Here is a 65,453-nt window from a genome sequence, read left to right on the forward strand (position 1 = left end):
ACCTCCTCTAAAGCCTTTAACCTCCAAACACCCAGAAATTAAAAGAATTTCAATGTTTACAACAAGATAGGGAGGAGAAATGAACAACATTCAAATCTAAAACCCTCAGCTTTTATTCTAAATAACTGCCTTTATTTTAAAGTTTATTAACATTTTTTAAAATCATCAACCAGTCAAATCAGTTCACCAACACCTTCTTCTTTTAGCCCATCCCTGCTCCATCAGACCTGGGCTATCAGGTGTGATGGAGTTATTAACACTGATGTCTAAAATACTGTAGTCGGCCTTGATGCTGCTGCCTTCACTCAAACTCTCAGCCTTCATCTGTGTCGCTGCTTCAGTTTAAAAAATCCTCGCCATCTTGTAGCTCAGCCAGGAAGTCTTCTGACCTTCATTGTTTTCATCCTGATGCGACCTTTGTCGTTTTTGAAAAGAAACAACTCACTGCTGTTCTTTCTTCTTTTAACAAAGAAATGTCAAGTTCTGAAAAAACTGGTGCTTTAGCTAACCTTGTAAAGCAGGTTTCCATGTTTCTCACAGGTGAATCCATCTTTCAAAGCTCCCGTCTGAACCGTTTGGGCCCGGTTAGAAAGTGACAGGACCAATCAGCGACGAGGGGCAGTACTTTCAGGCGCGGCGGAGTCGTGACGTAAGCAAGCAAGTGCAATTATGGCGGAAGAGCTTAGCGTGGATGCTGCTGAAGCGCCAGTTTTATCAGAACTTGGAGTTTTGGGTTTCTTTTGTTCAGAGATAAGGTGAAAATAACGACGTTAGTTTTTTACCTTGACAGTTTCGGCGAGCAGCTCTCGCCTTCTTCAGAAGTGTGCAGATTTTGACAGCCGGCAAACGCAGCATGCCAGCGGCGCTGCCAGATCCGCCAGGCCAGTCACACCCACGCCGTAATGGCATGTCGTGGCGGGCCCACACGAAACCAACCGCTCCGCCAAGAGCACCGCGGCCCCCGACCAATACCTCCTATGGACTTCAGAACATCCAACAATACACAAGTTATCAGTTGTTAGGACTTTATTTGAATGAACTGGTCTCATCACAGAGGAAGAGGACAGACGACAGGAGGAACAGCACATACAGCAGGCCTCGGTCACGTGTTTTGTTGCTCTGATTGGCCCGTAAAGATGTGACAGACAGAACATTCATCTAATCACACTCCAGATATTTTTCAATTTCTCTGCCCTTTCCCAAACGCTTAGTATTGAAGGTTTTCCAGATGGATGTGTTTCAGATGAATATTCTGTCTGTCACATCTTTACGGGCCAATCAGAGCAACAAAACACGTGACCGAGGTGTGCGTGCACAGCTACCCAGAAAAAACGCGAACCATGGCAACTATAGACATGTCAGTACACGAATTGTCGTTTTTGAAAAGAAAACAACTCACTGCTGTTGTTCTTCTTTTAAAGAAGAAATGTCGTCAAGTTCTGATAAACAGCTCAAAAATGTTCATCATGTATTCTTATTGATACAGGAGTTTTGAGTTTCTTTTGTTCAGACATAAGGTGAAAACAACGATGTTAGTTTTTTACCTCGAATAAAGTCCTAACAACTGGCGTGTCAGGTTACGCTTCAGCAGCATCCATGCTAAGCTCTTCCGCCATAATTGCACCGGCCTTTTGTTGCTGCTTGCTTACATCACAACTCCGCTGCGCCCGAAAGTACTCGTCATTGATTGGTCCTGTCACTTTCTATTCAGGCCCAAACGGTTCAGAGGGAGCTTTGAAAGATGGATTCACCAGTGGGAAGCACATTAACAGGCGTATCCATCTGCTTTGAGAGGTTAGTGCTTTTTATGAATTGCACGAAAAGGTTGCCTGCATTTTTCATGCTGGATGTCACTCATGTTGCAAGAGATTTACTTAACAGTCTTTATTTCACAAATACATTGATAACATCTCAAAAAAAGAAGGCTAAACTGGCTCGGAGCGCGCTTTCTCAGGTTGCAGGGGAATTCCTTCACAGTATCTGACCTGCAAAATCATGTTCACATCCAGAAAAGTCAGTGGAAGACAAATTTCAGCCAAATCCGTGCACCCGTTCTGAATTGCACAAATATGTTGGCAACATTTTGATAACTGGGTGTCACTCATTTTCAGGCAAAACTCCTTGGCATAGTCTTTGTTGCACAACATGTCAAAGTTTAAGGCTTATTCCAGAGTCAAGCAAATGTTGTCCCATTCTTTTCTGCAGATTTATTGTAATTCAGCCACATTGGAGGCTTTTCCAGCATGGACGGCCTGTTTAAGGACTTGCTGGTATGTTTGGGATCATTGTCCTGCTCCATAACCCAAGTTTGCTGGAGCTTGAGGTCTTGAACTGATGGATGGACATTCTCCTTCAGGATTTTCTGCTAGAGAGCAGAGTTCATGGTTCCATCAATTACAGCAAGTGGTCCAGGTCAGCAGTAGTTCTGGCCTTGGATTTCTCCCATGATGCCATTGTTGCCCAGTCTCTTTGTGACTGTTGAATCATGAACTCGTCTGCAGCTCTTTAGATGTTGTTCTGGGTTCTTTTGGGACCTCCTGGATGAGTCGTCCATGCGCTCTTTTTGTATGCCGGCCACTCCACAGTAGGGCTAGGCAATTAATCGAAAATTAGATTGAATCCCAATATGGCCTGCTGCAATTTTTAAATTGCAGAAGGTGCAATACTTCTGTCAAAATGCTGGTTTAGAATGTTTTTGCAGCAGAGATGTTATGCATGACAAATCATGCAACAATATAGTGCCATTTTTTTTTTTAGAATAGTCTACAAAAATTGTAGGTTATTTTTGCCCTTTTTTTTCTCATCAAATATGAAAATGACAAAAAAAATCATCATTCCCTTTAACACAACAATTTATATCCCTTCAAGTAAAAATAATAAGAATTAGCTTTTTAAAAATTCTAAGCCCTTGTTTATTCTAATATTGTGTTGGTTATAAGATAGAAAAACTTACTGCTCATGTTTCTTCGAAAATAGTACTTTAGATGAGGAACATAAGGAAAAATCGCATATCAATACTGGGGGGAAAAAAATCACAATTCTATTATTTTACCAAATCATTCAGCCCTAGTTCACAGTTTTCTCCATTTGTGGAAAATAGCTCTCATCGTGGCTGGCTGGAGTCCTAAAGCGTTAGAAATATCGTAACCCTTTCAGACTGATAGTTGTCAGTAACTTTGTTTCTCATCTGTTCTTGAATTTCTTTAGATGGTTCCATGACGTGTTGGAGATCTTTGAGCCTACTTCACTGTCAGACTTGATCTATTTAAGGGATTTATTTTCATTTTCATTTATTTTCATTTAGAGGGTCTTATAGTAAATCAGGTCTGGGTGTGGAGTGTCAGACTGGACTCAGAGCCTTACATTAAATTTCTTATTGTGTCTCCACAGTTGGTAAATGCAGCCTCATCATCGGTCAGGTGGGCCAGAACATCATTCTGCCATGTAGCTACAACATTAAGGCACTTGGAGCATGCTCAGTGTACTGGGGGTGAGGACGTATTCCAGTGGAAGGCTGTAGCAACCGACTCATATTGACAGATGGGCGCAAAGTGATGGAAAAGTCTTCCATAAGGAATGAACTATTGGGACGGCTGGACCGAGGGGACGTTTCTCTGACCATCCTGAATCTCAGAGAGATGGACGCTGGAAGCTAGGCTGCAGAGTGCACAGACCAGGCTGGTTTAATGACCAAAAACATCACTTTGAGTTGACCCTGATGAAAGGTGAGAACCTTTTTAATGACATATTTTAAACACCTTCAAAACTGCGCCTTATTTCCTCACCAAACAAGCCCTACAGCACTGACCATCACACCGCTGGTTGTGTGGTGATGAATGAGGTTGCAGGAAACAGCAAACGCGCTCCACCAGAGTGAACACTCAACCGCCAGAGTGAACAAACGCTGTGTGTGGAATAACAAGCTTCGTCTCTAAACTAGGCCAAGTTTGCACAGAAACAATCCACCGGAAAACTGCACTGTTGATCATTTTCCTATAAGTTAGGTGTTCAGATGAAAGTGTTTGCTGCACATAGATCCAAAACTGACTAAATCTCTGTAGTTTTCATGCAAGGCCTGAATGTGAAGCTGTGACTTCCTCCTGCAGAACAGTTAGGTGTAAACATCTAAATAGAAAATGTCTCTAATGTGGAAGTCAACAACCAAACACAAGAAAAGGTCACACGTTTTCAGATAAAATCATTGTAGACAATCAGGTTTTTATACTCATGGCTCTTGACTGGAACTGTGATGAGCATTTGTGATTGCTACTTTTTTTTTGTTTTACAAAGGAACTTAATGTTACCCTCAGTTATTCAGCTACACCCTCAGTTATTCAGCTACACCCTCAGTTATTCAGCTACACCCTCAGTTATTCTACTACACCCTCAGTTATTCAGCTACACCCTCAGTTATTCTACTACACCCTCAGTTATTCAGCTACACCCTCAGTTATTCAGCTACACCCTCAGTTATTCTACTACACCCTCAGTTATTCAGCTACACCCTCAGTTATTCTACTACACCCTCAGTTATTCAGCTACACCCTCAGTTATTCTACTACACCCTCAGTTATTCAGCTACACCCTCAGTTATTCTACTACACCCTCAGTTATTCAGCTACACCCTCAGTTATTCAGCTACACCCTCAGTTATTCTACTACATCCTCAGTTACAGCATGCAGAGACTCTGTGGGGGGTGGAGGGTGGTGTGAATGTGGTGAGTGAGTGTTAGTTTCTCTTCAGAGCGTCTCTGTTCATCATGAAGATCGCTGTGCTCCTCGCCCTCCTCTCAGGTACTCTTTATTCATTTATTTACATCTACAGTGACAGGTCAGACTTAAACATCATGAACTTTCATTCATTCTGTCTTTGATTAAAAATGGATCAGACTGATGAATGGAAGACTAAAACTTCTGATTTTGGCCATTTAATTGATTGTTTCTTTCTTTAAAGCTTTATGAAACTATATTTTTTTGTACTCTTTAAATTTATTATAAAAATAATTCTCTGTTTGGAGCTCACCTGTAAGCTGTTTACCAACTACGATTTAGTAACAAGAGAAGAAGAATGCATGCTCTCTCAGTTTGTGAAGATGGTCTGATCTAGGCAGATTTACACATGTGACATATTCCTTCATTTCTTTATGATGGATTTAACTGAATTCTGGGGGATGTTCAGAGACTTTGAGATGTTTTTTTCTCCATCTCTTGACTTAGACTTTTCAATAACCTTTTCTCTGAGTGTTCTTTTGTCTTTATGATACAATGGTAGCTAGGAGTTCTGATGAACCAGTGACTGGACCTTCCACACATAGGTGTCTTTATACTGGAATCACTGAGACACAGCTGATCTCCATTTCTCTAACTGTGAGACCACTAGCACCAACTGTCTGGACTTCTGTCACTTTAGAGGGGTGAATATTTATGCAGTCACGTATTTTATTTATTTATTTTTATTTAACTGACATTACTTTGTAGAAATCTGTTTTCACTTTGACATTAAAAAGGGTTTTTTTTGTGTGGAAAAACTCAAGTTGTATTGACCATGATTGATTTTAAGATTAAATAAAAGAGTAGAACATCCAAGGGGTGAATACTTTTGTAGGAATTGTATTGCAGCATGATGTGAGATGATGATATTTTTCCCTTGGTTCCTATTTTCCCAATTTTTCTTTCTCTTATTCTGTTGAGATGGGAGACGAATGATAATAAAGGCAGATGACTAGGAATCAGGAATGCTTCCTTGTTCTCTTCATTAATAGAGATAGGACAGGGATGAGAGAGTTGGGAATGACATGCAGGAAAGGAGCCATAGGACGTGACAAACACTACCTGCACCCATTTCTGGAAATTTTGACTAACATCCTATTTAGAGGTTTTGAAAACCACCTTTATCAGCCTGCTGATGTACAGCCAGTCATTAAGTCTCTGGCAGAGACAGGACCCTGAGCAGATCTGGTACCTACACCAGCTCTGTACATCAGATCAGATAAATGTTAATAAAGGTGGCATGGAGGTTAAACCCTCTGGCTGGTCTATGGTGAGAAAGAAGCCATTTCTGTCAAACAGAGCACTGATATTTATATATTTATTGTCTCCACAGTCAGTGAATGCAGCATCGTCATTGGTCAAGTGGGTCAGAGTGTGACTCTGCCCTGTAGATATGACATAAAGAGAAATGGAGCATGCTCAATGTGTTGGAGTCGAGGAGAGATTCCAAATTCAGGCTGCAGCAACCCACTAATATCAACAGATGGAAATAAAGTGACACAAGGAGATTCTAGAAAGTATCAACTATTAGGACGTCTGGACCGAGGAGACGTTTCTCTGACCATCCTGAACCTCACGGAGTCAGACGCTGGACGCTACGGCTGCAGAGTGGAAATGCCAGGCTGGTTTAATGACCAAAAACATCACTTTGAGCTGCAAGTGATCAAAGGTGAGAAACTTTTTAAAATAAGATACTGTATCTGGATGTTTTTAAGAGGGGAGACACTGGCATAAATTCTTTAAATCATGACATTCCTTAAGAATGGCATGTTATTTTCCAAGGGCTTTGCACGGCTGCCTTCATGTGATGTGCAGCCTGTCTAACAGCTACAGTGTCAGGAGTATTACCTCTGTGTAGGCCTTTCATTCTTAGGTGTTTACGTGTGATGTAGTTTAAGGGTGCGGGGGTGCAAACCCAAAACTCTGCAGCTCCAGAGGTAAGGGACGCCGACCCCCTTTCAGCTGTTAGCAACTACTGCAACTGTTGCTAATGCAAGTGTCATGTTAAAGTTAGATTTCATTTCCCGTTATTTCAACCTTTTTTGCAGTTGTTGCTGAACCAGTGCAATTCAGGATGAAGATGATGTTATTTTAGCATTTCTATATGACATAGTGTTGATGAATACTGTGATAGCCACTGCCTTCTCTTTGTAGATGGGCTCTACTGACACACAGCCTCACCCAACCTCCTGCTACTAGGCCTCTCTACTTGGCCCAGACTCACAGTTGGCAAATACACATTTTTCTTTTTTTTTTTTTTATTGTTGTTGCTCCTTTTTTTGTCATATAGATTTAGATTTTGCCATCAACTTCTGCCTTTGTGACAATACTTTAAAAAAACAGAAATAAAAATGTGAACACACATAAAGAGGCAGGGAGCAGCAGCCATCTCTACCACCCAAGAACAGCATCATTCTGCAGGAACAGTGCCATGAAAAAGCGACCTTACACCTAATATGTGAACTCTGCAATAAGGAAGATAATAACAGATGGTGATGATGGGAGCAGGGAATGATGGGAGCATGCTCATTAAAAACTAGGATTGTTGAAATAGATTAAGGTAATGGAAGAATTTAATGAGAAGTATATAAATGAGTATGAGTTTTAAGATTGATGCAGAAACATCAGTGCAAACATGTTCTGTAATAAGGCTTGGAGGAAGAGGTGAAACAGTCTCATATGTCTGATTGTTTCAATCTTTAGGTGTGCAGACGACAACAGAGACTTCTGCAGAGACAACCACAGAAGGTACGACAGCTACAGCCCTGTTATTCTACTACACCCTCGGTTATTCAGCTACACCCTCAGTTATTCTACTACACCCTCAGTTATTCTACTACACCCTCGGTTATTCAGCTACACCCTCAGTTATTCTACTACACCCTCAGTTATTCTACTACACCCTCAGTTATTCTACTACACCCTCAGTTATTCAGCTACACCCTCAGTTATTCAGCTACACCCTCAGTTATTCTACTACACCCTCAGTTATTCAGCTACACCCTCAGTTATTCAGCTACACCCTCAGTTATTCAGCTACACCCTCAGTTATTCTACTACACCCTCGGTTATTCTACTACACCCTCAGTTATTCAGCTACACCCTCAGTTATTCTACTACACCCTCGGTTATTCAGCTACACCCTCAGTTATTCAGCTACACCCTCAGTTATTCAGCTACACCCTCAGTTATTCTACTACACCCTCGGTTATTCTACTACACCCTCAGTTATTCAGCTACACCCTCAGTTATTCTACTACACCCTCGGTTATTCAGCTACACCCTCAGTTATTCAGCTACACCCTCAGTTATTCAGCTACACCCTCAGTTATTCTACTACACCCTCGGTTATTCTACTACACCCTCAGTTATTCAGCTACACCCTCAGTTATTCTACTACACCCTCGGTTATTCTACTACACCCTCAGTTATTCAGCTACACCCTCAGTTATTCTACTACACCCTCAGTTATTCAGCTACACCCTCAGTTATTCAGCTACACCCTCAGTTATTCTACTACACCCTCAGTTATTCTACTACACCCTCGGTTATTCAGCTACACCCTCAGTTATTCTACTACACCCTCAGTTATTCAGCTACACCCTCAGTTATTCAGCTACACCCTCAGTTATTCTACTACACCCTCAGTTATTCAGCTACACCCTCAGTTATTCAGCTACACCCTCAGTTATTCAGCTACACCCTCAGTTATTCTACTACACCCTCGGTTATTCAGCTACACCCTCAGTTATTCAGCTACACCCTCAGTTATTCTACTACACCCTCGGTTATTCAGCTACACCCTCAGTTATTCTACTACACCCTCAGTTATTCAGCTACACCCTCAGTTATTCAGCTACACCCTCAGTTATTCTACTACACCCTCAGTTATTCAGCTACACCCTCAGTTATTCAGCTACACCCTCAGTTATTCAGCTACACCCTCAGTATTCAGCTACACCCTCAGTTATTCTACTACACCCTCAATTATTATACTACCTCACATTTAATCACCTTGAACCCTGAGCCCTGTGATTGGTCAGCTGTTTATCACTGGTGACTGTCAGTCTCTCTGTAATGTCTACATACAGATTTACTCTACTGCCCTCTGCTGAGATCATTGTCAGATCTGCTCTCTGACATCTGGAAGTATCAGACGCTCATTTCCTAAAAATCCCCCCGTCTTTTGCCTCAGCTGATTCAGCCACCATACTGTCCATCTCCTCTGATGTCTTCTCTCTGTTCTTCTTTTTATCAGTAACTGCAGTATAATCAGCTGATAATCAATATATTAGCTATGACTCCAACAGAATTCACTCCCTTTCAGTCACCGTACATAAACAAGCAGGAAATGTGGAAGAGGAAATTTATCATTTTGTGTTTCTGCAGGTCAGCTGACCTCCACCGTGAGCAGGTTAACCTCCCCCTCCCCCTCTCCATCATCCCCCTCCAGCAGCATGAAGGCAGAGGTGAGTGTTCCTGTATCAGAGACGACCTGTGACAACATTTACATTTATGTCAGAAACATTTACACTTATCCACCAAAATTTCAGACAAGTTTATCTAAAAACCTCTGAAGGACTGAGTAGGTCACAAAGGTGGTGGCTGAAGATGCAGGTTATCATACAGACTATTTACTGAACATATTCAGTGAGCCAGCTTTTACGCCACGGCCAGACGCCTCCATCTTTGATGATGTCAGACCATCAGAGAGTCCGGGGTTCAGCTTCAGCAACAAGCCTTCATCTCAATATCTGTTTGATTGGTTAATTCTTTCCAAAGACAAATTTGCTGCCAGCCCTTTAAATCATTAACTACTCCTGATTAATATTGATTATTATTGATTTGACTGATTCTTCTTCCAGGTGAGCAGCGGTGAGATTCTGGTTCTGGTCTTGGCTGTTTTTGGGTTAGAGATTCTGACCATCCCATCTTTAATCCTGGTTTTCAGTGAGTCAGACCTGAGCTGTCTTTCTTCTGTCCTCTAATCACTCCTCTCTTCTGTCCTCCACATAAACGTCTGTTTTTAGTTTAGTTGCATGTTCAAATTCCAGCTCAGACCACAGACTCACTCCACATCGAGTCCTTTAGAGCGCTGCAGGAACAGGGACGGCTTTGTGAACTGAGCTGCTGTAGCGATGGTCTGGGTAGCTGGCAGTGTTGTCAGTTAACTTCAGTTCACCAGCAGCTAGGATTAGATTTTAATGTATGTCACATATTTCAGGAGCCTATCAGCAACTCAGAACCAGGAATTCAGCTGATCACAGCTGTTACTAAGACGACAAACAGTCAGCTAGTCCCAATGGTGAAGTTTGGAAGGAAGAGAGAGACCGGAAACCAAAGCAGGCTGATCTTCTCAACCCTGTGAAAGGGGGTAGACTGTTTATGTGCTACAGATCAGGATTATCCTGGTTCATGGTTATGGCAGGCCTCTGCCTCTGGAAACTCGGCAGGCTCTGGAACCTCTGGAGCCTCTGGAGTCTCTGGAGTCTCTGTAACCTCTGGAACCTCTGGAGCCTCTGGAGTCTCTGGAGCCTCTGGAGCCTCTGGAGCCTCTGGAGTCTCTGGAGCCTCTGGAGTCTCTGGAGCCTCTGGAGCCTCTGTAACCTCTGGAACCTCTGGAGCCTCTGGAGCCTCTGGAGCCTCTGGAGTCTCTGTAACCTCTGGAGCCTCTGGAGTCTCTGTAACCTCTGGAGCCTCTGGAGTCTCTGTAACCTCTGGAGCCTCTGGAGTCTCTGTAACCTCTGGAGCCTCTGTAACCTCTGGAGCCTCTCGAGTCTCTGGAACCTCTGGAGTCTCTGTAACCTCTGGAGCCTCTCGAGTCTCTGGAACCTCTGGAGTCTCTGTAACCTCTGGAGCCTCTCGAGTCTCTGGAGTCTCTGGAGCCTCTGGAGTCTCTGTAACCTGTGGAGCCTCTGGAGTCTCTGTAACCTGTGGAACCTCTGGAGCCTCTGGAGCCTCTGGAGTCTCTGTAACCTGTGGAGCCTCTGGAGTCTCTGTAACCTCTGGAGCCTCTGGAGCCTCTGTAACCTGTGGAGCCTCTGGAGTCTCTGTAACCTCTGGAGCCTCTCGAGTCTCTGGAACCTCTGGAGCCTCTGTAACCTCTGGAGCCTCTGGAGTCTCTGTAACCCGTGGAGCCTCTGGAGTCTCTGTAACCTGTGGAGCCTCTGGAGTCTCTGTAACCTCTGGAGCCTCTGGAGTCTCTGTAACCTCTGGAGCCTCTGGAGCCTCTGTAACCTGTGGAGCCTCTGGAGTCTCTGTAACCTCTGGAGCCTCTCGAGTCTCTGGAACCTCTGGAGCCTCTGTAACCTCTGGAGCCTCTGGAGTCTCTGTAACCCGTGGAGCCTCTGGAGTCTCTGTAACCTGTGGAGCCTCTGGAGTCTCTGTAACCTCTGGAGCCTCTGGAGCCTCTGTAACCTGTGGAGCCTCTCGAGTCTCTGGAACCTCTGGAGCCTCTGTAACCTCTGGAGCCTCTGGAGCCTCTGTAACCTCTGGAGCCTCTCGAGTCTCTGGAACCTGAACCCCACACCCTCTATCTGCATCGCATATAGACAGCCATGATTGAAGACCTCCACAGGGCAGTGTTTATCATTCTGATGATAAACAGACATGTCAGGATTTTTAATAATACTTCAGAGAGTCTGGTCTAGACCAGCCCTCTTAGGAACATGTCAGCTGATCACTTTGGTTGTAAAGTGAGGCTCTAAAAATAAAGTGTGACTGATTTTAAAGATCTTAGATTGAATTTCTGACAGTTGTTTTGTGTGATCGATGAATTAGATGAACACATTTATTCAAATGTAAGCAGGTCTGAAGCATTTCTCTCAGGATTGGTACATTACTGAGTCATCTCGGATATAAAAGCATGTTTCCTGTCTTATGATGGTTTTTATGTCTTTGTGTTTCTGCAGCGAGACGACGGAGCAGCCACAACAAAAGGTCAGTATGTTAATGTGACTCTGAGCTTCTTCCTGAACTACCAACACACTCTTCTTTTTATCTGACAACCACAAACACCATCAACCTAGGGTGGATGTGTCTGTCCAGTTAGACAGAAGGATGATGGAACCTCTCAGAGTTAGTCATGACCTAGTTTTATACCAGCACTCCACTAAACAGGAGTTATCTGTCTGTTTATTACTGGATTTTTTTTTTTAGGTTAGGGGTTAGGGTTAGGGTAGAGGTATCTAAAACTTTTTACCTTAGTTGAAGGTTGGAATTTAAAATTCAAGAGTATATTGAAAACTCTTCATTCCAGCTTAGTTTCATCTTCCACAAAACAATCTGGTTTATGCAATTCTGGCCATTTCAAGATCCAACCAACACAGCAGCCTTGATTTATACCTCCATCAGCCCAACAACATAATACACATACAAGAATTACACTACAGTAGATTAGAAGCTTTACTAACTCTTCTTACTCTGAACATGACTAAAACTAAAACTTAATGTATCAAAAAACAAATGCTTTAATACTAATCTAACACTGAAAGTATCAGGATGTTAGAGTGATGTTTCTGTGTTTCAGACCTCAGCAGCAGGAGTTCAGCACAGTGTGGTTCAGCCTGACGTTGTCCACCCTGCAGCTCCACAGACAAAGTTCAGCCTTGGAAAACATCTACCAGAAAGGCAGAGAGGAATACACTACAGTAGAATTTAAGTTATGTCCTTGAGCTCTGAGGCTCTGTCTACTGAGTGCCTGCAGTTACCCAAATGGACACCAGGGGGATATTTAAAGGGACAGTGTGGTGACGAGGAAAAGAAACCAACCTGATTTATGGACAAGAATCTCTATAAGCAACAACAGCCCTTTAATACGACAAATTAACAGGAATTTATACCTGAAAACTCTGAGGGAAACCCTCGCTCCTCATCTGATCCACCTACTTTTTAAAGAGCATATATCTATACGGTTCTAAATTCAGTTTTAATTGTCTATACTGATAAGCCAGTGTTTTTAATGGCAAAAGTTTCCATGTTGCCAGTTGAAGCTTATAATACATTCCATACTATCCTTTGAAATTGATATAATCAAAGCTTATGAGACATTCCATCCTTGTATTTGAAGATGATATAAATGAAGTTTATAACACATTCCATACCTGCCTTTGAAGTTGATATCACTGAAAATGAAAACACATTCCATCCTTGTCTTTGAAGATATCATCAAAGCTTATAAAACATTCCATCCTTGCCTTTTGAAGATGAAATCACTGAAAATGAAAATACACTCCATACTTGCATTTCAAGATGATGTCAGTCTTTAAAGCTTCGAAAAGGTTCCATCCTTGTCTTTGAGGTTGATATCACTGAAAATGAAAATACATTCCATCCTTGCCTTTGAAGATGATAACACTGAAAATGAAAACACATTCCATCCTTGCCTTTGAAGATGATGCCATTGAAGTCTCGGCCCCCAGTTGTCATTCCAGTCTAACCAGTACCCCAGTTGTTCACAGCTGGTGGGTTAGGAACCAAACATGGTCCATGGAGCATTTGTTTATTGGTTGTGGATTTCTCCAGAGTCCTCTGTGCGTTTGTTCCATCGTTTAAGTTTTCGAAGGCAGAGAAAAAAATTAATTTCTTTAGATTTTTTTCCCCCTTAATCATTTGAGATATTCTGTTGTAAATTTAGCCAAACTGATCATGAGTCAGCATGGATGATTTTTAGAGGAACCTCAAGATAAATTACCCAGAGGTTAAGGACTTTTCTTCAGGCACTTCACTAGAAGCTTTTGGTTCTTTTTTCTTTGACTTTTTCCTCTAAATCAAAAAATAAATTACATGGTTCAAAGGACTTAAAGGAATTTTCCTTAAAACTTTCAGCAACTTTTTTTCCATAATAGTTCAGGGATGTTCATTGTAAACATCAGGAATTTTTCACTTTTTTTTTTTTTCACTCGGTAACTGTTTCAGAAACTTTCAGAGATCCTCCATGATATTTACCCAGAAATGTTATTCTTTATACACCTTATTTTCCTCAGTCAGGGGTCTAAACAGCTCCATCTGCTGTTTAATAAATCTGACTGACTAATTTATCTGATATTTGGGTCGTGGTGTGTCATCGTGGAGCCTATGGTGGGACCCGAGGCTAGACCAGTTGACAACAGCTGGTCCAAATAGTATATCAGTGACGTAGGCATGTAGGGATACCAAACCACAGTCAGAGAGCCTCTGAGATGATGTTTTAGCTGCTGTTGCAGATATTTTTACAGTTTAGAGCTGTGCTACTATAGTCCAAGCTTTAGAAACAGGAAGTGCAGACAGGAAGTGTTATGCTGACCACACTGTGACGCCCTGGCCTGTCATGGTTGCAGCCACAGCCTGCAGCAGTTATGAGATGGGAGACCCCATGATGATAAAACTGTAATAGTTAAAGTTCCAGACTGTCCAGCATATTTGTCTTAAATGAAGCTGAATTAATGAGAGAAACATCAAGAGGGTCTGGACCCCATCATCAGAGACAGGAAGTAGAAGGAACTGGAACAGTAACCTGAGAGATGGATGGATGGATGGATGGATGGATGGTATTCATATAAAAGTAGATTGATTAATTGATCATTGATCTGCTTTAAAGCAGAGGGGTAGGGATGTGTTGCATACATGAAGCCAAGCAGCAGGCCAGACCAGCATGAGTCAGCAGTTTTAAAGTTCGTCAACAGTGAGTCCTCTTCGTTTAAAGCAAGGCGGATCATTTTTTACAGCGTGCAGAGACTTTGTAGGGGGCGTTCGTGTGAATGTGGTGACTAAGTGTAAGAGTATGAGTTTCTCTTCAGAGCGTCTCTGTTCATCATGAAGATCGCTGTGCTCCTCGCCCTCCTCTCAGGTACTCTTTGTTTATTTATTTATTTACATCTACAGTCTGTGGACAGATCAGACTTAAACATCATTAACATTCATTCATTCTGTCTTTGATTAAAAATGCATCTGACTGATGAATGGAAGACTAAAACTTCTGATTTTGGCCATTTAATTGATTGTTTCTTTCTTTTAAACATCCTTGAAACTTTATATTTGTTTGTACTCTTCGTACTTATTATAATTATAATTCTCTGGAGCTTGTCCATAAGCTGTTTGCTAACTACGATTTAATAACAAGAGAAGAAGAATGCATTAACGCCTGGTGACATGACTGAATAAGGAACTAGCTTAATTATGACACCATTGGTTTTACTGTTTAACGGTTTTTTAGAGTTGTCGATAGAAGTGTTTCATCCTTAACATCGTATCCTAACTATATATGACACAAGTGAGCATCAGATGGATGTTTTACCCTTATATTGATTTTATAAGTCAGTTAGGGTTTGGAGTTGGAAAAGATGATATGCAGGAAAGGAGCCACCTTTATCAGCCTGCTGATGTACAGCCAGTCATTAAGTCTCTGGCAGAGACAGGACCCTGAGCAGATCTGGTACCTACACCAGCTCTGTACATCAGATCAGATAAATGTTAATAAAGGTGGCATGGAGGTTAAACCCTCTGGCTGGTCTATGGTGAGAAAGAAGCCATTTCTGTCAAACAGAGCACTGATATTTACATATTTATTGTGTCTCCACAGTCAGTGAATGCAGCATCGTCATTGGTCAAGTGGGTCAGAGTGTGACTCTGCCCTGTAGATATGACATAAAGAGAAATGGAGCATGCTCAATGTGTTGGAATCGAGGAGAGATTCCAAATTCAGGCTGCAGCAACCCACTAATATCAACAGATGGAAATAAAGTGACACAAGGAGATTCTAGAAAGTATCAACTATTAGGACGTCTGGACCGAGGAGACGTTTCTCTGACCATCCTGAACCTCACGGAGTCAGACGCTGGACGCTACGGCTGCAGAGTGGAAATACCAGGCTGGTTTAATGACCAAAAACATCACTTTGAGCTGCAAGTGATCAAAGGTGAGAACCTGCTCGCATCTTTTTTAAATTCTGTTTTTTAACAGACCAGTGGAGTGTTAGCAGGTAGTCATGTGCTCAGGTTTTAGGCATGTAGGGTGTTAAGGATTCATCACAGGGCCTGATGTGTCACAACCCGGGGCTTGGTGGCATCTGTTTTGTCCAGGTCTTTTCACACCTTGGTTGTACACCTGGAGACCAGCTGCGATTTTTAGTCCCTTGGACATCCACAGCAGCATCAGGGGTTTGTAACAACCCTGCTTACTCACCACATCCAACCCTTACTCCACCCTAGAAGTGTGGACAGATGATTTTCCCACGCTCCTGGTAATGTGCAAGGACATCCAGAATACGACCGAGGTTGTGTCAATCCTCCTTTCTGCCTGATGGTGTCCTCAGGCTGCTAACTCCCTTCTACACTTTTAAAAGAACCCGACGTGATCAGAGAAGGTCACCTTTGGATAGATCTCTCGTGTGTATTCAACAGGAAAACATTCATTCCACTGATCACGGGTCATTCTGGTTAGAAATCTGGCAGCAGACAAACATCAGTAGAAACCACTGACAGCTGTTATTATCTGTGGTTAGCACACATGGTCAGAGGTGTAGAGAAACCCCACCACACTCTTCTCTGACTCTGATTTGTTGTTTAAGGGTCTCCGACAACCACAGGAACACCTGGACCCTCAGAGACTTCCACAAGACCAGCACAGAGCACCACAGCAGGTAAAACACCAGAACCCCTGAGTCCAGCACCATCAGCGGAGACTCCTCTGGTTTATTTCCATCATGATGACATCATCGCTGACACAACTGATCTAAAAACATCTGCTTTCACTTCCTGGTTCTGCAGGCCAGCTGACCTCCACACAGGACTCCAAGACTTCCTCGTCCAGCCTCGTGAAACTCGAGGTGAGATGCTTTCACTTCCTGTCAAAGTCATAAAAATACTGAGATGTCCCTTAAAAAAAGCCCGTGTCAGGGCAGCGCCGCTCGATGTTTGGAATAAGGCGAAGGCTGGCCAGCTATGGGACCTTTGGGATGTTTCTCACAGCATTTCTCTGCCTTTTTCTGTCAGAGCATCCTTTAAAATGTGAAAAAACTATTAAAATGCCTTTATTATCACAGAATGGCCGATGTGATTCCAGGAAAAGGATGTGTGAGACGATTTTGGTTATTCAGGCCAGGGGCGCATTTATGATCATTCTTGGAAAGAAAGGCTGCTTCACAGGGCCGTATATTTTTCTTTTTAATAAGACTAAAGAGACTAAAAAATACACCCACAGGTGTCTAAAATCATCACCTAGCCATGCAGTCTCGAACATCTGTGATCCTAAACCTGTGTTGCTCAACCCTGCTAAACCAAAGAGCCAATTGTTGAAAAAAAAACATTTGCAAGAGCCACAATCTTAGTGGCAGAAAGTAGCATTTAAAATAAGTAAAAGGTGGCAAAAATGGTCAAAAAGCAGCAAACATTGGGAGAAAAGTGGCGAAAAAGGGCAGAATATGGCAAAAATGGGTGGGAAGTGACCAAAAACTTAGAGTTGGCAAAAAATTGTCAAAAAGTGGCATTTAATTGCAAAAGGCAGCTTAAATGGGTGAGAAGTGGTAAAAAAAAAAATAGGCAAAAAGGGGGCAAACACTGAAGGAAAAGTGTCAAAAAGGGGGAGAAAAAGTAGCAAAAATGGGTAAGAAGTGGCAAAAAAATGAGTTACGGGTGGCAAAAAATGTCCAAAAGTGGCAAAAACGTGGAGAAAAATGAGTGAAATGTGACTCAAATAGGAAATCAGAAAAAAAAGTGGAAAAATTGGGGATTCATCGGAATTTAACTGCAAAAGGCAGTTTTATATGGATGAAGGGTTTGCAAAAACAGGCATAAATGGGTAAAAAATTCAAAAAGCAGGATACAAGTGTCAAAAATGGGTGAAAAGTGGCAAAAGCAGTGGCATAAAAAGGGGCAGAAAGTGGCAAAAATGGGTGAAAAGTGGCAAAAGCAGTGGCGTAAAAAGGGGCAGAAAGTGGCAAAAATGGGTGAGATGTGGTAAAAATAATGAGTTACATGTAATGGTTGGTGTAGTGTCTTTTGTAGAACCCAAAAGCAGACCGGAAACAGGAGCAACAGTTTAAGAGATCTATTGTGAGGTAATCTGGGGGGGGGGGGTCCTGGAGCCAGAGAGTGAGGGGGAATCCGTGAGGGCGTGAGGCAAGAGGTTCTGAGCTGGAGGTGAGTGAAAGAGTCCGTAGCGAGAGTTTGGCAGCATAGCAGAGATTGTGCTGAGGCACTGGCAGCACAGGAAGGCACTGGAAAAGACGGAGGAGAAGCAGGATTAGTAAAAGGCACAGGTAAGCACTGGAAACTTGCAGTAATGCTGAGGATTCTCGAGATGCACCAGCGTGAGGCCGAAACCACATCAGATACAGGAATAATCTGGCACCTGAGAATCCTCGCAGCAGAGCTTAAGAGGAAGTGGTGGTTGACATGATTGCGTGCAGGTGCGAGAGTGCTGTGAGAACCAGAGCAGGGGAGGGGCCCAATTTCTGTGACGACAAAAACACAAGGCAGGAAACAGATCTCTGGAAGACTTTCAAAATAAAATGAAACGTGCCACAATCACCACATTACAGGTGGCAAAAATGGGCTAAAAGTGGCAAAACTGTAGCAAAAAATGAGTGGAAACCAGCAAAAAGGTGGGAAAATGGGCAAAACCCATCAAATAGTGGCAAAATGGAAAATGGGTGGCATTTAATTGCTAAAGGTAGCTTAAATGGGCTAAAAGTGGCAAAAAAGGGGCAAAAAACTGCAAAAAGCAGGATAAAAGTGTTAAAAAGAAGTGGAAAAAAATGGGAATAATATTTTAAATTAAGACATAAAAGAGCCACAAATAATCCCAAAAGAGCCACACGTTTATCGCTGTCCTACACGGTCGTTCTGAAGAGCTCAGAGACTTCCAGTGTGGTTCTGTGATGACGCCATCTTTGCTTTAAGACAGTTGATGAAACTCCATCCCTGCTGGATATTCCACAGTCAGCTGTCAGTGATATTAGAAAGAGGAAGAGTTTAGGAACAACAGCAACCCAGCCACGAAGCAAAAGACCAGGTTAAATCGCAGAGCGGGGTCACCGACTGCGAAGATTCATGGGTAAAAGACTCCAAGTCTATGTTGATTCCATATCTGAACAGTTCTGAACTTCCACTGGCATTAATGTAAACACTAAAACTGCAGCAGGAGCTTCATGACTGAAAGCCTCACATCACCAAGTCCAATGGCAAGTTTTAGATGGAGCGGAGTAAATAACACAGACACTGGACTCAGAAATTTAAATAAACTGATATTTTCTTTCTGTGTGGTTGAGAAAAAGCGTCATTATTGATGAAATGAAAATGAAAATAAGCAGAGGACAGACAGAAAAAGGCCTGTTTGTCTTTAGACTGAATGTTGTCATCACCTAATATGTGTGTGTCACTTTTCAAAATTAAAGCCCTGTAACACTAAAATGTCTTCATTTCACAGCAGCAGGAGAACACTAATGTGGTGGTGGTTCTGGTCTTGGTTCTGTTCGGGGTCATTACAGTGCTAACAGTGATCGGGGTCTTCATTCTCGGTGAGTCAGACGTCTCTACCGTCTCCATCTGTCCTCACAGCCACCATCAGCTTAGCCTTTACATCACCCTGACACTTCTCATTTCTCTGGATAAACACACACCACCATGCTGATCGATCTGGCTAACGTCTCATGAAGACAAACCACAACTAGGCCTCTCCTCCAAAAACCAACAGTGGTAGTATAACCATGGATGCTTCATGAAGTCAGTGTAGACGTTTGCTGATGGCTACAGTTCAAACTGTCCTCATGCCTGTGCTCTCCTACCATGTTAAATATCCACTTTAACTAGTCTGACATAAAGCTGACCTGAGGTCAGCCCTCATGTCCATATTCATTTACTAACACAGACAGTTCATTAAGTCCTATTTACTTTGAGCTATATGCAGACAAACATCCTCTTTGACCTGAGGAGGAAGCTGTGGACATGTGACCTTGACATTATGATTATGATCTGACCTAGTTTCATTGTTTTCTACTTTATCAAGCTTTCTTTTATTCCTGTTACATTTTCACCCTTCACCACTTCATAATGTCACAGTTCATCTGGAATTTACTCAATTCCTAACTTATTGTGAAGATATCCTATATTTCACAATGTTTTATTTGTTCTTTAAAAAATTATTGGTAGTGGAAACACTCAACAGAAGGGAAGTCCACATTCTAAGATCAAAGTCAGAATTCTGAGATCAAAGTCAGAATACTGAGATCAGAGTCAGAGGTCTGCGTTCAAAGTCAGAATTCTGAGATCAAATGTCAGAATTCTGAGATCAAATGTCAGAATTCTGAGATCAAAGTCAGAATTCTGAGATCAAATGTCAGAATTCTGGGATCAAAGTCAGAATTCTGAGATCAGAGTCAGAATTCTGAGATCAAAGTCAGAATTCTGAGATCAAATGTCAGAATTCTGGGATCAAATGTCAGAATTCTGAGATCAAAGTCAGAATTCTGAGATCAAATGTCAGAATTTTGTGATTAAAGTCAGAATTCTGAGATGAGGGTCAGAATTCTAAGATCAAAGTCAGAATTCTGAGATCAAAGTCAGAACTCTGAGATCAAATGTCAGAATTCTTTGATACAATGTCAGAATTCTGAGATCAGTCAGAATTCTGTGATTAAAGTCAGAATTCTGTGATTAAAGTCAAAATTCCAAGATCAAAGTCAGAATTCTGTGATCAAAGTCAGAATTCTGAGATCAAATGTCAGAATTCTGGGATCAAAGTCAGAATTCTGAGATCAGAGTCAGAATTCTGTGATCAAAGTCAGAATTCTGTGATGAAAGTCAAAATTCTAAGACCAAAGTCGATTTTGTGATCAAAGTCAGAATTCTGAGATCAAAGTAAAAATTCTGAGATCAAATGTCAGAATTCTGAGATCAGAGTCAGAGGTCTGCGTTCAAAGTCAGAATTCTGAGATCAAATGTCAGAATTCTGAGATCAAAGTCAGAATTCTGAGATCAAATGTCAGAATTCTGAGATCAGTCAGAATTCTGTGATTAAAGTCAGAATTCTGAGATCAAATGTCAGAATTCTGAGATCAAAGTCAGAATTCTGAGATCAAACGTCAGAATTTTGTGATTTAAGTCAGAATTCTGAGATTGGGGTCAGAATTCTAAGATCAAAGTCAGAATTCTGAGATCAAAGTCAGAATTCTGAGATCAAATGTCAGAATTCTTTGATACAATGTCAGAATTCTGAGATCAGTCAGAATTCTGTGATTAAAGTCAGAATTCTGTGATTAAAGTCAAAATTCCAAGATCAAAGTCAGAATTCTGTGATCAAAGTCAGAATTCTGAGATCAAATGTCAGAATTCTGAGATCAAAGTCAGAATTCTGAGATCAGTCAGAATTCTGTGATTAAAGTCAGAATTCTGTGATTAAAGTCAAAATTCCAAGATCAAAGTCAGAATTCTGGGATCAAAGTCAGAATTCTGAGATCAAATGTCAGAATTCTGAGATCAAAGTCAGAATTCTGAGATCAGTCAGAATTCTGTGATCAAAGTCAGAATTCTGAGATCAAATGTCAGAATTCTGTGATCAAAGTCAGAATTCTGAGATCAAATGTAGAATTCTGAGATCAGAGTCAGAATTCTGTGATTAAAGTCAGAATTCTGAGATCAGAGTCAGAATTTTGAGATCAAATGTCAAAATTCTAAGATCAAAGTCAGAATTCTGTGATCAAAGTCAGAATTCTGAGACCAAAGTCAGAATTCTAAGATCAAATGTCAGAATTTTGTGATTTAAGTCAGAATTCTGAGATCAAAGTCAGAATTCTGTGATTAAAGTCAGAATTCTGAGATCAAAGTGTGAGTTCTAATGACTTTAGTCTCAGGTCTGAATATTAAATGTGTGCAGAAACCCTGCCCTGTATAAAGAAGTAAAATGTTTTTGGTTAATTATTATGAATTCTCAGAGCTGTATTTTATTTCAACCTTAAATCCAGCAAGTTTATTTTGTCTTCTTATTCTGAATAATCTACTTGGGTTTCTTTTCTTCAGACAATTTATTGTAGGAGATGTTTTTACCTTGACATGTTTCGACTGTCATCTGCAGTCTTCCTCAGAAGCGTCAGCTGCCGCTGTGACGTGTCCTTATATGCTGTTCTTCCGAGGCGGGGTCAGCCCGACGGACCTGACAGGTCTATCTGGCTGACCACGCCCCCCTCCGCCCGATGGTCTCTGGAGAAGAGAGTCCCAGGTGTGGGAGAGCATGAACGCTCCCTCATCCCGGTTTATGGTGTTTTTCCCCCGTTTCCTGATTTCAATGGCCTCCTTAATCCAGCGCTTGTGTTTGTTGTTCTCTGACCGAGAACAAGAAATAACAGCAGACAAACGCAACCGGCAACAAACGAGAAGTGGGCGCGCAATTTGTCACAGCGTTCACTCACGGAGACAGAAAAAAGAGTTCTAACACGTGGTTTAAATTTCGCCATCACACCAAACAAAATACCACACGAAGAATACATCCTCGTCACAGAACTAGCATGCCACAAAATCCAGGACCAGGGACACAAAGCAGAATTACGGAACACAGTTGCAGGAATACTCAAGTCAGCCAAATTACCACAAAGCAAATCACAAGAGAGGAACGCAGAGCAATAGACACACTCAAAAAGGACAAATCCATCACTATCCTCCCGGCAGACAAAGGCAGAACAACCGTAGTCATGGACACACAAACATACGAAGCACAGATGGAAACTTTATTAGCAGACAGTGACACATACAAAATCCTCAGAAAAAACCCCACAGAAGAAAAGAAAAAACTCTCAAAACCCTCCTCAAACCGTTACTGGAAACCAAAAAAATAACACAGGATATGACCATCTGGTACCCATGGCAAATATCACCCCCCGGATTTATGGCACACCCAAAATACACAAAAAAGACTCCCCACTCCGCCCCATTGTAGACAGCATAGGATCAGTCACTTACAACTTATCAAAAGCTCTCGTTGACATCATCAAACCCATACTCAGATTAACTGACCACCACTGCAAAAACTCCAAACAACTGGCACAAGAAATCAAAAATATGATAGAAAAATAGAATAATAGAATAATAGAATAATAGAAAAAGACAAGATCCTCATTTCCCACAATGTAATATCATTATTCACAAAAACACCCGTTGATGTCACGTTACACATTGTACAAGAGCGCCTCAGGCAGGACAGGACACTCAAAAAACGCACAAATCTCACAGTTGATGACATCTCTGGACTCCTCAAATTCGTTGCAAAATCAACATACTTTCAGTTAAAGGGACTATATACAGACAGAAAGAAGGATTCGCCATGGGAGACCCATTATCAGCCATTATGAGCAGTTTTTTTCATGGAGGATCTGGAAACCAAAGCCACAACCACAGCACCCGCACTATGAAGACCCATATTCTGGAAAGATATGCAGACGACATCCTGGAAAAAATCAAACACGGACACACACAAGAACTCACAGACCACCTAAACAGCATGGACACCCCTGGAAACATCAAATTCACCCATGAAGAAGAGACAAACAGAACAATGGCTTTCTTGACATGAAAATTCACCACAAAGATGACGGCAGCATCAAATTAACGGTCTACAGAAAACCTACACACACATCTATATCTACTCTGGACATCTGAACACCCCAGTGTACACAAAATGTCAGTAGTCAGGACACTTTATGAACGGGCCAGCATCATCACAGATGAGGAGGACAGACAGGAGGAGGACAAACACATCAAACAAGCATTACAGCGCTGTCAGTATCCAACATGGGCCATAAATAAGGGGAAACAACAGGTGAAAAACAAAGAAAACAAACCGAAAGAAAGAAAATCAAAACACGCACAAAAAGCAGAAAATAACTACAAAGATGTGGTGACAATATCATACATCCGGGGCATAACAGAACCAATACAACGAGCAATGAGAAAACACAAAATTAACACGGCCGTAAAACCACACACCAAACTCAGACAGCTGCTAGTTCATCCCAAAGACAAAATAGAACCGGACAAAAAATGCAACGTCATCTATGAAATACCATGCAAATCATGCCACCACACATACATATGAGAAACAGGGAGCATGTTCAACTCAAGAAAAAAGGAACATCAGAAGGAGTGCGAAAAGCAGACAGCAGGACGACTCACAAGGACAGGAAAAGAAAAGGCAGAACAGGAAAATCTCAAATCAGCAATATCAGACCACTATAAAAGACAAAATCACGTCATGGACTGGGACAACGCAACAATAATCGGGTCAGAGAACAACAAACACAAGTGCTGGATTAAGGAGGCCATTGAAATCAGGAAACGGGGGAAAAACACCATAAACCGGGATGAGGGAGCGTTCATGCTCTCCCACACCTGGGACTCTCTTCTCCAGAGACCATGGGGCGGAGGGGGGCGTGGTCAGCCGGATAGACCTGTCAGGTCCGTCGGGCTGACCCCGCCTCGGAAGAACAGCATATAAGGACACGTCACAGCGGCAGCTGACGCTTCTGAGGAAGACTGCAGATGACAGTCGAAACATGTCAAGGTAAAAACATCTCCTACAATAAATTGTCTGAAGAAAAGAAACCCAAGTAGATTATTTCAACCTTTCCTTGATGTGAGTGAATTTTATTCCTTGTTGTTTTTCATGTTTTCTGTCCGCAGTGAGACGATGGAGGCAACTCAACAAAATGTAAGTTTGATTCTGTGACTGTCCCCCTCTGAACCTTTTATGTCTTTTTCTTATGAAGAGTCTGAGGCCAATAGAGTGTTTTTGAAGCTGGTGGATACAGCAGAGGACCTCAAGGTCCTTAAATGTTGGGCCAAACTGAAGTTTGCTCTTTAGCGAGAAGTCATGATTCAGCAAACACTCCACATCAGGGCCTCAGCCCACCAGCAGTTTACTTGCCATGCTTTCTGACTAAATTACCGTCATCATCCTGACAGTGTGTCACACAAGCTGTGTTACATTCATAGTGAAACTCCTCAAACCTCAATGAGAACAGAAACCGAAAATTTTGAGGAAACACATGATTCATTCATCGTTTCCTACTCTGGACCTGCTGAGTCCTCAAATAACTGCCAATATCTCACAGAAAAATGAAGAAAAATGGGATGAAAACATCAAGATTTAAAGAAAAAGAGCCAACAGATCTGCTTCATCACACTTTACTGTCACTTCTGTTAAAGTTGTGGCTGAATCCTGATTTGTAACAAGAACTGAAACTCTAATATAAGGCATGAATCTTTTGATTTAGACCCTTGAGCAGACACTCATGATTCACCAACTCAAATCAAATGAGCCTCATTTAATTTAAGACCCCAAAGCTTTAGACCCTGTTTATACCTCTTATTAACAGCTGCTAAGTGGTCATCTTTGAATGCTTCTGAATTCAAACTGAAGACGGTTTGATACCCAAGAGCTTTAAGTGGCTTCACGGTGGAGCAGAGAGTAGGCTCTTTCAGGGTACTCTGCCTTCCTCCCTCAGCCCAAAGACATGCTCATTAGGTCAACTGGTGACTCTAAATTACCTGGAGGTGTGATTGTTGGTGTGCATGCTTGTTTGCCATTGTATGTCAGCCATGCCTCCCGCTGGGAATGGCTCCAGCCCCTGATGACTCCCATGCACAAGATGGATGGATAGCTCAGACTGCAAACAAAAGTGATCCAGGACATTGGTTCTCAAGTGGTCTTGCTTCAGGACCCACTACCAGCTCCTCATTAAGCCATAGCAATCCCTTTTTCTAATATTTTTTGTTTTAAACCGGATTAATGTACTGTAACACAGAGATGTTTGGATGTACGAACACTACAGAAAGCGAAAAAACATAAAGATTTAAGCAACCCTCCATCCTCTTCCTTCAAAGATGATGTCATCATAAAACATTCCATCCTCTACCTTCAAAGATGATGTCATCATAGTTATTAAAACATTCCATCCTCTGTCTTTGAAGATGATGTCATCATAGCTTTTAAAAACATTCCATCCTCTGCATTTGAAGATGATTACAACATAGCTTTTAAAAACATTCCATACTCTGCATTTGAAGATGATGTCAACATAGCTTTTAAAAACATTCCATCCTCTGCCTTTAAAGATGATGTCAACATAGCTTTTAAAAACATTCCATACTCTGCATTTGAAGATGATGTCAACATAGCTTTTAAAACATTCCATCCTCTGCCTATATAGATGATGTCAACATAGCTTTTAAAAACATTCCATCCTCTGCCTTTGAAGATGATGTCAACATAGCTATTAAAACATTCCATCTGCCTTTGAAGATGATGTCAACATAGCTTTTAAAAACATTCCATCCTCTGCCTATAAAGATGATGTCAACATAGCTATTAAAACATTCCATCTGCCTTTGAAGATGATGTCAACATAGCTTTTAAAAACATTCCATCCTTTGCATTTGAAGATGATGTCAACATAGCTTTAAAAACATTCCATCTGCCTTTGAAGATGATGCCATTATAGCTTTTAAAACATTCCTTCCTCTGCCTTTGAAGATGATGTCAACATAGCTTTTAAAACCTTTCATCCTCTGCCTTTGAAGATGATGTCAACATAGCTTTTAAAAACATTCCATCCGATCCGCTGCATTTGAAGATGATGTCAACATAGCTTTTAAAACATTCCTTCCTCTGCCTTTGGAGTTGATGTCAACATATCTATTAAAACATTCCAACCACTGCCTTTGACAATGATGTCAACATAGCTTTTAAAACATTCCATCATTTGCCTTGGAAGATGATGTCAACATAGATTTTAAAACATTCCATCTGCATTTAAAGATGATGTCAACATAGCTTTAAAAACATTCCATCTGCCTTTGAAGATGATGCCATTATAGCTTTTAAAACATTCCTTCCTCTGCCTTTGGAGTTGATGTCAACATAGCTTTTAAAACTTTTGATCCTCTGCCTTTGGATTTGATGTCATCATAGCTATTAAAACATTCCATCCTCTGCCTTTGATGATGTCATCCTTTTACGGGCTGTTGACATTCGTGTCTAACCTGTAACCCACTGTCATCTAAACAGTATAAAACTGTGCTCTTTTTAAAGCATGTTTGTTACATCATGAGGGAGAAAAGCTGTTCAAGAGGCACTTCTAACCACTTAGTTCTCGTTCAATAAAGACTTTGACAGTTTCATGGATTGGTTCTTCTTGAAGCTGATCTTTAAAGTCATAAATAAATCTGCTATTAACTACCAGCAGCTCATAGTGTTCCTGAGTCAGCAGTGTGATTTCATGTTCCAGATAAATATCGAAGCTCTCAGACTTCTACAGTTTTCTTTTACCAGAAACAGAAAGTTTAAGAAAGATGTTGGACGCTGAAGGGAAACGTCTGAGGTTTCCTCTGAAGATGATGAAGCGCTCAGACTGGGCTGACAGGGTGACAGCAGAAATGTCAACACATAAATGTCAGCGTGTGTATGAGGCGTGTATAAAAACCACACGAGGAGGGCTTCATTAACTATCCTGACCACGGTTTAGTAACAGCCATCAGCAGAATAAAAGCTGAGTTCATGTGAATTTCTCTGTACTTCAGGTCACACAATCAGTAGATCAGATAAACAGAGCTTAGGGAAAACAGATTAAGGAACAGTGGCAACGGTTCAAACCTGTCTTTGTTCTCCAAACTGCCTCCTTTTCTCTGTTTATGCTCTAAATGTCTGACTGATCTCTAATCTTTAGTTGATGCTCAGATTTCCGGATCTCGTGCTCAAACGTTCTCCTTTCAGATTAATTCTCGCCACAGACTTTCTCTGTGGCGTACGAAACTTTCTCTGAGCTCTCACTTTATCTCTGCTCTTGTTTTTTTTTTTTGTTTTTTTTTTTTGATGAACCAACCAACAAGAAACAGGTAGAGGATGGACCAATCATGTTAGCTCTGCCTGTTGTTGCTATGCTGTTCTCCAGGAGACATTTGCTTTGATCTCACTGAGGGAGTCCCAACATTCTATCACACACACACACACACACACCCGGTAAAAGTCTGAGAGCCAGAAATCATCATCAAACTTTAACAGTTATTACAAACTTCATTTTAACTTTAGAAAGTAGACAAATTACTCCAATTTTTATGCTGGTTTTGAATCCACCAGAATTTCCTCTTTTTCCCAAATAAAAGCAGGTTTGGAAAGGACAGGAAAGTACTCTGAGTTAAGCCAAGTAAAAATACAACAAACGGTTTGTTGATAAAATCTTAGAGAGAAAGCTAAATGTGAACTCCTGAAAAGTACAAACGCTGACATTCACTCGGGACTGGACATCAGCAAGTCATTTTGTACATGCACTCCAGTGTATTTCTTCATGTGTAACAGCTATTAGGGGTTTTCCTTTCTGTAAACTTTGCACAAGTGTTTTCTCTGACTAAAGGAATGATCTGATGGGATTTTAGAAGGACAATGTAAACTAGAAAAGCACTCAGAGAGCTCAGACCTCCGCCATTAGCCCTATCTCCCAATAGTGAACAATCCTTTAAAAACATTCCTGGATCCAGACGGTGATCCGGATCAATCCCAGAATCTAATTCGCCGATTACTCCCTCTCCAGTGGGGTGGAGACACGATGAGGCAAAGCATTGGCTTCGCTACATGTGAGGGTCATGGCAGAGGGTGAATATTCCTCTATTCCTCCCAGCATTGTGAGTATTCTCACTACAATTCGCTGTCTTTCTCTCTGTTACGCTCCAACTCGTCTCCTCAACAGAGTGTGCATCTTTAAAACTCTATAAACTCCAAAACTTTGGATAAGTTACTCATGTCTGCCATCTCCTGGTGTGAAGTAGTAACAGTGCAGCCCTATCTCCCAATAGTACAGAATCCTTTAAAAAATTCCTGGATCCAAACGGTGATCCGGATCAGTCCCAAAATCTAAACAGTTCTTCCTTATGCCATTTCTGACATTTCCTGAAAATTTCATGAAAATCCATCCATGACTTTTTGAGTTATGTTGCTAACAAACAAACAAATGAACAAACAAACCCACTCGATCACATAACCTCCTTGGTGGAGGTAAAAAAAAAGGCCCATCCAGCAGAGTCCTATAAAGACCGGCTCAGACTACACGAATTCAGCCAGATTTAAGCCCGACTGCAACATCGCAACTCATCATCAAAACTCAGGGCCCCGATTTAAAGAGTCAGGAACGACTAACGGTCTTGCAGTGTGACATAATTAGCAACCCTTCCAAGACGCCCCACGACCACAATTCAACAAGACTAGCATGTCAGAATTTTTCTTACATCGCTGTCTAGTTTGACACCCTGGCCTGACGTTAACAACACGAATCCTGACGTCTACCGACAGGAGGGCATTTGCTCTTTATCTTTGCATCATCATTTACAAGATTTGACACTTTTGATCCCCTTTTAGTCCTTAAAACTAATGTGCAAATTTTATTATATTTTATTTACATTATTGCATGCATAACTTAAGTTCTATCTGAAAGGGAGCCAGTCCAGAGTGGTGCAGTTGTAACGTAATTTTGTGGGCAAACCTGGACGTTAGCGTTGCATGGGTTCCCTCGGCGTCGAGCCTATGTGATTTTTCAGTGGGTTTTTGGATCATTGCTGAAAACAAGATCTGTGTCCTTAAACTTAAACATTTTGTTCATAAAGATAATCTTCATTAGTTGATAATGTAAGCATTATATCTGGTTCGTTAATCTAACTGACGAAAGTAAAAAGCTAACATCATGCTATATTGAACTACAACACGGTCGACTGAATTTAACATCATCACCCGTTATATAAGTGGATGGCAAGCTCAGTTGCCGCACTTCGGATGATGACGTATAATCTTCCCAACAAACGCTGTAGTCCTTGTTAGCTGTCTTTTAGCAACCGCCTTTATTAAGACGTGAAAAGATTCCCAATTCAAAGCTGGGGCACGTTTCAGATGTATTTTATGTTGCCGGTTAAAATGTCAAACTCTCTTGAGCTTCTTTTCACCACAGACCTTATTTCAGGCATTCAACCGAAAACTCATTCAAAAATCCCATAGACTTTCAGACGAGGGAACCGGAAGTGCTAAAATGCCAACTCACTTCCGCGTTTGAGGACTCATTCCTGCACCACTCTATAGTCCTTCTCTTGAGACATCCATAACTTTTATCCATAATTGTGTCTTATTTTTCTTTTTTACAAGCAGAAGACCGCTACAGTCTCTTAGCACTTCTGTTGTAGAGTGACTGACACTCTTTGACCCGCCCCGTCAACCTGTGAACTCGCACTCAGTCACAGAGACAGTGGTGACGTCAGCATACGGCGAGTGGTCAGGATCACTCTGAGCCGGCCTTAACCAACGGTTAACACTCTAGTTTTCTATGGTTCTTTGAGATTTGAATGTCTTTGTGTAGACTTCAGCTTTTTATGTTGATTTTAGCCGTTGTCCTTCCTTTTCTCTAGTTCATGCTTTTATAAACTATTGACCGACATCTAAAAATGAAAGCAGATGGCAAAGCTCTTAAAATCCACATCATCTCAGTCGTCCTTCCAGCTCAGTTCAGGCTAAGATTCGCAATGTGACCATTTGAAACTTGTTACTGCTGCAGCGTTCCACTCGTTCACGTTCACACTGCTGCGATTGAAGGAGACGATGCATCGTTTCCATGGCAACGACCCTCACGGTCACTCACTTTAAAGAGCTTTACCTAAATTACTGTGCGATAAGTCTGTCTCTGTTCATTGTTTTTGTGTTTTTGTCGTCATCACGCCCTTATATCACATGTGGGTGCACAAGAGAGATTGCTCCTCCTTGTCATCAACATCAATGAATACAAAAATGCTTTGCTAGATCAGTCTTGGTATAATAAAGGTATCTGCTGAGAAAATTATTTTTTTCCACGGATAGATTCAGTGCAGACAGCCTTTAATATCTCCTTCATCATCTGGTCAATAATCAGATTCACTCTGGAAAAAGGATTCTGCAGTGAGTGTGGCCGTCTCCATTGGAGCCGTGTGCCGGTAGTTGTTATAAACCAGGGCTGTCAAACTCAAGGCCTGGGAGCCAAATCCATACTCTTATTATAACTGGCCCACCAGTATGAGCTGTAGATTTCCTCCAGTAAAAATATGAAAATTTATCCTTGAAAATTTAAAATATCCTTGTTAAGTCAGAAAATCAGAAAAAATTAAAGGGTAAAATATTAAGATACTAGTCAGCAATGTGGAAAAGAAATGAAGTTGTGTTTTTACTTTATATAATCAATTTTTGCATCTCACAATTACAACTTGAACTCATAATTTTCACTTTTTATTTCATATTTTGACCTTTTAGATTCACAGTTTTAAATATTGATTCACATTTTGACCTTTAAAATTCAGTATTTCATAATTTACCTTTTAATTTCTTGATTTTGACTTTTTATTTCATATTTTGACCTTTCAGATTATCAATTTTAAATTTTAATTTATATTTTCATTTGAACTCCAACCTTTGACTTTTAATTCCTTATTTTAAAAACTTTTTACACTCATTATTGAAGAATGTCTCTCATATTTCATCCTTCAAATTCATAGTATTGACTTTTATTACAAATTTGAACCTTTTCATCTCAGGATTTCAAAGTTTTTTCATATTTTGACCTTTTAGAGTCAAAATTTTAAATATGAATTTCTATTTTTACATTTTAAACTCCTAACCTTGACTTTTAATCCCTTAATTTGGTTTTTTTTTTATCATAATTTAACATTTTATCTTGTATCTATACCTTTAACTCATAATTTCAGATTTTATCTCATATTTTCACCTATATTTTTGCTTTCTATCTCATATATTTAAAAGCATAACTTTGACTTTTAATGTCAGATTTTGAGCCTTTAAACTGATCATTTGACTGTTTTTAATCACAACATGTATCATCAATGCTTCATGTTTTTCCCCATAATTCATTGGTGGTGAAAATGAGGTTTATGGTTTAATGTTGACCTTGTCAGGCTCTCAGGTAAGGCCTAAACTCAGAATCCAGCCCCTGCTGTGACTGAGTTTGACACCGCTGTTATAAACCATGTTGTTTGGAAGCAGACATCATTTGAAACTGATTTTGTTCTTAGTAGATGTTTTTCATGTGGACATGGCGGCGTATTAAAATCCTTCCTGATTCTTCTGTTTCAGGCCTCGGCAGCAGCAGCAGATCAGCACGGTTACCTTCAGCCTGACGCCGTCCGCTCTGCAGCTCCACAGACAAAGTTCAGCTGTGGAAAACATCTACCAGATAGAGGGGGGAGAGTACGAGTCCTGCCCCTGAAGCTCCGCCCACCAAATGACCAGCTCTGGACGTTAAAGGGGACATATTGTGCAAAAATCACTTTTTAAGGCTTTTCTAACAAAAGTATTTGCCGCTGGTCTTTCCACAGTCCCCTCAAGTACCAGACCCCTCCCCTTTTCTCCACCTTTCAGAAAATGTGCGCTGAAACAAGCTGTTCTTGGATTTCCCACTCATGATGTCATGCGGGGAGTTAGTCCCGCCCCCAGGTTCGGTTGGCCCTCCCTGCTTGGAAGAAAGTTCCGCCCTCCTCTCATGATCCTCCTCTCAGCTGAGAGAGCCACATCCATGAGCCACATCCACTTCCTGAGAGGGGCGTGGTCAGGGGCGGAGTCAGACAGCTCATTAACATTTAAAGCCACAGACACAGAAACAGGGGGGTTCTAGACATGCAAAAATCCAATACTGGAGTGTTTTTCAGCAACAAACTTCACAGGCATGTTTTGAGGACCTCTGAGACTGATATAAACTGGTCTTAAAGGATAAAATATGTGACTTTTAAAGAGGATTTCTTATAAGGAGGGACACATGAAGAAGAAAAATAAAATCCAAGGCGGCACTGCTGGAAGAGACAGCCAATCAGAGCTGTGAGTTATTCATTGACTGTAAGGATATTTTGTCTGAGGAAGTGACCATATTTGGATAAGTGGGCAGGGAGAGGGGCCAGTTCCACCCTCTTGTCCAAATATGGTCATATCAAAAAAAGGTTCACTATCCATGTGAATTTTCTTTTTTTTTTTTTTTTTTAATTTAATAAAAAAAAGTACAGAACATGTAAATATGAAATGAAATTTAAATCAAGAAAGTATTTTAGAATAAAATAAAACACTTCCCATTTTATCAGACTCATCCACTTTGGTATCAGCACATTATTATGTTAGTTTCTGTGTTAAATGATACTTTTTAAATGAGTAGCAATAAAATTAAATAAAAGTATTTACACTCTAAATATTTAACACGGAGTAATCACAGACTTTTCCTCTGATTGTGACAATTGTAACTCAGATATTCCTGTTTTCTTTGCTTTTCTAATGACTAATTTCTTGCTACAACACAACAAACTCTGTATCACAGGAAACAACTTTCAAAATAAAGCCTGTTAGCTTCAGCTCCTGTAAATAAACCCCTTAAAAATAAAAGCCTTGAGACTTCCTGTGACCCTGTGAAGACAAACAGCCATGAGCAGCGGTGACTTCCTGTGGATGAAATAATTAACAGGTCAAAACCTAGTATTTAGCATCTGTCTGGGATGCCTGTAGAAATGCCTGACTGAAGTGTGTGTCCTGGATGACTGATCGTTTGTTGGGGTGTGTAATCGTGCTGTCCCGTATGTCTGTGGGTTGACAACTGAAGGATCCTAAAAGTTTAAAACATAAAGCCCTGATGGTAGGAAACCACTAACCTGACACTCCAGATCGACTCACATCCAATGGATGAAATTATTTGACATACATCTAATAAAATAAATAACACTGCTTTGCCAAAACAGTTCCCAAGTAAATCAAACTCTAAATGGAGCATGGGGACAATAAACCATGACACTAAAGAATGACTAAATTTTACATGTTTGTAAAAAACTGTTACACAACCTGCTTCCTTATTTATGTGGATTTTATTGTCACTGGTGACTTAAATCTAACCGCTGCTGCCCTATTAGAAGTAAAACCTTTCAAAATAAAAGCCACAGGGCTGCAGTGTCTCATTTTTTATTAAAAAAAAAAAAAAAACATTTCAAAATGAAAACCACAGGGCCGCTGTGACCCTCTTATGTGAATAAAACCTTTCAAAATAAAAGCCACATGGCTGATAAGACTCTTATTGTGAGTAAAACCTTTCAGAATAAAAGCCACAGGGCTGTAATGACCCTCTTATGTGAATAAAACCTTTCAAAATAAAAGCCACATGGCTGATAAGACTCTTATTGTGAGTAAAACCTTTCAGAATAAAAGCCACAGGGCTGTAATGACCCTCTTATTGTGAGTAAAACCTTTCAGAATAAAAGCCACAGGGCTGTAATGACCCTCTTATGTGAATAAAACCTTTCAAAATAAAAGCAACAGGGCTGATATGACTCTCATTTTGAGTTAAACCTTTCAGAATAAAAGCCATGTCTGCTGTGCCGCTCTTATTGTGAGTAAAACCTTTCAAAATAAAAGCCACAGGGCTGCAGTGTCTCTTCTTAACCCCTCTTTCAGAATAAAAGCTGTCATGCTGCAGTGACGTTAGTCTGAGAATGTCCTCTCACAGGTCAGACCAGTTCTTCAGAAACCGACGTGGTGACGTCCTCGTCCAATCAGAGCAGGTCCTCAGTCTCCGTGTGTGACAGACAAAGGTAAGACTTTCTTCTTCTGTGGTTCTTGTCTCATTTGGTGTTTTTATCTGATTTTATGTTTCTTAAAGCTTGAACTGAAAAAGTCTGACTCAGCAGTCTTCAGTGGCTGTTATCCACTGAAGTATTTATCATTTCTGTTATTGAAAGTGATCAATGTTAAAGTTAAAGTGGAAGAATATTTAACATGTTTAACCTGAGATCACTGTTCATAAATATCACACCTGTTTGATTCATCATCACAGTTTTGGTTTTAAGGTCCCATTGTATATTTTATTTTGATAGGGCATTTCACTGTTTTCTGTTTCTGTTTTGTTCTTCTGGTTTTCTACCGTGACGTAGAGAGAAGGACAGCCACATGACCTGGAAGTACCAGAAAAAGTTTCATGGGCAAAAAATAGCAAAAGGTGGTTAAAGTGGGCAAAAAGTGGTAAAAATATGGCAGAAAAAATGTTAAAAGGGGTAAAATGATGAAAAGATGTGGCAATAATGGCTGGGAAAAAAGTGGTGAAAGTGGGTTAAAAAGTACCACAAATAAATCGTTCCAACATCAAAACCCGATGAGAGCTTAAATAAGCTCCAAAGTAAGAGAGCTGTTAGCCAGCATAGCTAACACCAAAGCTGCTGATTCAACACACGGATATCATCAATAAATCACAGCTGAGGAGGGAACAATCTCTGGGTTTGTCAGGGGCCCAGACAAATCTGTGGGTGTGCTTGTTCACACCAGGTATATTGGTTGTAAATACTGTCAGAAATCTAATTTCATATCTGCCAATACCAATTAGCTGTAAAGAACCTTCCCAAGGCATTGATATCATCCGTTCTAAACTGTTATCCATTAAGAACTATGCAGGAGTGCATGTTCAAAATGACTCACTGTAGTCCAGGGATCCACATTTAAAGGCAGCATTTACACGGACATGTTTCTAGGATGACTTTGACCATTAAATTAAAAAAAAAACAAAAAAATTGGGCCTGCTGCTCTACTGTAGTTACCTTTAGCTGTCATGCAGTTCAGGGATTCTTGTGACAGTAGTTCTCGTAGGTGTTCTGTGGTCATCTGAGGCGACCCGGATGATGTCTTGAAGCCCGTTGTCATCAGCGATGTTGATGGTCTGCAGTCTCTGGCAACCCATTAGCGATCACATTAGTTAGCATAGATGTTGTTGTTTTGGGGACAAATCCAGGACTGTTGGACTGCGCCACTGTAGCTCGATGGTATGGCTTGATCCTGTGTTGTTTTAGCGTCTTTGCTAACATTAGCAACATTAGCTATCATGGCTTGATCCCGTGTTGTTTTAGCGTCTTTGCTAACATTAGCAACATTAGCTATCATGGCTTGATCCCGTGTTGTTTTAGCGTCTTTGCTAACATTAGCAACATTAGCTATCATGGCTTGATCCCGTGTTGTTTTAGCGTCTTTGCTAACATTAGCAACATTAGCTATCATGGCTTGATCCCATATTGTTTTAGTGTTTTTGCTAACCTTAGCAACATTAGCTATCATGGCTTGATCCCGTGTTGTTTTAGCGTCTTTGCTAACATTAGCAACATTAGCTATCATGGCTTGATCTTGTGTTGTTGTTAGCGTCATTGCTATCATTAGCAAAGATTTATTTTGCCCGGAGGTGGTACTTCAGACTCGTTGTCCTTCGTTTTAAAGACAGTTCATCACTAGTATGTACACACAACTGTTGTTTTATCCAGACTTCTATTAGGCAGCTTTTTAAAATCCAGATTTGCTGTGAAGCAGACCTGGGTCTGTCTCCTCACTCAGCACTGCTGGCTGCGTTTGACCCGCTTTTAACCTTTTCAACCCAGGGAGGCAAACGTCCACACAGGAGGACTACAGGAGGAAGTTGTGGCCAAACTTAATCATATGATTAAACTGGGTTATTAGTTTTTTTACGTGTTAAGCTTTCCGGATTAATCATGAGTGTTCACGCGTTTGTGTCAACAGGCCTAATAAATATTTTATTATTTTACAGTAAATTTGCATGGAACCAAATTTGATCATTTATTTGATTTATATCAAAGATTCCTACTCGGTATCTGAACGCCTCAGAAATGATTAGAATGTTGTATTTGAATGTATTTGTGTGTGTTGTATTTGAATTTATTTGTGTGTTTTATTTGAATGTATTTGTGTGTGTTGTATTTGGATGTTTGTGTGTGTTGTATTTGAATGTTTGTGTGTGTTGTATTTGAATGTTTGTGTGTATGTTGTATTTGGATGTATTTGTGTGTGTTGTATTTGGATGTATTTGTGTGTTTTCTATTTGGATGTATTTGTGTGTGTTGTATTTGAATGTTTGTGTGTGTTGTATTTGAATGTTTGTGTGTATGTTGTATTTGGATGTATTTGTGTGTGTTGTATTTGGATGTTTGTGTGTGTTGTATTTGGATGTATTTGTGTGTGTTGTATTTGGATGTATTTGTGTGTTTTCTATTTGGATGTATTTGTGTGTGTTGTATTTGAATGTTTGTGTGTGTTGTATTTGAATGTTTGTGTGTGTTGTATTTGGATGTATTTGTGTGTGTTGTATTTGGATGTATTTGTGTGTGTTGTATTTGGATGTTTGTGTGTGTTGTATTTGGATGTATTTGTGTGTGTTGTATTTGAATGTTTGTGTGTGTTGTATTTGAATGTTTGTGTGTGTGTTGTATTTGGATGTATTTGTGTGTGTTGTATTTGAATGTTTGTGTGTGTTGTATTTGAATGTTTGTGTGTATGTTGTATTTGGATGTATTTGTGTGTGTTGTATTTGAATGTTTGTGTGTGTTGTATTTGAATGTTTGTGTGTATGTTGTATTTGGATGTATTTGTGTGTGTTGTATTTGAATGTTTGTGTGTGTTGTATTTGAATGTTTGTGTGTATGTTGTATTTGGATGTATTTGTGTGTGTTGTATTTGGATGTATTTGTGTGTTTTCTATTTGGATGTATTTGTGTGTGTTGTATTTGAATGTTTGTGTGTGTTGTATTTGAATGTTTGTGTGTATGTTGTATTTGGATGTATTTGTGTGTGTTGTATTTGGATGTTTGTGTGTGTTGTATTTGGATGTATTTGTGTGTGTTGTATTTGAATTTATTTGTGTGTTTTATTTGAATGTATTTGTGTGTGTTGTATTTGAATGTTTGTGTGTGTTGTATTTGGATGTTTGTGTGTGTTGTATTTGAATGTTTGTGTGTGTTGTATTTGAATGTTTGTGTGTATGTTGTATTTGGATGTATTTGTGTGTGTTGTATTTGAATGTTTGTGTGTGTTGTATTTGAATGTTTGTGTGTATGTTGTATTTGGATGTATTTGTGTGTTTTCTATTTGGATGTATTTGTGTGTGTTGTATTTGAATGTTTGTGTGTGTTGTATTTGAATGTTTGTGTGTATGTTGTATTTGGATGTATTTGTGTGTGTTGTATTTGGATGTTTGTGTGTGTTGTATTTGAATGTATTTGTGTGTGTTGTGTTTGAATGTTTGTGTGTGTTGTATTTGAATGTATTTGTGTGTGTTGTATTTGGATGTATTTGTGTGTGTTGTATTTGAATGTATTTGTGTGTGTTGTATTTGAATGTATTTGTGTGTTGTATTTGAATGTTTGTGTGTGTTGTATTTGAATGTTTGTGTGTATGTTGTATTTGGATGTATTTGTGTGTGTTGTATTTGAATGTTTGTGTGTATGTTGTATTTGGATGTATTTGTGTGTGTTGTATTTGAATGTTTGTGTGTGTTGTATTTGAATGTTTGTGTGTGTTGTATTTGAATGTATTTGTGTGTGTTGTGTTTGAATGTTTGTGTGTGTTGTATTTGAATGTATTTGTGTGTGTTGTATTTGGATGTATTTGTGTGTGTTGTATTTGGATGTATTTGTGTGTGTTGTATTTGAATGTATTTGTGTGTGTTGTATTTGAATGTATTTGTGTGTGTTGTATTTGAATGTTTGTGTGTGTTGTATTTGAATGTATTTGTGTGTGTTGTATTTGAATGTTTGTGTGTGTTGTATTTGAATGTATTTGTGTGTGTTGTATTTGAATGTATTTGTGTGTGTTGTATTTGAATGTATTTGTGTGTGTTGTATTTGAATGTATTTGTGTGTGTTGTATTTGGATGTTTGTGTGTGTTGTATTTGAATGTTTGTGTGTGTTGTATTTGAATGTATTTGTGTGTGTTGTATTTGGATGTATTTGTGTGTGTTGTATTTGGATGTATTTGTGTGTGTTGTATTTGAATGTTTGTGTGTGTTGTATTTGAATGTATTTGTGTGTGTTGTATTTGAATGTATTTGTGTGTGTTGTATTTGAATGTTTGTGTGTGTTGTATTTGAATGTATTTGTGTGTGTTGTATTTGAATGTATTTGTGTGTGTTGTATTTGAATGTATTTGTGTGTGTTGTATTTGAATGTATTTGTGTGTGTTGTATTTGAATGTATTTGTGTGTGTTGTATTTGAATGTATTTGTGTGTGTTGTATTTGAATGTATTTGTGTGTGTTGTATTTGAATGTTTGTGTGTGTTGTATTTGAATGTATTTGTGTGTGTTGTATTTGAATGTATTTGTGTGTGTTGTATTTGAATGTATTTGTGTGTGTTGTATTTGAATGTATTTGTGTGTGTTGTATTTGAATGTATTTGTGTGTGTTGTATTTGAATGTATTTGTGTGTGTTGTATTTGAATGTATTTGTGTGTGTTGTATTTGGATGTTTGTGTGTGTTGTATTTGGATGTATTTGTGTGTGTTGTATTTGGATGTTTGTGTGTGTTGTATTTGGATGTATTTGTGTGTGTTGTATTTGGATGTTTGTGTGTGTTGTATTTGAATGTTTGTGTGTGTTGTATTTGAATGTATTTGTGTGTGTTGTATTTGGATGTATTTGTGTGTGTTGTATTTGGATGTTTGTGTGTGTTGTATTTGAATGTTTGTGTGTGTTGTATTTGAATGTATTTGTGTGTGTGTTGTATTTGGATGTTTGTGTGTGTTGTATTTGAATGTTTGTGTGTGTTGTATTTGGATGTATTTGTGTGTGTTGTATTTGGATGTATTTGTGTGTGTTGTATTTGGATGTATTTGTGTGTGTTGTATTTGGATGTATTTGTGTGTGTTGTATTTGGATGTATTTGTGTGTGTTGTATTTGAATGTTTGTGTGTGTTGTATTTGAATGTTTGTGTGTATGTTGTATTTGGATGTATTTGTGTGTGTTGTATTTGAATGTTTGTGTGTGTTGTATTTGAATGTTTGTGTGTGTTGTATTTGGATGTATTTGTGTGTGTTGTATTTGAATGTTTGTGTGTGTTGTATTTGGATGTATTTGTGTGTGTTGTATTTGAATGTTTGTGTGTGTTGTATTTGGATGTATTTGTGTGTGTTGTATTTGAATGTTTGTGTGTGTTGTATTTGAATGTTTGTGTGTGTTGTATTTGGATGTATTTGTGTGTGTTGTATTTGAATGTTTGTGTGTGTTGTATTTGGATGTATTTGTGTGTGTTGTATTTGAATGTTTGTGTGTGTTGTATTTGAATGTTTGTGTGTGTTGTATTTGGATGTATTTGTGTGTGTTGTATTTGAATGTTTGTGTGTGTTGTATTTGGATGTATTTGTGTGTGTTGTATTTGAATGTTTGTGTGTGTTGTATTTGAATGTTTGTGTGTGTTGTATTTGGATGTATTTGTGTGTGTTGTATTTGGATGTATTTGTGTTATTCGCTGTCATGTGCAGGTTTCAGCCTCTGGTTTGTGTTCCAGGATGAGCTGGCCCGTGGTCACTCAGCCTCAGCCAGGTCTGGGTTTTTCCTCCGGGGATTCCGAGTGGAGCTCTGGGATTTGTGACTGCTGCGAGGACATCCCTGAATGTAAGCTTTCACTTTTTATAGTTTTGTTTCACTGACAGTTAAATAGACATGATGGAAATAGAATATTAAATGTTGATCTGTTTAAAAACTCTACAACAGTCTCAGTCATTGTGATGTAAGTATGAGGAAGTTTTAAAAATGACACCCTTTAGAAGAGGACAGCTGTGTGGAAGAGGAGTGACAACATTTCTGTGTGGACGTTATTGAAACTGTTGACCCTCTGACCACACACAGATGTTAAAACACTTGTCCTCAGGTGTAAAAACTCCTCTTTGCGTGTGTGAATCCTCTCATGTGAGTGTCTGACTGTGTTTCAGGCTGTTTTGCCTGCTGGTGTTGCCCGTGCTTCGCCTGTATCACCACTAAAGCCTATGGTCAGTGTCTCTGTCTCCCCCTGCTGGAGATCTGTGGCGGCTGCATCAACCCCATCACCATGTCGATGAGGGTTTCTGTACGCCACCGCTACGGCATTAAGGTGGGGACAAAACTCTTCATGTGTTCATGCTGTCAAAACTAGCCAACCAACACCCACACCAACCACAAATCACTAAAATCAAACAAACCAATCAACAAACCTTAAAAACCATCTAACAACCATCCAAACCAAACCAGATAAGTGTATTTTGATTCAACATGTTGTTACCACGTTTTGAATCCGTAATCTGTTCTTTTAAATATATTTTTCAGGATGTCCGATCTATTTTAGGAAATGTGATGTAATGACTCCCTGTGTTACTGATATATTTTGTCTCCCTTCATGTGTGTGTGTGTGTGTGTGGGTGTGGGTGTGTGTGTGTGTGTGTGGACTACAGGGCAGCCTTTGCAGAGACTGTGTGTGTGCTACCTTCTGTCCGCCATGCGTCTGGTGTCAGATCTCCAGAGAGATGAGGAGCCGGAAACTTCCCACCGTGCTCAGTGACATCATCCGCCGCTGATTACATCATCACTTCCTGTCCGTCCTTATTAATCAGAGTTTAAATGTTTACATGTTTAACCTGTGTGTTACAAACTGTGATTTCTTTTCTTCACATTCTGATGTTTTCATCAAACATTTATGAGACGTTCAATTTCAAAGACAAAAAAGAAAGATGACCCACCAACCAGGCAACAAACAACCAATAAATAACAACAACAAACCAACCAGCAAGAAAAACAACCAATAAAAAAATGACCAACCAACCAACCAATAAAAAAACAACTAACCTACCAACCAACCAATAAAAAACAACTAACCTACCAACCAATAAAAAACAACTAACCTACCAACCAATAAAAAACAACCAACCAATAAAAAACAACCAACCAATAAAAAACAACCAACCAACCAATAAAAAACAACCAACCAACCAACCAATAAAAAACAACCAACCAACCAACCAATAAAAAACAACCAACCAACCAACCAACCAATAAAAAACAACCAACCAATAAAAAACAACCAACCAACCAACCAATAAAAAACAACCAACCAACCAACCAATAAAAAACAACCAACCAACCAACCAATAAAAAACAACCAACCAACCAACCAATAAAAAACAACCAACCAACCAACCAACCAATAAAAAACAACCAACCAACCAACCAATAAAAAACAACCAACCAACCAACCAATAAAAAACAACCAACCAACCAACCAATAAAAAACAACCAACCAACCAACCAATAAAAAACAACCAACCAACCAATAAAAAACAACCAACCAATAAAAAACAACCAACCAACCAACCAATAAAAAACAACCAACCAAACAACCAATAAAAAACAACCAACCAACCAATAAAAAACAACCAACCAACCAATAAAAAACAACCAACCAATAAAAACAACCAAAACAACCAACCAGCCAATAAAAAACAACCAACCAACCAATAAAAAACAACCAACCAACCAACCAATAAAAAACAACTAACCTACCAACCAATAAAAAACAACCAACCAAACAACCAATAAAAAACAACCAACCAACCAACCAATAAAAAACAACCAACAAAACAACCAATAAAAAACAACCAACCAACCAACCAATAAAAAACAACCAACCAACCAATAAAAAACAACCAACCAATAAAAAACAACCAACCAACCAACCAATAAAAAACAACCAACCAAACAACCAATAAAAAACAACCAACCAACCAATAAAAAACAACCAACCAACCAATAAAAAACAACCAACCAACCAACCAATAAAAAACAACCAACAAAACAACCAATAAAAAACAACCAACCAACCAACCAATAAAAAACAACCAACCAACCAACCAATAAAAAACAACCAACCAACCAAAAAGAAATAAACAAATAACCAACCAAACTAGCCAGCAAACATCCAATGGCACACTTGCCAGTGACAAACAAACCAACCTGCCAGCCAATAAGAAAACGACTAACCAACCTGCCAGCCAATAAGAAAACAACTCACCAACCAGCCAGCAAGAAAAACCACCAGCCAACCAACCAAACAAGTAACCTTCCCATCATCCAGTCAAACACAGAATAACAACCAAGAAGCCAAAGGTCAATCCAACTCACTTACAAACTCATAAAAACCAAACCAAAAAAGAAAAGATCAAACAAAAGCCTTTAAAGGTTGTTTACATTTTTATGTTTGAATTTTATTTGCATATTATGTTAATCACTAAATCACTTTTTGAAGAAGTATTTCATTTTTTTAAAAATAATATTTATGAAACTTTTCTCCACGTAATGCTTGTTTTTATGATTATGATTGTTACAAAAGTATTTCTTTAATATTGTACACGTTTTCTACCATGTTTCTCTGCTACATGTTTAATTTATCTCAAACTTAATAAAATAAATTGTTAGAGTGGCAGTGTTAACTGAGGTTTTTTTTTGTTTTTGTTTTTTTTACAAAAAAGACTTGAACAAGGGTAAAATCTATCTATCTATCTATCTATCTATCTATCTATCTATCTATCTATCTATCTATCTATCTGTTTATTTGTTTATTTGTGTACTGTGTTTTTACCTTCCCGCCCGCCGGGGGCGCTGTTGCTGTTCTGTGTTCAGACTAACAGAAGAAGAAGAAAGTCAAACACGTGTGGTCTTCTCACAGCGTGATCAGGAGTCTCATCAGAATAACACTGATCGGTTATCGATCGTAATTTCATTAATTTTTATTTTAAAAATGACAAAGTCGAAGAAGGAGAAACATCCGGCGGATGTGGAGGAGGCTGTGGCGGGAGATGGAGCTGAGAGATCGTATCAGGACCTCATCGCTAACGTCAACCCGATCGCTCAACCACTGGCCTCCAAAAAACTCAGCAAGAAGCTCTACAAATGCGTCAAAAAGGGTAAAAATCGAACATATCATGGAGTTATAATGCTGTATAGGAGGGTGTGAAGAATAATGAATGAGGCAGACTGGCTGTAATGGTTCAAACTCTCATAAATCTGATGGATTTAGATGTTTACTGTCAGAAATCAACAAACTCCATTAAAGATCGGCTGATTTTAAACTAAACCGCCCTTTAGCAAACTCTGCTGCTGAATCAGGTCAGAAAATCAGTTGGTATATTTATGTAGGGTTCTTTATAATAATTCGGCTGATAAATGATCGACTAAAACCGCAACAATCAGGAGTTATTGATGGTTTTAGCAGCCCCGTCTGTTCTTCTGATACAGGGGTGTCAAACTCAAGGCACGGGGGCCAAATCCGGCCCATGGCACAGTTATACCTGACCCACCAGATTATAAGATATTTTTATTATAACTGGCCCACCAGTATGAGGTCTGCAGATTTACTCCAGTTTAAAAATTTAAACTTAACCGTGATAATTTATAACACCCTTAATGAGTCATAAAATTAGAAAAAGAAAACAGTAAAAATAATTTGATAAAAAGTCAGGAACGTAGGAGAAATTTCTGTTTTCTCTATTTTTTCAATTTTGCATCTCACACTTATGACTAAAAGTTATGGTTTTGACTGTTTATTACATACTGTAACCTTTTAATCTCATAACTTTTACTTTTACCCTATATTTTTACCTTTTAGATTCATAATTTTGAATTTTAAACCTTATTTTGATCTTTTTAAGTCATGATTTTGATTTTTATCTCTTTTTTTTTTTACCTTTAAAAGCGATGATTTTTAATGTTTCATATATTGAATTTTGAAGCTCATGAATCGGAATTTTAATTTTATATTTTGACATTTTAAACTAATATTTTGGATGTTTATCTCATATTTGATTGTTATATATTATGATTTTGAATCTTATCTCTGTTTTGCTGATTTCAACTCCTAACTTTGACTTTTATCTCAATTTTTTACTTTTAAAACTCGTGATTTTCATTTGATTTCATATTTTGACTTTTAAAACTCATGATTTGGACTTTTGTCTCATATTTTAACTGTTAAAAATCATGGTTTCAGTACTCTGTTTTACATTTTGCCTTTTAAAAACAGTACTTTGACTTTAAATGTCGTATTTTTACCTTTTAAGCTTATAAATTTGAATTTTTATCTCAGATTTTAAGTTTTTAACTTATCATGTCAACCTTTTAAGCCCAAAAATCATTTAGGTAAAATATTGACCTTGTTAGGCCCTCAAGTTAGAACCAAATTCAGAATTCAGCCCCTGCTGTGGTTGAGTTTGACACCCCTGATCTACAGGTTAGGGGTGATTTCTGTTAAAATTCTAATTCAGGGCTGTAGACCTAAGTTTACTTGGATTTAAAGTTAAAGAAGGCAGATCAGATCTTAGACATTGTAAACACTGAATAATTCAGTGATGTAGTAATGTACATTCAGTCATGTTTGCTATTTTTTAAAGGTGGGGTTGTCTTTTGTCTAATATTATATCAAACACATGTTTCTTAGTACACAAAGTCACAAAATGATGAATAAAAAAATTATAAAATTAAAGAAATTGAAAACTATAATCAGTAAAAACAAAATTTGATGGCAGAAAAATCAAAACAGATGACAATTTATGTCACGAAAGACAAAAACATTTTAAAGATACATAAAACAGTAATAGAGAATTCCCAAAACAAGGTCTGAAACTTCACAAGATAAAAATGTAGAAATGTATTTAAAAAATATATTTCATAAAAGTGAGAAATGCTAACAATTTAGGTGTTTAGGATTCTACTGATACTGTTGATCAGTTAAATAGCAGAAAGAGTGTTGGTTTGATTTGGGTTAATAAGAGACTGATTTGATGATTGTTAATTTGTTTTTCTTTTTTTTCCACATTGCAGCAGCCAGAGTAAAAAATATTCGCAGAGGAGTCAAAGAGGTCCAGAAGTTCATCAACAAAGGAGAAAAGGGGTTAGTCGGCCATCTTTGTTTCCTGCTCCCCATCAGCAGTGAACAACCTTTTAGCAGAATCATGGACTGTACTGACCAGCAGTGATTTGAAGTGTGAATTCAACTGTGTACCAATCTCTCTATTAATGTGCTTAGGATCGTGGTGTTGGCCGGAGACACACTGCCCATCGACGTTTACTGTCACCTTCCTATCATGTGTGAGGACAGGAACCTACCCTACGCCTACATCCCCTCTAAAGTGGTGAGACACACCAGAGATAGGATGTTAGCTCACTGCAACATATAAACTGAACGACGTGTACAGCTGATATAGACTGATATTTACAGCTGGTATAGACTGATATTTACACGGATATAGACTGATATTTACAGCTGATATAGACTGATATTTACAGCTGATATAGACTGATATTTACAGCTGATATAGACTGATATTTACAGCTGGTATAGACTGATATTTACACGGATATAGACTGATATTTACAGCTGATATAGACTGATATTTACAGCTGGTATAGACTGATATTTACACGGATATAGACTGATATTTACAGCTGATATAGACTGATATTTACAGCTGATATAGACTGATATTTACAGCTGATATAGACTGATATTTACACGGATATAGACTGATATTTACAGCTGATATAGACTGATATTTACAGCTGATATAGACTGATATTTACAGCTGATATAGACTGATATTTACAGCTGATATAGACTGATATTTACAGCTGATATAGACTGATATTTACAGCTGATATAGACTGATATTTACAGCTGATATAGACTGATATTTACAGCTGATATAGACTGATATTTACAGCTGATATAGACTGATATTTACAGCTGATATAGACTGATATTTACAGATGATATAGACTGATATTTACAGCTGATATAGACTGATATTTATAGCTGATATAGACGGATATTTACAGCTGATATAGACTGATATTTACAGCTGATACAGACTGATATTTACAGATGATACAGACTGATATTTACAGATGATATAGACTGATATTTACAGCTGATATAGACTGATATTTACAGCTGATACAGACTGATATTTACAGATGATATAGACTGATATTTACAGATGATACAGACTGATATTTACAGCTGATATAGACTGATATTTACAGATGATATAGACTGATATTTACAGCTGATATAGACTGATATTTACAGCTGATATAGACTGATATTTACAGATGATATAGACTGATATTTACAGCTGATATAGACTGATATTTACAGCTGATATAGACTGATATTTACAGATGATATAGACTGATATTTACAGCTGATGTAGACTGATATTTACAGCTGATACAGACTGATATTTACAGATGATATAGACTGATATTTACAGATGATACAGACTGATATTTACAGATGATACAGACTGATATTTACAGATGATATAGACTGATATTTACAGATGATATAGACTGATATTTACAGATGATATAGACTGATATTTACAGATGATACAGACTGATATTTACAGATGATATAGACTGATATTTACAGATGATATAGACTGATATTTACAGATGATATAGACTGATATTTACAGCTGATATAGACTGATATTTACAGATGATATAGACTGATATTTACAGCTGATATAGACTGATATTTACAGATGATATAGACTGATATTTACAGCTGATATAGACTGATATTTACAGATGATATAGACTGATATTTACAGCTGATGTAGACTGATATTTACAGCTGATACAGACTGATATTTACAGATGATATAGACTGATATTTACAGATGATATAGACTGATATTTACAGCTGATATAGACGGATATTTACAGCTGATACAGACTGATATTTACAGATGATATAGACTGATATTTACAGCTGATATAGACTGATATTTACAGCTGATAAAGACGGATATTTACAGCTGATATAGACTGATATTTACAGCTGATATAGACTGATATTTACAGCTGATATAGGGTGATATTTACAGATTATTTAGACCGGTATTCAAGGCTAATTAAAGTTTGATCATTTTTGTGTTTTGTCTTTAATGTGATCGGGTGGAAGGAGTCTGATTTTTCCCGTCTGTTTTGACAGGATCTGGGTTCATCGGCGGGCTCTAAGCGGCCCACGTGTGTGATCCTGATCAAGCCTCATCAGGACTATCAAGAGGCCTATGACGAGTGTTTGCAGGAGGTGAGCGGCCTACCTAAACCGCTCTGAGACATCATCCTGGGACCCCTCCTTTACCTCTCAGTGCCATTTTTTTAGGTTTCTCTGTCCTCATCTTGTTCAGGAACTTGAAGAAATGTAAATAAGACTGCATTTAATGTGTCCGATGTTGAGGCTAGGCTAGCAGTTTCCCTTCGCTTCCAGTGTTTGTGCTAAGCTCGGCTAACATTGTCCGGGGCCGTCTGAGTCTGTGAACGTCACACAAGGTTGTTTAGATTAACATCAGCTTTCTATTTTTGCATTCAGAGAGTAATGAATCATTTGGTGCCTTTTCTAATCAGAGTTTTTCCCTCTGGTCATTTAGATTGATAACCCTCACAGCAGGGCAATAAAGATGTGATTTTCAGCCTTGAAAATGATGATATTATTTTAGTTGTTTTTATAGTACTGATTAATGATAATGACCAGTTTATTCTCAAACCATGGCTAGGTTTAGATATTTTCATGTTTAAAGAGTCTCTACTGAACCTAGACAGCAGCAGTGGTCCTTTATGTTTTTAGAGTTTCTGCTGTGGAGGCATAATATGGCCAGGCTAATAAAAAAGAAACAAAAAGGAGCCTCAAATGTATGAAAAAGCTGAGTTTTTGAACGTGGATCCACTTGTTTTTTTCTTTGTTTCTGCTGTTAAATTCGTTAACATAGAATTTTTTATTAAAGTCTTTTCATTTAACAAAAGTGGACCAAATGCTGCTTAAGTTTCTGTTTCAAGTTTGAGAAAAGCTGATTCTCAACATTGAAATTTATTTTGAATTAAACAAAATTAAGAAAACGTGATCAGGGAAGATGTCAAACTGACATTTATTTACAGTGTCTATAAAATGCACTGACCCCTGGGATTTTTTTTTACCCTTTATTGATTTCATGAATCAATCATGGCCAATTTAACTTGGCTTTTTTGACAAAAATTACCCAAAACACCCTCTTTAATTTCAAAGTGAAAACAGATTTCTACAAAGTAATGTCAGTTAAATAAAAATCTGTAATGTAATGTAAAATAAGTGACTGCATAAATATTCACCCCTTCTTGTCAGTATAAATGATATAAGTAGCTTTCTCTGTATGCTTCGGCTCATTGTCTTACTGGTAAATAAATCCTCTCTAAGCTGTAGTTCTCTGTCAGACTGAATAAGATTGTCCTCCAGGATTCATTTTACCCTCTACCTTTACAAGCCCTCCAGGGCCAGCTGCTGAGAAGCATCCCCACAGCATGATGCTGCCACCGCTGTGCTCCACAGTGGGGATGGTGTGTTTGTGCTGATGTCAGTGTTTGGCGTCTTGTCTGATGGTCAAAAAGCTCCATTCTGGTCTCATCAGACCAAAGAACTTTCTTCCTCTTGACCATGGAGTCTCCCACAGTCCTTCTGGTGAACTCTAGTCCAGATTGAATCTGAGTTTTCTTCAACAGTGGCTTTCTCTTTGCCACTCTCCCATAAAGCTCTGACTGGTGAAGAACCCGGCCAACAGTTGTTGTCTGCAGAGTCTCTCCATCTCAGCTGCTGAAGCTTGGAACTCCTTCAGAGTAGTCATAGGTGTCTTGGTGTCCTCTCTCACTAGTCTCCTTCTTGCACGCCCACACAGTTTGTGAGGACGGTCTGATCTAGGCAGATTTACACATGTGACATATTCCTTCATTTCTCCGTGATGGATTTAACTGAACTCTGGGGGATGTTCAGAGCCTTGGGAATGATTTTGTCTCCATCCTCTAAAATTTTTCAATAACCTTTTTTCTGAGTGTTCTTTTGTCTTCATGGTGTAATGGTAGCCAGGAATGCTGATGAACCAGTGACTGGACCTTCCAGACACAGGTGTCTTTATACTACAATCACTGAGACACATTCACTGCACTCTGGTGATCCCCATTTCACTAACTGTCTGGACCTCTGTTGGATTAGGTCAGTCACTTTAAAAGGGGGTGAATATTTATGCGGTCACTTATTTTACATTGCAGATTTTTATTTAACTGGCATTACTTTATAGAAATCTGTTTTCACCTTGACACTTGAGAGTTTTTGTTTTATTGTTTTTTTTGTTTGTTTGTTTGTTTTTTGTCAAAAAGTCAAATTATATTGACCATGATTGATTTATAAAATCAATGCAGGGGTAAAACATCCAAGGAGAAAATGCTTTTCATGTAAAGTTGTCAAAAGCTTTAGGATTAAAATTCCATATTCCGATAAAATCATGTTTTTTTCTCAGAATTACCCAGATATGTCATTATTAGAATCATGCTTTCTTTCAAAGAAAATAAATATAAAATGCATTTATCCCAAACTACAGGAAAACAGTTTACAAAATCTTTATGCATTAAAAGTAAAAATCACTACTCTGGACAAAACCTCAAATCTCCCTTTTTCATGTTTTTGATAAAGCGGTGCTGTTGGTCACATTTGATATCTGTCAGAGAGTTTTTATGATTTTCAAACCAATAAAAGTGTTGAAAAAGATTTAGCCTTTTTACATGCAGTGTTAAAATATTTGAAACATCATATTTTTGCTTTCTGAATAGTGGTGAATTTGGACATAGGAGGTTTTTGCCCAATGTCAGCAAAATATTATCATAGAAGTGATTTTCACATTTTATTTCTGTTACTCTCCATGTCCTTGTGAGGAGTTTGGTGGTTACAGCTGCTCATGTACATATTTTTAGATAGTTAACCTTTACTTTTTAGCAGAATTTAATCATGAAAATAAAAGACTTAAACCTTAAAAATACAAAACAATGTATTCTCAGGAAGTAAAATAATACGCTGGTATTGATTGATTAAAAACACGGTGCCTTCTATTTTTAGTCGTGTTTTATGAACATTTTAGTGAACTTTCAGTCTGAAAACAGTCACACGATGGCAGCGTCGAACCATTTTCTGAAGCTGAATTTCCATTTGTGATCAGGAGGGGGCAGCAGAATGAAAATAAAAACCATAAATTTAAAGTTTGATTTTCACCTCACATTCAAAATGCCACAGTTAATATCAGGAAATGTAAAATGAGTTTAAAATTTTAAAGAATAGAAATAATTATAAGACAAGCACATTTTAAATACCAAAATCAAACTGTACAAATTTAAATTTTTTAAAGGTGTTTCAGGGACCTGGAACTGGATCAGACCCCCAAAGACGGCTCATGCGGTTAGGACCCCGTTCCACTAGTAGAGGTGGTCTCTGAGGTCCTGGTCCCCTGCTGCAGTGTTTGTTTCAGAGGAAAGGTGAAGGCGTCTTTGAGAAGGCGACACAATTGTCAGTAAACTGATTTTCAACGTTTCCAGTCCTCGCCTGATTGGTCGGCAGGTGGAGGTGTGGACGGATCATCTTTCACCCCGAGGGCTCAAAAACAGGAAGAAGATTCCACTTTAGTCGGGCACGTTCACACACGTCGACCAAATATCAGAGCAGAGAGCTTCGGAAACCGTAGACAAAAAAAGAGAATAACACGGGTTTAAAAGAGGAAGAAAAAACAAAAACACCTCCGAGAATTTATAAGAGGGATAAAATAAAAATGAGGGAATTGTAATACTTCTGTAAAACCAGAACTTCCATAAAACATGAAAAGATTTCTCAAAATGAGAATATGTGAAAATAAACACAAATAATCCCATGATTTATAAAAAACCATCAGATGCAGAAAATGTTGATTCAAAAATGTAAAAAAAATAATGCTCGGAACCCAACAATATCCAGAAAATATTTCACATCTGTGTAAAGGGATGATAAGCCCTCAGACAAACACAAACAAGCAAAACAGAATCCTCTGGAAAAACGTACAACATGAGCAACATCCTAACCCCTCAAAAATAAAATAAAATAAAAAAAATAATAATAATTTCAAAAACAAAATTGTTAAAAAATGCAAGATATTTTTGCAGAATGTTTAAAAAATTTCTGTGAAATATCTTTGAAAAAGTATTAACGAAACCAAAAATATCAATGAAATGGAAAAGATTATTCATATATAGAAATATATTTAATAAAATGCAAATTATTAAAAAAAGAAAAATCATAAAAATGTAAAAAAAAAAAAGTCAAATCATAGAAAAATATGTGACAGAGTATCAAAACGGTTACAAAATGTTAATTTATTTCACAATGAAAATAACAATTTTTAAAAAATCAGAAAATGTCAGAATTTAACATTAAAAAAAAGTTCCCTAAATGAAGAGATATTTTACAAATTAAAGAACTGATGGAAAGTCAGAGACGTCTGAGAAAATGAAAGAAAAATCTTCTTGATCTTGTTTAATGTTTTGTGGCATTCAGTGAAATTGTTCTTCTGTCGGTTAGTTTTCCTCAAAGGCGCCGTAGATTCCAGTGCGTACAGGGTTAATCGTCCTGTAACTGTTAATGTCATAGAGGTGTTTAACCACCAGGTGGTGCTGTTAGTCCTTTATTGATCAGTGTCTTTCTTTCAGTGTGAATTTTGACGGAATGCCCCTTTAAAGTTCTTGAAAAGGTTCCAGGGATCATTGCAGAAGCGTGCTGGTACCAGCTGGGGCTCAGGGTCCGTTTCACCTCAACAGCCGTGGCGGGAACATACGGGTCGTCTTCATTAGAGCTGTCAGCGTACCGGCAGGTAAAACTCACCTGTTCATTTTTATCTGTCAGCCAATCAGGACAGAGAACCTTTTTACCATGAAAATAAACCAAGAGCAGGACTCCTCAGCTCTAGATCATCTCTCTGTCTCTTTTGGCCACTGTGTGTGCATGCCTGTGTGTGTAGGTGTGTGTGTGTAGGTGGGGGGGGTGTGTGTGGGTGTGTGTGTGTGTGTGTGTGTGTGTGTGTGTGTGGCGTTATGCAAATGTGAGGTATCCAGCCGTCAGCCTGGCGGTTAGCGGGTCGACCACACAGGCCGCCGTGCTGCCTGCTGACGTGCCTCTGAGCAAAACTCAACAGAGGATTAAAGCGTGGGCGATGAAACACGGCTTTATATCTGACTGGAAGCAGTCCATCATCTTTATGAGCCACAGAAAACCACAGAGCCCTCAGCAACACATCCTCACACTTCAGTCCTCTCTAGAGCTGCCAGAGTAAAACCACTGATCCAAAACAGTCTGGTCGCTGTAAAAATGAATGAAAACAGAAGTCAGTGATTGTAGATCCCATGAACCCAGATTTGATTCACAATGGAACAGAAACAACATATCAGATGTTGAAGTGTGTATACACGTTTAAATATATGTATGTGTAAATACAAAAAAAATTACTATTCTTTTCTACTATCATTGTTTATATATATATATATATATATATATATATATATATATATATATATACATATATATATATATGAGTGCTTAACAAATGTATTAGACCACCTGTCATATTTGTCTGAGACCATCCAACATCATGAAGTGCTTTAATGCGGACTCTTTCATTTTCAGTCAGCTCTCCACGTTTTACCATTTTGAACAGAAATGAGGAATTTCAAACTGAATTCACCCAAATTTGAGCCGGCTCACTGGGCTTCTCTGAGCAGTCAGAAATGAATCAAGCATAACATTCAACTACTAAAACTCATTTTCTCTTCAGGAATGCAAGTAAATAACTATAATTTGACATATTAATCAAGAAATATTAATGTGATTTACTATTTTTTCAGTTTTTTGTAAAGCAGTAAGTTTGATAATTTAAGGATAACAAGCTTCTACGTTACTATTATTATTATATATATTAATAACATAAAGGATTAGAATAATATGTACTGCATAAGCCAGGACACCTGACCACACCACAAATTATCCAACACCATTGCCATAATAACAAGTCTGTTTTTTACTATACTATACTATACAAAAAATAAAGGATATTTTAAGAAAGGATGATAATATGTCAGAATATTAAATTTAAAAAATGCTTGTAATTGGAAAATCATTTCACAAAATGCAAAATCAGTTCAACTGACAACAAAAAAAATGCAAAACAAAAGAACAGAATATTCCAACTGTAGGTGAGGATGGATCATTTCTATCAGCTGTTTAAATATTTGATGTGAAGATAAAAGTCTGGTGTTCTGGTTCATCGCTGATCTGTCTCTGGTGACGTTTTTATTCATGAACCGTCAAAAAGAAAAAACACTCTGGCTGTTTTTGGAGGACGTTTTTATACGGGCTAACGGCATGCAGGGACACGACCCAGTACAGACAGACACGGGACGTCCTGACAGTTATGGAGGTAACCTGGTGAAATAATAATAATAATAAGCTCTGCACCAACGAGCATCAGGAAGTCACAAATGATGAGGACGGGATGATGGACCCATGTGGGCTGGTGGTAGGAGTAAAAGCCTCTTCATCCCTCACCTATAAGGGCCCCAGTGGTTCCTGAATTTAGACCACAAAGAAGGCTCCTCTCTGATAGTTGAGGCTCCTCTCTGATAGTTAAGGCTCCTCTCTGATAGTTAAGGCTCCTCTCTGATAGTTAAGGCTCCTCTCTGATAGTTAAGGCTCCTCTCTGATAGTTAAGGCTCCTCTCTGATAGTTAAGGCTCCTCTCTGATAGTTAAGGCTCCTCTCTGATAGTTGAGGCTCCTCTCTGATAGTTAAGGCTCCTCTCTGATAGTTGAGGCTCTTCTCTGATAGTTAAGTCTCCTCTCTGATAGTTAAGGCTCCTCTCTGATAGTTGAGGCTCTTCTCTGATAGTTAAGGCTCCTCTCTGATAGTTAAGGCCCCTCTCTGATAGTTAAGGCTCCTCTCTGATAGTTAAGGCTCCTCTCTGATAGTTGAGGCTCCTCTCTGATAGTTAAGGCTCCTCTCTGATAGTTGAGGCTCTTCTCTGATAGTTAAGTCTCCTCTCTGATAGTTAAGGCCCCTCTCTGATAGTTAAGGCTCCTCTCTGATAGTTAAGGCTCATTTCTTATGTTTAAGGCTCCTCTCTGACAGTTAAGGCTCCTCTCTGATATTTAAGGCTCCTCTCTGATAGTTAAGGCTTCTCTCTGATAGTTAAGGCTCCTCTCTGATAGTTAAGGCTCCTCTCTGATAGTTAAGGCTCCTCTCTGATAGTTAAGGCTCATTTCTTATGTTTAAGGCTCCTCTCTGACAGTTAAGGCTCCTCTCTGATATTTAAGGCTCCTCTCTGATAGTTAAGGCTTCTCTCTGATAGTTAAGGCTCCTCTCTGATAGTTAAGGCTCCTCTCTGATAGTTAAGGCTTCTCTCTGATAGTTAAGTCTCCCCTCTGATAGTTAAGTCTCCCCTCTGATAGTTAAGGCTCCTCTCTGATAGTTAAGGCTCCTCTCTGATAGTTAAGGCTCCTCTCTGATAGTTAAGTCTCCCCTCTGATAGTTGAGGCTCCTCTCTGATATTTAAGGCTCATTTCTTACGTTTAAGCCTCCTCTCTGATAGTTAAGGCTCCTCTCTGATAGTTAAGGCTCCTCTCTGATAGTTAAGTCTCCTCTCTGATAGTTAAGGCCCCTCTCTGATAGTTAAGTCTCCTCTCTGATAGTTAAGGCCCGTCTCTGATAGTTAAGGCCCCTCTCTGATAGTTAAGGCCCCTCTCTGATAGTTAAGGCTCCTCTCTGATAGTTAAGGCTCCTCTCTGATAGTTAAGGCTCCTCTCTGATAGTTAAGGCTCCTCTCTGATAGTTAAGGCTCCTCTCTGATAGTTAAGGCTCCTCTCTGATAGTTAAGGCTCCTCTCTGATAGTTAAGGCTCCTCTCTGATAGTTAAGGCTCCTCTCTGATAGTTAAGGCTCCTCTCTGATAGTTAAGGCTCCTCTCTGATAGTTAAGGCTCCTCTCTGATAGTTAAGGCTCCTCTTTGATAGTTGAGGCTCCTCTCTGATAGTTAAGGCTCCTCTCTGATAGTTAAGGCTCCTCTCTGATAGTTAAGGCTCCTCTCTGATAGTTAAGGCTCCTCTCTGATAGTTAAGGCTTCTCTCTGATAGTTAAGTCTCCCCTCTGATAGTTAAGTCTCCCCTCTGATAGTTAAGGCTCCTCTCTGATAGTTAAGGCTCCTCTCTGATAGTTAAGTCTCCCCTCTGATAGTTGAGGCTCCTCTCTGATATTTAAGGCTCATTTCTTACGTTTAAGCCTCCTCTCTGATAGTTAAGGCTCCTCTCTGATAGTTAAGGCTCCTCTCTGATAGTTAAGGCTCCTCTCTGATAGTTAAGTCTCCTCTCTGATAGTTAAGGCTCCTCTCTGATAGTTAAGGCACCTCTCTGATAGTTAAGGCCCCTCTCTGATAGTTAAGGCCCCTCTCTGATAGTTAAGGCTCCTCTCTGATAGTTAAGGCCCCTCTCTGATAGTTAAGGCCCCTCTCTGATAGTTAAGGCTCCTCTCTGATAGTTAAGGCTCCTCTCTGATAGTTAAGGCCCCTCTCTGATAGTTAAGGCCCCTCTCTGATAGTTAAGGCTCCTCTCTGATAGTTAAGGCTCCTCTCTGATAGTTAAGGCTCATTTCTTATGTTTAAGGCTCCTCTCTGACAGTTAAGGCTCCTCTCTGATAGTTAAGGCTCCTCTCTGATAGTTAAGGCTTCTCTCTGATAGTTAAGGCTCCTCTCTGATAGTTAAGGCTCCTCTCTGATAGTTAAGGCTCCTCTCTGATAGTTAAGGCTCATTTCTTACGTTTAAGCCTCCTCTCTGATAGTTAAGGCTTCTCTCTGATAGTTAAGTCTCCCCTCTGATAGTTAAGTCTCCCCTCTGATAGTTAAGTCTCCCCTCTGATAGTTAAGGCTCCCCTCTGATAGTTAAGGCTCCTCTCTGATAGTTAAGTCTCCTCTCTGATAGTTAAGGCTCCCCTCTGATAGTTAAGTCTCCCCTCTGATAGTTAAGGCTCCCCTCTGATAGTTAAGGCTCCTCTCTGATAGTTAAGTCTCCCCTCTGATAGTTAAGGCTCCCCTCTGATAGTTAAGGCTTCTCTCTGATAGTTAAGTCTCCCCTCTGATAGTTAAGTCTCCCCTCTGATAGTTAAGGCTCCTCTCTGATAGTTAAGTCTCCTCTCTGATAGTTAAGTCTCCTCTCTGATAGTTAAGGCTCCTCTCTGATAGTTAAGGCTCCTCTCTGATAGTTAAGGCTCCTCTCTGATAGTTAAGGCTCCTCTCTGATAGTTAAGGCTCCTCTTTGATAGTTAAGGCTCCTCTCTGATAGTTAAGGCTCCTCTCTGATAGTTAAGGCTCCTCTCTGATAGTTAAGTCTCCTCTCTGATAGTTAAGGCTCCTCTCTGATAGTTAAGTCTCCTCTCTGATAGTTAAGGCTCCTCTCTGATAGTTAAGGCTCCTCTTTGATAGTTAAGGCTCCTCTCTGATAGTTGAGGCTCCTCTCTGATATTTAAGGCTCATTTCTTACGTTTAAGCCTCCTCTCTGATAGTTAAGGCTCCTCTTTGATAGTTAAGTCTCCTCTCTGATAGTTAAGGCTCATTTCTGACAGTTTAGGCTCCTCTCTGATAGTTAAGGCTCCTCTCTGACAGTTAAGGCTCCTCTTTGATAGTTAAGGCTCCTCTCTGATAGTTAAGGCTCCTCTCTGATAGTTAAGGCTCCTCTCTGATAGTTAAGGCTCCTCTCTGATAGTTGAGGCTCCTCTCTGATAGTTAAGGCTCCTCTCTGATAGTTGAGGCTCCTCTCTGATAGTTGAGGCCCCTCTCTGATAGTTAAGGCTCCTCTCTGATAGTTAAGGCTCCTCTCTGATAGTTGAGGCTCCTCTCTGATATTTAAGGCTCATTTCTTACGTTTAAGCCTCCTCTCTGATAGTTGAGGCTCCTCTCTGATAGTTAAGGCTCCTCTCTGATAGTTAAGGCTCCTCTCTGATAGTTGAGGCTCCTCTCTGATAGTTAAGGCTCCTCTCTGATAGTTAAGGCTCCTCTCTGATAGTTAAGGCTCCTCTCTGATAGTTGAGGCTCCTCTCTGATAGTTAAGGCTCCTCTCTGATAGTTAAGGCTCCTCTCTGATAGTTGAGGCTCCTCTCTGATAGTTAAGGCTCCTCTCTGATAGTTAAGGCTCCTCTCTGATAGTTAAGGCTCCTCTCTGATAGTTAAGGCTCCTCTCTGATAGTTGAGGCTCCTCTCTGATAGTTAAGTCTCCTCTCTGATAGTTAAGGCTCATATCTAACAGTTAAGGCTCCTCTGATATTTCAGACTTCTCGGTGCTCTCTGACAGGATTCCAGTTTCAGAAATGAGGATAAGAGCAGCCTGTGTTGTTCCTGAAGTTGCAGAGCTGTGATTCACCTCTACAGATCCGTTGATTCTCTGTTACACTCTGACCTAGTTAAGGCTCCCCTCTGATAGTTAAGGCTCCTCTTGATAGTTAAGGCTCTCTGATAGTTAAGGCGCCATCAAACTGTCCTCTGATGAGTTAAGGCACATGTTCAGCTCAGCCTCCTGTTGTTAACGGGTCGATGAAAAGTCTAAAATCAGATCATAATCCCTCTGTTTTTCCTCTCATCAGCAGAATAATAATCAAGTTTAGTCCTGGTTTAAAGTCAGTTTCTGTGGTTATTCACACCAGCTTTAAAACTGAAAAGCTTTTAGCTTCTATTGACATCTCAGAGCTGCATTAGACAAAAATAATCCTTAAAATCAGTCAGAAATCAGACTGAGGCTCCTCTCTGATAGTTAAGGCTCCTCTCTGATAGTTAAGGCTCCTCTCTTATAGTTAAGGCTCCTCTCTTATAGTTAAGGATCCTCTCTGTTAGTTAAGGCTCCTCTCTGATAGTTTAGGCTCCTCTCTGATAGTTTAGGCTCCTCTCTGATAGTTAAGGCTCCTCTCTGATAGTTAAGGCTCTCAAATAATAATTTTGGATTTTCTGTAACACCAAAAAAGAAAAAGAAACTTACATGAAAAATTCAAATGAAACCAGAAATGTAAAAAAAAAAAAAAAAAAAAAAAGTCCAGATATCTACTAGGAACATAAAATATTTCACAAAACATTAAAATGTTTAATGAAATGTTAAAAAAGACCAAAATAAACAGAGCTTTAAGATATTTTGTTGAAGAGAAAACTATAAAAAATGTACAAATACGTTAAAATATTGAATGCAGAAATATTTATAGATGCAATCAATAAAAAATAAAACATCATCCTATGCAATTCATTTCATACAATTCTTAAATCTTTTTACTAAATGTTTAAAAAAGTTTTATGAAATGATAAATCCCCCCAACAATTGTACCAAACATTTAAGTTTGATGAAATTTATGAAAAGAAATGTTACAAAAGTAATGAAACACAAAATTAAAAACTGTTCTAAATATGTAAGAAAATCATCACAAATAAAAAAATATTTGTTTGAACACACAACATTAAAAAACATACATTATAAAAATACATGAAAACCATAACTTCACATTTCTCATGCGAAACATCTTAAAATAAAAAAGTTACAAAAACATTTAAAAATTTCATAAACGTTGGAATATTTCTGAAAAAAAAAAAACAGGTTTATAAATTTGCAACATCTGCTTGAAATGTAAAATACATAAACAAATCTGGAAATCCAAAGACATTACACGAGAACTGAAAAAACAAAGTTAACATTAAACATGAAAACATTTCAACTCAAAGCGCAAGAAAGTTTCATAAAACATGAAAAATGATGAAACAGATTTTTAAAGGGTGAAACTTTTCTCCTAATTTAAGAATATTTGATGAAACACTGAAATATTTCAGTGATACTTAGAAATTCACAGAGGTGAAAATATTTAGTTGAACAGGAAACATTAAAATATGTAACGTGTTAAATGAAATATAAAAAAGTATTTTAAAAATGCAAAAATTAAAATATTTGATGTTATGAAAATCATTTCTCATAATGTTAAAATGATAATGTTACAAAATAACAAATGCTATTAAAAACCAAAACATTTTATGAAACATGAAAGCTTTAATGACATTTATTTAAAAACAAAAATGTAAATAATTTCATGTAGCAAAAAACATTAAAATAATTCACGTGTCGAAATAAGTTATTGAAAACTCCAAAAAAATAGTGAATGCAATATTCATTTCCTCATAATCCAAAACATTTTAATATGAATATTTCACATAAAACATTTCAGTATTTATCAAATGAGAAATATTTCAGTAAATGCAGAAAACAGTTTTACAGTGTTGAAAAGTTTGCTGTAAAATCACCCAATGTAAAAAAAAAAAAAAAGCTTTATTAAACACAAAAGATTTCATTAAACATCAAATATTTCAGTTATTCAAAAACAAATTTTATAATCTTGAAAATAATTTGTGAGACAAAAAACATGTAGAAATGTGTGAGATTATTGAATGGAGTATTTTCACATTCAGATGATACAAGAACATTAAAAATGTTAACTCACACATTAAATGTTTAAAACTTAAGAAAAAAATTTAACATTAGTTTCACAGAATTAGACATTTTAGGTTGAAATGTAAAAAAGAAAACATAAAGTCATTTCAGGATTTGTCAAATATTTCACGTACATATTTTTATTTTAATTATACGCCACAACATCAAAAAACAAAAAACACAATTCACAAAATGCAAGAAAATTTCACTGAACAAAACAAAACAATCAAATAAAAAGGCTTTAGAATATGAAGTATTTCAAAAATCATTAACGATCATTAAATGATTTGATTTCACAAATGTTAGAAGTAGTGCTGTCAAACGATTAAAACTTTTAATCAGATTAATCACAGGGTTGCTGTGGATTAATTTAGACTAATCATGATTAAATATCATTCATTTTTGATCTATATTAATTGTGTTTGATTTTGCATAAGCAAACAGACTCAATCTCTGACAAATGTGTGCTTGGCGTTACTGTGGTATTTTAAGCTGAAAGTGCTTCTGTGAAAAGAAAACTCCTTCCTGAAGAATGTGCATAATCCTTTATGTCGGTCGACTGTTCCGTCTTGTTTTTTTTTTAACTCAAATTTCCCATCGAGAGGGCCAATGTGCTGTTTAGCATCTTCGAGCTGGTTGGTCACTACCAGATCAACGACCCATTTGCACATGCACGGCGGTATGCTCGACGGTAACCCTACTTGGACAAACTCCTCAAAATGTGTTGCGAGAGACGTTACAGGGATTTTGAGTCATTCTGTGCTGTAGATGGGTTAATTGCGTTAAAATTTTTAATCGGATTAATCAAGATGATGGATCAATCCGCATTAATGCGTCAATTTTGACAGCCCTAGTTAGAAGTATTATGAAAACTGTAAAAACATTGAATGAAACAAAACATTTCAATGATTATAAACCAAAATCCACAAAGCATAAAAAATATCAGAACATGTAAACAGATTTAATCAAAGGCTTTCACATTAAACAAAATACAAAACATGATCAAAAATCAACACAAAGATACTTTCTTGACCAATCACATGGCAGCTAGCAGCGTGGCTGTAATGAGACCATGCTAATGCTAATGCTAATGCGCTGACGTGTGGCTCCCTGCTGTGTGTTTAGTCATCACGTCGTCTATTGACGTGTGAGTGACGGTAAACAAACGGCACACTTTGACTGAGAGATACGATCACATGATCAATGAGCTCACAGATGTCTGATAGGTTCCTCTGTTTACCCACAACACCAGGAACCAGGAGAGTGAGCCAGTTAGCGAACCAAGACCAGGTCAGGACACCCATGAAGAACCCCCACCCAAAAACAGAGCTGAGCTGATTTATTTATTTAAACGTGTCACACTTCCAAGTTTCTGATCATCAGACTAATGTTAAAATCAGACAGAGATAACGGGGTAAATACTGAAGTCAGTGCTGAAATGATGATGTCACTGATTAACAGATAAATCCATCCCAACCTCCCTGGTCCTCTAAGAAACAGTCAAAGCTAAACTAAAACTGTCTGTTCCATCCTCGGCAGCAACAACTGAAGCAAACGTCTGTGATTCAAGCGTTCTTACATTTTTAATACTGTTTCAGTTTTATTATTTTTTATATCTATTGTTTATCGAGAGTTTGGCTAACTAGAGTCACATTCCTTGCTGCGTAAGCATTCTTGGCCAGTAAAGTGCTGTCACCATGGAAACAATAATGATAATGCTATCTGTGAAACTCATCTCCTGTCTGTACATACACACTGGAGACAGTTTCTAGAATCTTCACCTGGGACTTTAACATAAGAGGCATTAGTGTGAACAAAAGGCAAAAAACAGAGAAAACCTCCATTTGGAAAAAAATTAACCACCTAAACCTAAATTATCACTAACATGAAGAGAGAGGATAGGAGGACGCAATATATTATTATAGGACAGGATATATTATTATAGAACAGGGTATATTATTATAGGACAGGATATATTATTATAGAACAGGATATATTATTATAGAACAGGATATATTATTATAGGACAGGATATATTATTATAGAACAGGATATATTATTATAGAACAGGATATATTATTATAGAACAGGATATATTATTATAGGACAGGATATATTATTATAGGACAGGATATATTATTATAGAACAGGGTATATTATTATAGGACAGGATATATTATTATAGAACAGGATATATTATTATAGAACAGGATATATTATTATAGAACAGGATATATTATTATAGAACAGGATATATTATTATAAGACAGGATATATTATTATAGAACAGGATATATTATTATGGAACAGGATATATTATTATAGAACAGGATATATTATTATAGAACAGGATATATTATTATAGAACAGGATATATTATTATAGGACAGGATATATTATTATAGAACAGGATATATTATTATAGAACAGGATATATTATTATAGAACAGGATATATTATTATAGAACAGGATATATTATTATAGAACAGGATATAGTATTATAGAACAGGATATAGTATTATAGGACAGGATATATTATTATAGGACAGGATATATTATTATAGAACAGGATATAGTATTATAGAACAGGATATAGTATTATAGAACAGGATATAGTATTATAGAACAGGATATAGTATTATAGAACAGGATATATTATTATAGAACAGGATATATTATTATAGAACAGGATATATTATAGGACAGGATATATTATTATAGGACAGGATATATTATTATAGAACAAGATATATTATTATAGAACAGGATATATTATTATAGGACAGGATATTTTATTATAGGACAGGATATTTTATTATAGAACAGGATATATTATTATTATAGGACAGGATATATTATTATAGAACAGGATATATTGTAGGACAGGATATATTATTATAGAACAGGATATAGTATTATAGAACAGGATATATTATTATAGGACAGGATATATTATTATAGAACAGGATATATTATTATAGGACAGGATATATTATTATAGAACAGGATATATTATTATAGGACAGGATATATTATAGGACAGGATATATTATTATAGGACAGGATATATTATTATAGGACAGGATATATTATTATAGAACAGGATATATTATTATAGGACAGGATATTTTATTATAGAACAGGATATATTATTATTATAGAACAGGATATATTATTATAGAACAGGATATATTATTATAGAACAGGATATATTATTATAGAACAGGATATATTATTATAGAACAGGATATAGTATTATAGAACAGGATATATTATTATAGGACAAGATATATTATTATAGAACAGGATATATTATTATAGGACAGGATATATTATTATAGAACAGGGTATATTATTATAGAACAGGATATATTATTATAGAACAGGATATATTATTATAGAACAGGATATAGTATTATAGAACAGGATATAGTATTATAGAACAGGATATATTATTATAGAACAGGATATAGTATTAGAGAACAGGATATAGTATTATAGAACAGGATATAGTATTATAGAACGGGATATATTATTATAGGACAGGATATATTATTATAGAACAGGATATATTATTATAGGACAGGATATATTATTATAGAACAGGATATATTATTATAGAACAGGATATATTATTATAGGACAGGATATTTTATTATAGAACAGGATATATTATTATTATAGAACAGGATATATTATTATAGAACAGGATATATTGTAGGACAGGATATATTATTATAGGACAGGATATATTATTATAGAACAGGATATATTATTATAGAACAGGAAATATTATTATAGGACAGGATATATTATTATAGAACAGGATATATTATTATAGGACAGGATATATTATTATAGAACAGGATATATTATTATAGAACAGGATATATTATTATAGGACAGGATATATTATTATAGGACAGGATATATTATTATAGGACAGGATATTTTATTATAGAACAGGATATATTATTATTATAGAACAGGATATATTATTATAGAACAGGATATATTGTAGGACAGGATATATTATTATAGGACAGGATATATTATTATAGGACAGGATATATTATTATAGAACAGGATATATTATTATAGAACAGGAAATATTATTATAGGACAGGATATATTATTATAGAACAGGATATATTATTATAGGACAGGATATATTATTATACAACAGGATATATTATTATAGGACAGGATATATTATTATAGGACAGGATATATTATTATTATAGAACAGGATATATTATTATAGAACAGGATATATTATAGGACAGGATATATTATTATAGGACAGGATATATTATTATAGGACAGGATATTTTATTATAGAACAGGATAAATTATTATTATAGAACAGGATATATTATTATAGAACAGGATATATTATAGGACAGGATATATTATTATAGGACAGGATATATTATTATAGAACAGGATATATTATTATAGAACAGGATATATTATTATAGGACAGGATATATTTTTATAGGACAGGATATATTATTATAGGACAGGATATATTATTATAGGACAGGATTTATTATTAGAGAACAGGATATATTATTATAGGACAGGATATATTATTATAGGACAGGATATATTTTTATAGGACAGGATATATTATTATAGGACAGGATATATTATTATAGGACAGGATTTATTATTATAGGATAGGATATGTGATTTTAGGACAGGACATATACAGTGCTTAACAAATGTATTAGACCACCCTAACCCTAACCAAAGTAAGGTTTCTGCCACAGCTGCCCTAAATTAACAGCATTGGTAATTACCAAAATCATTTTTAATGTTTCTGCAATAGTTTACACACCAATATGTAGAAGCTCTTTAACCCAAATGATATTTTTAATGCTAAAATATAATTATTATTGTTATCCATGAATTTTAAAATTTACTGATTTAAGAAAAAATAGTAAAGCACATTAATATTTCTTGATTCATATGTCAAATTATAGTTATTTACTGTCATTCCTGAAGAGAAAAATGAGTTTTAGTTGTTGAATGTTATACTTGATTCATTTCTGACTTCTCAGAGAAGCCCAGTGAGCCGGCTCAAATTTGGGTGAATTCAGTTTGAAATTCCTCATTCCTGTTCAAAATGGTAAAACGTGGAGAGCTGACTGAAAATGAAAGAGTCCGCATTAAAGCACTTCATGATGCTGGATGGTCTCTGAGACAACTATGACAGGTGGTCTAATACATTTGTTAAGCTCTGTATTTTTATAGGATAGGTGCTATTGGATGTCGTCTGTTGTCATTTTCAAAAGACAAGAAATTCAACATCAGAAAAATGAGAAAATTTTGAGTGTGTATATCTCTGTTTTGTGCATGTTCCTGATGCTTTATGATGAAAAAAACCCAGTAGACACATAAGTTGTTGCTCATACATGCACTCCTCTCTGCTGTTTATTGTGAAAATAAAGATGGCTG

At 38.0% G+C, this 65,453-nt stretch overlaps 5 protein-coding genes across 6 annotated transcripts; 4 read left to right on the forward strand and 1 right to left on the reverse strand.

Annotated features, from left to right (window-relative positions):
* Nucleotides 1–4,759: 4,759 nt before the first annotated feature.
* On the forward strand, nucleotides 4,760–9,758 carry LOC121518544 (hepatitis A virus cellular receptor 1 homolog). The gene is made up of 5 exons (XM_041800897.1): nucleotides 4,760–4,794; nucleotides 6,104–6,439; nucleotides 7,474–7,518; nucleotides 9,160–9,239; nucleotides 9,636–9,758. The coding sequence occupies exons 1-5, from the start codon at nucleotides 4,761–4,763 to the stop codon at nucleotides 9,756–9,758; spliced, it is 618 nt and encodes a 205-aa protein (XP_041656831.1). The 5' UTR covers nucleotide 4,760.
* A 415-nt stretch (nucleotides 9,759–10,173) lies between these two features.
* LOC121518545 (protein PELPK1-like) lies at nucleotides 10,174–11,620 on the reverse strand. The gene is made up of 3 exons (XM_041800898.1): nucleotides 11,613–11,620; nucleotides 11,454–11,473; nucleotides 10,174–11,306 (listed from the first exon to the last, which is right to left on the reverse strand). Exons 1-3 carry the CDS (start codon nucleotides 11,618–11,620, stop codon nucleotides 10,174–10,176), a joined length of 1,161 nt encoding a protein of 386 aa, XP_041656832.1.
* Nucleotides 11,621–14,225: 2,605 nt separating this feature from the next.
* LOC121518353 (hepatitis A virus cellular receptor 1 homolog) lies at nucleotides 14,226–32,348 on the forward strand. Of its 2 annotated transcripts, none has more exons than XM_041800604.1 (7): nucleotides 14,226–14,596; nucleotides 15,329–15,664; nucleotides 16,316–16,387; nucleotides 16,515–16,573; nucleotides 19,177–19,264; nucleotides 24,414–24,441; nucleotides 31,882–32,348. In XM_041800604.1, exons 1-7 carry the CDS (start codon nucleotides 14,563–14,565, stop codon nucleotides 32,012–32,014), a joined length of 750 nt encoding a protein of 249 aa, XP_041656538.1. In that variant the 5' UTR covers nucleotides 14,226–14,562; the 3' UTR covers nucleotides 32,015–32,348. The 2 variants fall into 2 exon arrangements, with proteins under 2 accessions (XP_041656538.1, XP_041656537.1); XM_041800603.1 differs by having other exon boundaries at nucleotides 14,240–14,596; nucleotides 19,174–19,264.
* A 1,964-nt stretch (nucleotides 32,349–34,312) lies between these two features.
* On the forward strand, nucleotides 34,313–41,386 carry LOC121519161 (cornifelin homolog B-like). Its single transcript, XM_041801978.1, has 4 exons — nucleotides 34,313–34,364; nucleotides 40,103–40,209; nucleotides 40,527–40,684; nucleotides 41,022–41,386. The coding sequence occupies exons 2-4, from the start codon at nucleotides 40,104–40,106 to the stop codon at nucleotides 41,142–41,144; spliced, it is 387 nt and encodes a 128-aa protein (XP_041657912.1). The 5' UTR covers nucleotides 34,313–34,364; nucleotide 40,103; the 3' UTR covers nucleotides 41,145–41,386.
* Nucleotides 41,387–43,247: 1,861 nt separating this feature from the next.
* Nucleotides 43,248–48,108, forward strand: nhp2 (NHP2 ribonucleoprotein homolog (yeast)). Its single transcript, XM_041801435.1, has 4 exons — nucleotides 43,248–43,526; nucleotides 45,439–45,508; nucleotides 45,644–45,749; nucleotides 47,618–48,108. Exons 1-4 carry the CDS (start codon nucleotides 43,361–43,363, stop codon nucleotides 47,741–47,743), a joined length of 468 nt encoding a protein of 155 aa, XP_041657369.1. The 5' UTR covers nucleotides 43,248–43,360; the 3' UTR covers nucleotides 47,744–48,108.
* The last annotated feature ends 17,345 nt before the right edge of the window (nucleotides 48,109–65,453 follow it).

The sequence above is a fragment of the Cheilinus undulatus genome, linkage group 12 (assembly GCF_018320785.1).
Source record: "Cheilinus undulatus linkage group 12, ASM1832078v1, whole genome shotgun sequence".
NCBI lineage: Eukaryota > Metazoa > Chordata > Actinopteri > Labriformes > Labridae > Cheilinus > Cheilinus undulatus.

Coding starts and splice junctions, on each gene's coding strand:
- LOC121518544 (XM_041800897.1), top strand. CDS start 4,761: ATGAAGATCGCTGTGCTCCTCGCCCTCCTCTCAG. Junction 6,440..7,473: donor TGAGCTGCAAGTGATCAAAG/GTGAGAAACTTT, acceptor TTCAATCTTTAG/GTGTGCAGACGACAACAGAG. Junction 9,240..9,635: donor CCAGCAGCATGAAGGCAGAG/GTGAGTGTTCCT, acceptor TTCTTCTTCCAG/GTGAGCAGCGGTGAGATTCT.
- LOC121518545 (XM_041800898.1), bottom strand. Junction 11,307..11,453: donor AGCCTCACTTTACAACCAAA/GTGATCAGCTGA, acceptor TATGCGATGCAG/ATAGAGGGTGTGGGGTTCAG.
- LOC121518353 (XM_041800603.1), top strand. CDS start 14,563: ATGAAGATCGCTGTGCTCCTCGCCCTCCTCTCAG. Junction 14,597..15,328: donor GCTCCTCGCCCTCCTCTCAG/GTACTCTTTGTT, acceptor GTGTCTCCACAG/TCAGTGAATGCAGCATCGTC. Junction 15,665..16,315: donor TGAGCTGCAAGTGATCAAAG/GTGAGAACCTGC, acceptor TTGTTGTTTAAG/GGTCTCCGACAACCACAGGA.
- LOC121519161 (XM_041801978.1), top strand. CDS start 40,104: ATGAGCTGGCCCGTGGTCACTCAGCCTCAGCCAGGTCTGGGTTTTTCC. Junction 40,210..40,526: donor CTGCGAGGACATCCCTGAAT/GTAAGCTTTCAC, acceptor ACTGTGTTTCAG/GCTGTTTTGCCTGCTGGTGT. Junction 40,685..41,021: donor GCCACCGCTACGGCATTAAG/GTGGGGACAAAA, acceptor TGTGGACTACAG/GGCAGCCTTTGCAGAGACTG.
- nhp2 (XM_041801435.1), top strand. CDS start 43,361: ATGACAAAGTCGAAGAAGGAGAAACATCCGGCGGATGTGGAGGAGGCT. Junction 45,509..45,643: donor ATCAACAAAGGAGAAAAGGG/GTTAGTCGGCCA, acceptor TAATGTGCTTAG/GATCGTGGTGTTGGCCGGAG. Junction 45,750..47,617: donor CCTACATCCCCTCTAAAGTG/GTGAGACACACC, acceptor CTGTTTTGACAG/GATCTGGGTTCATCGGCGGG.